Source organism: Saccostrea cucullata, unplaced genomic scaffold (assembly GCF_032062105.1).
Source record: "Saccostrea cucullata isolate Sc308-1 unplaced genomic scaffold, CSIRO_AGI_Scuc_v1 ctg1362, whole genome shotgun sequence".
NCBI lineage: Eukaryota > Metazoa > Mollusca > Bivalvia > Ostreida > Ostreidae > Saccostrea > Saccostrea cuccullata.
Window position 1 is genome coordinate 11,044 of NW_026939883.1, and position 72,089 is coordinate 83,132.

At 33.9% G+C, this 72,089-nt stretch overlaps 6 protein-coding genes across 7 annotated transcripts in view; 4 read left to right on the top strand and 2 right to left on the bottom strand.

Moving 5' to 3' along the window:
• Positions 1-2,893, bottom strand: part of LOC134254156 (DNA-directed RNA polymerases I, II, and III subunit RPABC2-like) — a 7,632-nt gene extending 4,739 nt beyond the window's left edge. Inside the window, exons 1-2 of the mRNA XM_062736697.1 lie at positions 2,811-2,893; positions 1,303-1,363 (exon numbers count right to left, since the gene is read on the bottom strand). Of these exons, the coding sequence (XP_062592681.1) occupies positions 1,303-1,363; positions 2,811-2,839 (90 nt within the window). The 5' untranslated portion in view covers positions 2,840-2,893. The remainder of the gene's footprint in view (positions 1-1,302; positions 1,364-2,810) is intronic.
• Positions 2,894-6,289: 3,396 nt separating this feature from the next.
• On the top strand, positions 6,290-10,004 carry LOC134254160 (uncharacterized). Its single transcript, XM_062736703.1, has 10 exons — positions 6,290-6,370; positions 6,683-6,757; positions 7,312-7,397; positions 7,537-7,576; positions 7,735-7,809; positions 7,903-7,988; positions 8,494-8,572; positions 8,747-9,223; positions 9,320-9,936; positions 9,983-10,004. The coding sequence occupies exons 1-10, from the start codon at positions 6,314-6,316 to the stop codon at positions 10,002-10,004; spliced, it is 1,614 nt and encodes a 537-aa protein (XP_062592687.1). The 5' UTR covers positions 6,290-6,313.
• Positions 9,758-11,351, top strand: LOC134254158 (DNA ligase 1-like). Its single transcript, XM_062736700.1, has 3 exons — positions 9,758-10,791; positions 11,003-11,149; positions 11,275-11,351. The coding sequence occupies exons 1-3, from the start codon at positions 10,042-10,044 to the stop codon at positions 11,296-11,298; spliced, it is 921 nt and encodes a 306-aa protein (XP_062592684.1). The 5' UTR covers positions 9,758-10,041; the 3' UTR covers positions 11,299-11,351.
• A 2,910-nt stretch (positions 11,352-14,261) lies between these two features.
• Positions 14,262-35,790, bottom strand: LOC134254161 (serine/threonine-protein phosphatase 6 regulatory subunit 3-like). The gene is made up of 28 exons (XM_062736704.1): positions 35,515-35,790; positions 34,458-34,525; positions 34,285-34,364; positions 34,093-34,179; positions 33,752-33,938; positions 31,938-32,075; positions 30,663-30,728; positions 30,233-30,345; positions 30,012-30,125; positions 29,686-29,815; positions 29,217-29,375; positions 28,977-29,102; positions 28,790-28,854; positions 28,449-28,567; positions 28,231-28,316; positions 27,850-27,939; positions 27,085-27,182; positions 26,355-26,415; positions 24,792-24,928; positions 24,459-24,574; positions 22,912-23,116; positions 22,551-22,668; positions 21,568-21,598; positions 20,447-20,618; positions 19,418-19,651; positions 19,138-19,167; positions 16,582-16,710; positions 14,262-16,367 (listed from the first exon to the last, which is right to left on the bottom strand). The coding sequence occupies exons 2-28, from the start codon at positions 34,515-34,517 to the stop codon at positions 16,286-16,288; spliced, it is 3,033 nt and encodes a 1,010-aa protein (XP_062592688.1). The 5' UTR covers positions 34,518-34,525; positions 35,515-35,790; the 3' UTR covers positions 14,262-16,285.
• Positions 35,791-35,981: 191 nt separating this feature from the next.
• On the top strand, positions 35,982-48,069 carry LOC134254159 (SIN3-HDAC complex-associated factor-like). Of its 2 annotated transcripts, none has more exons than XM_062736702.1 (5): positions 35,982-36,082; positions 37,201-37,432; positions 39,994-40,141; positions 43,340-43,493; positions 43,729-48,069. In XM_062736702.1, exons 2-5 carry the CDS (start codon positions 37,205-37,207, stop codon positions 44,048-44,050), a joined length of 852 nt encoding a protein of 283 aa, XP_062592686.1. In that variant the 5' UTR covers positions 35,982-36,082; positions 37,201-37,204; the 3' UTR covers positions 44,051-48,069. The 2 variants fall into 2 exon arrangements, with proteins under 2 accessions (XP_062592686.1, XP_062592685.1); XM_062736701.1 differs by having other exon boundaries at positions 36,011-36,082; positions 37,195-37,432.
• Positions 48,070-71,516: 23,447 nt separating this feature from the next.
• LOC134254162 (uncharacterized) overlaps positions 71,517-72,089 on the top strand; it is a 10,252-nt gene continuing 9,679 nt past the window's right edge. The window contains exons 1-2 of the mRNA XM_062736705.1: positions 71,517-71,752; positions 71,871-71,984. Coding sequence (XP_062592689.1) covers positions 71,611-71,752; positions 71,871-71,984 — 256 coding nt within the window. The 5' untranslated portion in view covers positions 71,517-71,610. The remainder of the gene's footprint in view (positions 71,753-71,870; positions 71,985-72,089) is intronic.

Here is a 72,089-nt window from a genome sequence, read left to right on the forward strand (position 1 = left end):
AAAGCACCATTAAAGAAAACCTTAGGACTTGTTCTGTGAAATGCACATAACTTATTTTGTCAGGTTTTTTCTGTTTTTGTTGAGCAGGGGGGCTAAAAATGCATAGGTGTACTGAAAATGGATGCATAAATATCCCAATATCCCCCATGTTTCATGTGTCAAATTCCCCCTATTAGAAATTGATACATGTTTTATAGTTGGATATTTATAAAATTCACAATTTTATCTTTCCATTGATATGTAGAAGTCTATGTAACAAGCCTCCATTTTATTTCTTTATAGGGATCAGTTTTGCTTGTCCCTCACCAAGTAACGTCCTGATAACGTCATACATAAAACTGTGTTTTGCACCCCAAGTCCATCATGTCCATAGCAGCACTAAAGCTTGGTTTAATGTAAATATTTATCGATAAGAGTGCCATTCAAAACGTTTCACCCGTTCAGAGAACAATAAAATGCTGACGACTTTGTTGCAAAGTGACATGGTGGTGAGATAATTATGTATCCGTATTCAAAAGTAACTGTCTGTAATTGTAAATTATTTTCCTCCCACAGGTTTAAAACTGCCCACGGTAGCTATTGTCAGAGACATTGTTTAGGTTTCTGTCATAGCTTACAGTCTTAGCATCATTCTTCAGAAAAGGGTCGCTTATGCATCAGATGTAATGAATAAAACTATGGGAGAAGTTAAGTCCATTTGATGAAGAAATAAACAATAGCCTAAACAAATAAAATATTTCAACTATTTAAAAACAATAATATACAAATATATACAGGCATGTAGTATCATTTATGGCAGCCAGAAAAATTATTTTACACTTAATTAAAAAAAATTCCACCCTACTCCTCAATACTCCTTGGGAATACTCCATGCCTGTTTTATGAAAGGAATTATTACTTTTATAGGTCTCGAATATATTAATATTTTAGAATAATTTCTACCGAACACACATTAAAAACAAAAATGAAGATATATTAAAAGAGATTTAAAAAATTGATTTTTTTTTTTGAAAATCTGTATTTTGTCCAACATCAAAAGATTTATATCACTGCCCCCAACTGGTAGATGATGAAATAAACAATTAAAGGTTATATTTTCCCCTTTGTAACCCTTATGTGTCCAGTGGCAAGAAGCCTGTTAGGAGAGCATAAAAAAAGAAGCAAAAATTATTGTAGAAAAGTCGATAATGTATCCAAAATATAATTTTTTTTTTTTTTTTATTTCCTCCTCCTACGGGACTTTTTCATTCTGATGTTCGTAAACCTAAAAATAAAAAAATGCTGGCCTTATAGTAAAATTACCTCCTGTGTTTCCACTGCTTCGTCCAAAGGTTCGTCATCGTCATCAATATCATCATCAAAGCTGAAAGAAAAGGGATTGTTTTCTTCAATAAGTAATTATTCAGCAGGTCCACTCCAAAGGCTATTTCTACCTATGTAGCTATTAACAGCTACTTGGGTATTCAAACCTACCCAAAGTAGCTATTTTTACTTACTTTTTGTATTTTCTGCATTTTATGGCCAAACGCATGAACGGTGCAACTTGGTGAGCACAAAATTCCTTGATACAGTCACATTGATGATGGATATGACCAAAATTTGGCCAAAAAATGATTACTTCGTATATTATCAATTTTGCGTAAAAACTAATGTAAAATTGTCGATTCAGGAAGTATTCATTTTTGACCAAAATTTTGTTGCATTCATCATCAATGTGACTGTATCAAAAGATTTCTAGTCGTTTCGGCCTGTTTCAAGTTCGGCCCAAAGTATTTTCGGTGCCTAGTAGTTTCTGCCTGAAGTTGTTTCGGTCCTAGTCGTTTCGGCCTCACTTAGTTAGTCACTTAGTAATACATTCTCTGACATGTATTTTTCCTATCTGTCTGAATATATCAGAATGAAAATATTTGAATGTATTATGCAGTTTGTATATTTCATCATATTCCTCTGATTTTTTAAAATTCAATATTTAGCTATCAATAATTTTCATATGTAAATTTTATTTTCTTTTACTTAAATAAAAATCAAAGAGACTGAATCAAATACCAGTATCTGTTATAAACATGAGTGAGAGAGCCTTTCGATTTATCTTTAAAGTTTTTTTTTTTTTTAATAGACACCTCTTTCTTTGTTATCCATTAGACAGTAATTCTGGTTTATTTAATCATGCCTAACAGCAAAAGTAAAATAATTAAGTTATATATAACGTTAACACATACACCGTAATGCATTGAAGTTTCTACCGCTTTGAACAATCAATAGGATTTCTTTATCAAATTCAATTTTAAATACACAGCAACAGGACAATAATTTCAATAAAGATTTATTTCACATCATTTCTATATCATTTTTGTCGCTTTCTTCAACTGAGGCCGAAACGACTAAGTATCTAATGCCGAAATTGCTAGAGTCCGAAAAAACTTCGGGCCGAACTGAAGAAAGGCCGAAACAACATGCATCGTATCAAAATATATGGTATTCACCATGTTGCGCCGTTTGGTCTTTTGGTCACAAAATGCAGATAATACAAAAAGTAGGTAAAAATAGCTACTTTGGGTAGGTTTAAATACCTACGCAACTATTAATAGCTATGTCGTATGTAGAAATGGTCTTTGGACTGGACCTGTTCAGTTTGAAAACAATGCGTCTGTGAAACTTGTACTTATGAGTCATAAAAGCATTCATCTGGTCTAGTTTAACTTTCATAATTATTTTCAATCAAAAGTAAATAACAATTAAAGAATTGCTACATCAATCACAACAAATATTTTTCTGTGGTCAGCATGAAATTGCGTGAAAACAGATCTTACTTGTCCACATCGTGTTCGTCGTCCGCCATATTGCACAACAATGTTTTTGTAAAAGTAAAGCGGTCACGGAAAAAAATCCGGATAAAGATTACAGGGGCTCATTGAGCAATTTTTTCATTAAAGCAACAATCTAAATTATTACTTTCATTATGTTGATTAGGTTCTACAATTGAGATTTTAATAAAGAATATCGCAAACTAAACAACAAGATTTGTGGGTGTTAAGCTGAATTTCTTTTTAAACACTAAAAAATATTATGGTCGGTTTGAGGAAGGGGGGAAGGGGGGATTGAGAATAGAGAAGTCGGTCCCATCACAAAGGGACAAAAATTAATCTGACTCTCAATTTTTAATACCATCCGCACAATCTCTTACTAAAGGAGACCAAGTCTTCCAACAATCGATTGGAATTCCCATGGGAACCAATTGCGCCCCGTTTTAAAGCAGACTTAATTTTGTATTTTATTTGAGGCAGAATTTGTTCAAAATCTTATACGTGGAGAGAATATTTAAGAGAACAATTGCTGTGGCCTTCAACTCAACAAGTAGATATATCGACAACGTATTATTATTTCCACTCTTATGTCGATACAATGTATCCCGATGAGCTTGAAATAAGATATATCACAGAGTCTGACACATCTCATGGGCAGATACAGGATTTTTGATTTGGGTGGTTGGTGGGGGTAGAGAACCTCGTTTAGGCAAGGGATGGGGGAGGGGCTTTAAGGCTATAAGGGCAGGTTTATCAAATTACTTTGTAATTGTTAGACCATTATTTACACAATGGATTGTCGACATATTTCCCCGCTATTTCACGATCCTGACAAGGAGCACACGGCAGGTGTGACTGGGCAAGGGATGCTCACTCCTCCGTGGCACCTGATCCCATGATCATAAACTGAGAACAGACTTCAGTCAAAATTTCAAATCGATAAACTTTCGAAATAATTTTGATTATAAAACAATTTTTTTATATGTTTTAACAGAAATGGTATTCAAAATTGCAAAGAAGATGGATGAACATGACGAGCAAAAATCCTGTAGCGTGACAAAATGAAGGTTAAAATTAAATCTAAAATTATATCAAATTTTCCTTTAATATTTCATCTGAAAGTACACTTTATGAAGAATCTCTACAGTTTGCAGAAATCTCACAAAGATTGAAAAGTTTTACCTTTGAACTTGTACACACACACGAAATAGGTTAAAAGGGACAATTTTCTCACACTTTAACACTATTTTTCGATATGAGTGGGTCTTCTTTTTTTTTTTGAATAAATCCGCAAATTTTGCATAAAAAATATACATTTTGGTTACCAATATTATGGAGCAAACCCCCACTATACCTTAAAAATATACTTTAATGACATAACATTCGCATCTTTTCGAGAAATACTTAGTCAAGGGCCATATCACAAACATGATTTTGAATGCAGCTAGTATAGTGTAGTGGTTAGTGTGCTAGCCTCAAAGAAAATCATACTCAGCTATTATAAATTGCCGATAAAAATTTCCTCGGTTTTGTTTAGCATACTTTTACAAACAATAATAATGAGAGTTTTACTCTAAATACTAAATTCACATTAATTTAAATATGATTTTTGTCCCCCGCTTTCGCGAAAGCGAGGGGACATTAAATCTCATTCGTCTGTCCGTCAGTCTGTCTAGCTGTCCGTCCGTCTGTCAGTCCGTCACAAAAACTTTAACCTTGCCCATAACTTTTAATTTAGTAGAGCTATGACTTTCATATTGCACATGTGTATTCCTTGTGATAAGACCTTTCTTTGGGTACCACCAAATTTGGCCTTTTGACCTTGACCTCGGAGTTTGACTCACTTTTACACAAAAATTCCAAACTTTTACTTTGGCTATAACTTCTGATTGGTAGATATTAGGACTTTCATATTTAAAATACACATATATATTTTTTGTGACAAGACCTTTTATTGGATACCAACAACTTTGACCTTTTGACCTTGGAGATTTACGTACTTATGAAAAAACTTTAACTTTGACCATAACTTTTGAACGGTAAGGGCTAGGGCTTTCATACTTCATATATGTAATTCTTGTGAGAAGACCTTCCATTGGATACCAAAAATTTTGACCTTGACCTTGGAATTTAACCTACTTTTCAAAAACTTTGACCTTGGCCACAACTTTTGAACAGTAGACACTAGGACTTTCATATTTCACATATGTATTCTTTGTGGCTAGTCCTTTCATTTGATATCAACAACTTTGACCTTTTGACCTTGACCTTGGGGATTTTTTGTACTTATGAAAAAACTTTAATCTTGACCATGACTTTTGAACGGTAAGGGCTAGGGCTTTCATACTTCACATTTGTAATCCTTGTGAGAAAACTTTTCATTGGATACCAAGAACTTTAACCCTTTGACCTTGACCTTGGAGTTCAGTGATGATTTCTAAATAAATGACATATGATAGGGTGTTCATATTACACACAATATGTCATAAAAATGACATCTCACCCAAAAAGACACCGAAAGCGGGGGACGACAGTTCCTTGAATTTGCTTGTTTTATGTACAGGTATGTATTTTCCAGATAATGTTTTCAAGTTTAGGTATGGATAAACTAAAAAATATTACGGCTTTAAATTCATAAAGGCACATATTAATTACAAATACGTTGAAAACATATGCAATTTTACAGAAATCATGCTTATGTTCAATTGCAGGAAACCTTCTATAGTTGAATTATTAACATTTTTCTGCTAAGGACGAAAAATAATAGTTAGACCAAGAACTTCCCGATACATGTAAAACAATTTCACTATGGCTAATTGTGACGTTTTGGATGGGGGGCGCTTACGTTTATTTGTTTGTCTACGTCACAATTTAATTGACTTCACAACCTAACAAAAGGAAAAAGTAAGTATAGCAATTTTTTCTCTCTTGTATCTCTTTAAGACTTGATCGTTTTTTTTTCTTCAAATGTAAGAGTTCAGTGTTTGAAATCGGCACCAATAGATACGTATTTTTTTTTATCCAACATTCGACACTTTAAAAATTTTGTAAGTTTTAATTAAAGAAAATAAATTTAAATCTTATGTTTTTTACCTGGGATAATTCAAAAAAAAATTCTCAACTCAATTACTGGCAGAAATATCAATCACCCCCACCCACTCCCTAATCCCACAACAATAAGTTACAGTGCCGTGTAAAGGCTATATAAAAAAAAATAAAAAATAAGTCTAGACCTAAAGAAAAAAATCTTTTTATTCTTTGTGAAGATTTTCTGCTATTCTTACGTCATAATTACATTATCACGTGATCAAACGTCACAAACAGTGTGACGTAACAATCATCACTAAACAAAACAAAACAGTATTGAGCTTGGAAGTAGAAGGTAAATTTAATCCAGAGCTTTGTTATAATTCTTCTTGTCAGAATTTTTTTTAGATAAATATATTTCATGGTATTTTTCAAATTTCTGAGAAATATTATTGTTTCTTCATGTAGCAAGGCAAGCAACTATGGAAATCGATTGGAATGAGATTTTAGATTTCGGCGACAGTGCTGTCACAGATGTTGTGAGTTTAACTTTCTTATACAAATGATTTTTTTATTAAAAGAAAAATAAGTTACGTCAGGTACCTGTGACAAATACATGCATGCAGTAGCTAGATTGTCAGATTTTATAATATCTTTTTCGTATTTTTTTAAAAATGGTTGTCGAATGCATATAATCATTAATATGATTTCAAAACTAAAATGATCAACATTGGCAACAAATGTACATCTACAAGCAATTTAAAGAGGGATGGGGTGGGGATACTTTTAATATACTGCTTTTCATGATATTTAATCTTTTTTTATCAATTATATCACCCATTGTTTTTTAGGACTCTAAGCTAAAGATCTTGAAATTTAGTTATAGTTGGGCAGATGCCGTTGAAGAGCAGGAGAGACTTGTGGAGGTGAATAATATAATATAAGGAGTAAAGTACATATACATGTTGTAGCTTTGTAACAAAAGAATGAGGCGTATTCTGAGAAAAGACATTTTTAATCAATTATATCACCCCCTCTGCGTTTTAATATTTTTTAATTTATTTTTCAATTTGATATGTGAAAACAAAAAAGAAAAAGCTTCATGTAGTATTTGTTTATCCTAACCACTATCAGTATTGCATTATTTTAGTGATTCAAAGCTAAAGATTTCTTGAAATTTATTTTTATAGTTGGGCAGATGCATTTACGTTTCTATCATTTGAAGAGCAGGAGAGACTTGTGGAGGTGAATAATAGAATATAGGGAGTAAAGTGCATATACATGTTGTAGCTTTGTAACAAAATTTATGATTAAAATAGGGAAGAAAATTTATTTTGAAATTCAAATGATTTCTCTAGTGGCATACTTATTATACAATTATAAAACAAAGTTTGTAATTGCCACTCTCACTTTTAAACAATAGAAAAAAAGGTTATCTGTAAAAGTGTGCATGGTCATTTTATTTTCTTTGATATTTTAGGCCCAAAAGCAAGAAGACATGGAAAGAGTGCTGAATAAAGAGATAACAGGAGAACAGACAAAGAGCAAACACATTGACAATGCCAGGTATGATTGTCAAATACAAATCTAATATCAGCACATCATATAGTTTTGACATATTTCAATCCTTTATAATTATATGTACTCTAAGAGTTTTAAAATATTGAGATTACCAATAACATAAACATTGTATTTCTCTACACAGAGAGGAAACAGATTTTGGCGATGAACCTGTTAAAGACTGGGTAAGTGATATTGGAGTTACATATTATTCTCGATTTAAATTTAATAAAACCCTGAACATAATTATATATCAGCCTTTACATGACATAAGTTTCACATTCTGTTCCCTTTTATTTATTAATCCCATGTAGATGTACCAGTATTTATTCTTTACTTACAGAGAACAAAGCTTCAGATTTTAAAGTTTGACTATTCATGGGCAGAGAGGGTTGAGGAAGAGGAAAGAAGAACTGAGGTATTTTAGTCCATTCAAATTTACTCAATGGGGATTCCAATGATAAATACCACTGTTTGCCTTTGACTAATTTTGTTTTTGTTTTATTTACAGTTAGCTAATACTGTGGGACAGAGAACTGGAGTGGAGAGAAGCAGACTTGAGTCAACTCATAGAAGAAAGCAGACAGACAACTTCAGGTACTGATTCAATTTTATTGTTACAGTTTTTTACTTTCAGTTACATTAGAATATTTTTTATTTTGTACTGTAAATAATTTATAGCTCTGTACTTGGATTAAACAAAATCTGACTGAAGATAATTAATTAAATTTAAAATAAACAATTTTAATAAAAATCTTTTCTTTTTAATTTGAATTTTTGCCACCACAATTTGTTTATAATATATTGCATAAATCTATGGACTTGAAAATATAATAATAAAAACATCATTGCAAAAAATGTTTACAATATTGATCGTATCAACACTTTCCTTCATTAGATATGCGGATGTCAAAATGAGTTCGCTATATCCGTAAATTCGCTATATCCGTGTTCGTACTAAACGAGTTTTACTGTAATAAAAACATCATTGCAAAAAATGTTTACAATATTGATCATATCAACACTTTCCTTCATTAAATACGCAGATGTCAGTTAAGTTTCAGTGTCTAGTGCAGTACAAAAACCCCTTTTCATTTTTTAGGGAAAAGATATATGTTGCAAAGAAGCTTCCAAACAACTCAGTAAAAAGACAAAACTATTCTCGAAGAATAAAACAAGAGGTAAAGTGTTCATTCTTACATACAGATATGAGTATATGCATAAATGTACGTTATACATGTTTATATTAATTTATCAGGAACATTTTTTTCCTTCTTGAATTTCTTTTAACTGATTATTTTCTTGCATTCAGTAAAACAAGGCAATAAAATTACATTTATTTACCTATTTTTTAGATCTTCAAACCACCAACAGAACAAAGAAAGAATGTGAACATATATAACAAGAGAGATTTTCCTAAAGAGGGCCAACAAATTACAAACACTAGTCTAACAGAAAAACAGTCTACCACTGAAAGGATAAAGATAGCAGAGCTGAGAAAAGCAGATAAACAAGTTATCCCAGCAGAAAAGAAGTCAGCCCGGCTTATCACAGAGAAAAAGTCTGCTGAACTTATCACAGAGGAAAAGTCAGTTGAGCTTATCACTGAAGAAAAATCAGCCCAGCTTATCCCAGAGGAAAAGTCAGCCAAGCTTATGACAGAGGAAAAGTTGGCTGAGCTTATCACAGAGAATAAGTCAGCAGAGCTTATCACAGAGGAAAAGTCAGCCGAGCTTATCACTGAAGAAAAGTCAGCCCAGCTTATCCCAGAAGAAAAGTCAGCTGAGCTTGTCACAAAGGAAAAGTCAGCCCAGGTTATCACAAGAGAAAAAGTCAGAATGTGAACATTAAAAAATGAGGAAAAGAGAGCTTATCCACTGACAAAAGTCAGCCCAGGTTAACACAGAGGAAAAGTCTCCCACTGAAAGGATAAAGATATCACAGAGGAAAAGTCAGCCAAGATTATCACTGAGGAAAAGTCAGCCGAGCTTATCACTGAGGAAAAGTTAGCTGAGCTTATCCCAGAGGAAAAGTCAGCCAAGCTTATCACTGAAGAAAAGTCAGTCCATGTTAACACAAAGGAAAAGTCAGCCAAGCTTATCACAGAGGAAAAGGCAGCTGAGCTTATCACAGAAGAAAAGTCAGCTGAGCTTGTCACTGAGGAAAAGTCAGCCAAGCTTAACAAAGAGGAAAAGTCAGCCAAGCTCATCACAGAGGAAAAGTCAGCCAAGCTTATCATTGAGGAAAAGTCAGCCCAGGTTAACAAAGAGGGAAAGTCAGCCAAGCTTATCACAGAGGAAAAGTCAGCTGAGCTTATCACAGAGGAAAAGTTAGCTGAGATTTTCTCAGAGGAAAAGTCAGCCAAGCTTATCAATGAGGAAAAGTCAGTCCAAGTTAACACAGAGGAAAAGTCAGCCAAGCTTATCACAGAGGAAAAGTCAGCTCAGCTTATCACAGAGAAAAAGTCAGCTAAGCTTATCACAGAGGAAAAGTCAGCCAAGCTTATCACAGAGGAAAAGTCAGCTGAGCTTATCACAGAGGAAAAGTCAGCCAGCTTATCACAGAGGAAAAGTCAACCGAGCTTATCTCAGAGGAAAAATCAGCCCAGGTTAGCACAGAGGAAAAGTCAGCCAAGCTTATCAATGAGGAAATGTCAGCCATGCTTATCACTGAGAAAAAGTCAGCTGAGCTAGTCACAGAGGAAAAGTCAGCCAAGCTTCTCACTAAGGAAAAGTCAGCCCAGCTTATCCCAGAGGAAAAGTCAGCAAAGCTTATCACAGAGGAAAAATCAGCCCAGGTTAACAAAAAGGAAAAATCAGGCAAGCTTATGACAGATGAAAAGTCAGCTGAGCTTATCACAGAGAAAAATTCAGCCAAGCTTATCAATGAGGAAAAGTCAGCCAAAGTTAACACAGAGGAAAAGTCAGCCAAGCTTATCACAGAGGAAAAGTCAGCTGAGCTTATCACAGAGGAAAAGTCAGCCAAGCTTATCACAGAGGAAAAATCAGCCCAGGTTAACACAAAGGAAAAGTCAGCCAAGCTTATGACAGAGGAAAAGTCAGCTGAGCTTATCACAGAGAAAAAGTCAGCCAAGCTTATCAAAGAGGAAAAGTCAGCCAAGCTTATCACAGAGGAAAAGTCAGCCAAGCTTATCACAGAGGAAAAGTCAGCCCAGGTTATCACAGAGGTAAAGTCAGCCGAGCTTATCACAGAGGAAAAGTCAGCTGAGCTTATCACAGAGGAAAAGTCAGCCCAGCTTATCACAGAGAACAAGTCAGTCCAGCTTATCACAGAGAAAATGAAGTCACCAAACCTTGGATTATCAACAGATCCAGAATGTCTAGTGGTGTCAAGGAATCAAGATACTCCAATCAATACAGAGAAATCATTTTTACATGAGGTATTACATAAAATTTTCAAAATTTATATAATTATTTATTTAATCTATAAATTGAAGCAGAAGGAAATTTTAAGATGTGCCTGTCTAAATTGAATATTTCTTTGCTATCTTTTCCCAATTTTTTTTTATACTAGTATATTTGTTGTATGAAATCCTTACACTATATGTACATGTGTATGTAATAACAATGTGACAATTCTACATTTCCCAGCTTCTGAAGGAAGACATTGCTGATGAATACATTAACAATGATAATGAACGTGAAGATGATGATTACGATGATGATGATGATGATGATGATGATGATGGCCTGTTTGGCCCTAGAAGGCTCTTCTTCTTTGGTGTTGACTATTTTAAGGTAAAATTTATGCTTAATGACCTTAAAACCAAATTTTATTTTTATTTTGCTTGTGGATAAAATTATTTAATCTTTATGGGTTATTTTTTATCTTAACTTAGTGTACATGTATTAAATTTTTTTAGGGTGCTAAAAAATCCATTTGTTGAAAACAAACAAAAGCTTGATGGAAGGACAGAAGAATAGCTACTAGTTTGGAGGAAAACTGAAAAAAAATTGTCATATAAATGTAATAAATGTCAGTTATTTACACAATCAAGTGTTAATTATTTATGATTTCATATAATCAAAATAAGGTACAGAGGTGTATTTAGTATGCAGTTCAGTAACAATTACATGTGTATATGTAGAAAAACTCGGAATGTACATGACCATATACATGTTTGAAAAGAGATACAATTAAGAATTTGCCTGATGAATGAAGTGACAAAGCCTTGGAAATCAGGGATTACTTTTTTTGTTCTTGTCAAGGAATTTTTGCTTGTTGGTAGTTCACCTGTAAATGTTTGGTTGGGCAAAAAGAAAAATACTATAGTAAACTAAATATGTTTCCTGCTGGTCTGTCAGCTTAAAAGAAATCATTCAAAAGTGAGTTAACTTTAAACTTGAAACAAATTTGAATCTAAATTAGCCAAGGATGCTTTTATTTACTAGTATTTATTTATATGAATGCAAAACGAATGATCATCTTAGCAGAACAAACGTATATACATGAAAACACTTCAAAAGAACAAACTTAACAAACGGGCAAGGGGTAAATCTAGTCTTTATGACACCATTAGGGTGTGATTTGCAAGTCCTTTCTTGTCCTCCGTTTCGTGAAAGTGAGAGGACATTAAATCTCATTCATCTGTCAGTCTGTAAGTCTGCCAGGTCTATCCGTCTGTCACAAAAACTTTAACTTTGGTCATATCTTTTGAATGGGACTTTCATATTACACATGTGTCTTTTACTCGTGACATTAAGACCTTTCTAAATACACTACAATTTTTTATCCCCTTACCTTGATCTTGACGTTTGACCTATTACCCAGGGGCGGATCCAGCAATTTTTGAGGGGGAGGGGGGTTCGAGGTTGTGCCCCCAGCACTCATGCATAGAATCACAGCACGGCCACTTCAAGTCCGTAGCTACATCTTATAAGAAGGGGTGACCTCCAAACACAGTTGACAAGCAAAAACCAAAAAACCCCTATGCAACACACTCTAAAATCTTTTTTTGAGAGGGGGCTTTCTGTAACTTTTTTGTTCGGTACATTTATAACATTCAAATGCTTGAATCTGCGTATTTTCTTGCGACAAAAAATGTGGAGAGAGCTTCCAAATCAAAATATTTATGAAAACTACAGCAAAAGATTATTCTCAGAAAAAAATGACCCCCCCCCCCATCTGCATACTACGGGAACATTTCAAATCTTTCTCTTCATTGATTATGTATACTTCTAAAAGTTAGTTACTGCTGAAGATGGTCCAAAAATGGTATATCTAAAGTTCGCGGGAATCTTCCTTGCATGTTACTTGTGGATGTTCGGAGCCCTTAGCCGGGGTTGTGAAGGTACACGGAGGAAAGCATAAACATGTACACGAAAATCTACAGATTTAGCCAGTAGAAAGGACAGAGATTTTTGTATTTTTTTTCAAATTATTATTTAATATATATATCTATATTACAGAAAAAACACAATCTCTCTCTCCCTCCCTCTTTATCTCTCTCTGTGTGTACAAAAATAAAAGGGGGGTGTTTCCAACCCCCGGAATCCCCCCTCTGGATCCGCCAATGTTATCAATGAAAGTCCTTTCTTAACTATGAATTTTGACCTCTTGACCTCGAAGTTTAACCTACTTTTCAGAAATGCTCCTTATGACTTTTGATTTAGAAGAGATAGGGCTTTCATATTTGACAGGTGCATTACCTGTGGCAAAATATTTCCGAGCATGCTATGATTTCTGACTTCTTGACCTTCATGTTTGACCTATTCTTTTCCAAAACACCTCCAAAAACTTTGATGATAACTCTTGAATGACATATGAAAGGGCGTTCATCATATTTGACACAACAATAAATAATGACATATTACCCACAAAGGCTGTAAAACTTAGGATATTAAAAATCAAAATGTTTACTGTTTTAATATAGTGTTGGGTCCTGATCCCAGCTATGATGTTTATAAGAGGTCTGCACGTGTGTTTGCTCTGCTCTCAAGTTTGTATTGTTCAGTGGACTTCTGAGCCGTCCGTCTGTCCGTCCGTTAGTCTTTGTGATACCCTTCTCTTATCCACAACTCCTTTTATACCACTGAATGAGATTTGATGATACTTTCAAAGAATCTTTATTACATGGTGTCATTGTGACCTCCTATTTTACTTTTTGATCCGACATTTCTTTCGGGTCTCCCAGAGCAAAAATGGACTTTGCCATTATAACGATATAGGAGGCGGGGGTATCATTTAATGAGCTCTGTGGTCACAGTACCTCTAGTTTTTAAAAAATATTTTTAATTCATTATTTTTTATCAATATGTGCAACCACTGCAAAGAAAATGGGGGAAGCTGCCAATTATTGGAATTTTTCTAAGTCCAAGGGGCATTACTCTGTCCAAAATAGCCCGATCCTACTCCGAACAGAACTTGACCTAGATATTGACCTATGTGCAACCTCTGCCAAAAAAAAATGAACAGAAGCTGATGGTGGACTGACAGACCGACCAACAGACAGCAGCAAAGCAATATTCCCCCTCTTCTTCAAAGGAAGGTACAAAAATTGATGGACTCAATTTCAGGCTCTGATTGGGTATTAACTACCGATTTTGGAAACATTTCATGGTGGAAGTAGTAGAATATAATTATTCGAAACACACTGTTGATAACATTTTGAGATGGCATCTTAATAAATATATAGAACAAATATATCCAGAAACAGTGTATTTCTAACAATGCAATAAACAAATAAATTTTTCAATAGGTGCCACTGTAAGTCTCCATTCATTCATCCCAATACAGGTTTTTTTTCAGACCAGCAAGGTACAGATCTGCAGCTTATTCTTTGCATACTGGTAACAAGCAATTCTTAAAATCCACGTTCATGTCCTTGAAAATACAACCAAGAAAGAAGCATTAAAGATTTTGTTTGTTTTAATATATTTTTGTTTTATGTACATGTTACTGCATTGGAAATCTATGATCTGCACAAAATATTTGATTTGACAATGACATAAAACTGTTTTCCCCTGGTATAAAAAACACTACTGCCTAGAGTTGCATATGATATATCCTACCTGTAATATTAAAACAGTAGCTGACTGACCCCCAGAGCTGGGCGTGAACCATTAAAAGTCAAATAAATAAACCCCCCTCTGAGGCCACTAACACTCAGCATGACATACAAAAATATCTATATACACTAAAAAGAAATTTGATTGTTATGTACAGTACTATTACAAAGGATACCAACTCAACCATTTAACAGAGTAACATTCTAGTGTGAATGCAAGAACATCTTGTTCAATTGAGGTATCCTTTCATAGTTGACAATTCATCTAGCATTTTACAAACACCATAGTGTGTGCAATTCATGTGAATAACAAGTGCAGGAGGATAAAAATATCAATTTCTGAAAAATGACATGGATGCAAATAAAAATTCTTCAAACTTAAAATTCAGATTCTTCCTTTCCTTTCATTACTTTACAAATCTTTTTCAACAAAATCAAGTGCAGAGCCTCTTGAACACAAAATTTCAATGCACTACAAAAAACAAAAGACCATAGCTATGGCACATTCTATTTGGTCCATACATGTAGTTTGAAATTCCGGGATAACAAATGTGGATCAATGTCCTAGCATTGGAAATGCATGTGGCACAGTTTAAATTATGTCTCTGAATTGCAACCATTTAGCAAGTTTAATCTCTTATACCATGTAATAAAGCATGAACATGTCTAATTCTCTACTTCTCTCTTGAACACACAGGTTAATACATTTTTATCTCTCTGAAGAACCTCCATGTATCATACAATTGCTTTTTGAAATGATGTCAATAATCAATAACATGCCAAGAAAATTGTCTCTTCATTTATTATTTCTTTGTATACCTTTAAATAACCTATAAGTGAAGTACAGGTACTGCAAGTAAGCATTACAGGGTGAAAAACTATGAATGCAAAACCTTAATACAATACTTGAATGAAATTATTTCAAATAGTCAAACTAAATGTACAATAATGAAGCATTTATGATACGATTCAAGCCAGAAAATGTAGCATGTCTTTCAATTTGATATGCAGAAAATTACTGTGAATATATCAAGCACCAACCTGTAGAATATAGCAATGTTGAGTGGTAGTGGCGGAGCGGGGTCCAGTTAGTGAAAGCAGGGCTGCATCCCCCTAAACCCCTCCCCCTTGCACAAAACCACACTTTTTCATAAATAATTGAACTGAGAACAATGATTAGGCCACCCTTTCATCTGTTTCAGTACCCGTACATTAATAAATAAAATGTAATATGGTAAAATTAAATTGTACTTTTAAACCTTCCAAAAATTCTTCACATAAAGTAAGTTTCATCAAGAAGATGCACGTGGGTAGGAGGAGTGCAGTTACTAACTGGACCCCACAATCAGAGACCAGGCATAGGTATCACAGAAGACAAAGTACGGGACCAGTAGCTTGATACATCACAGAATATTATAGAAGTCCACGGCAGACTTTTGGCTGAGACTATCTACACAGGGAATATATCTTTACAAAAACTTTTATTTACAACCAGTATTGTCTGCTGCAACACTGTAAAATAATTCATTTGATTTCTCTTATTACATCTATACATCTTAAACAAAAAAAATAGTTGGCCTCAAAATTCTCTTGATAAAATAAAGTTGACAAAGAATAACTTCTCATCAGCAAAAATACTGTTTGTGTCCCATAGAATGAATTGTAAAATGCTTCACTTGTTTTCCCCACATGCTCTATAAAAGTTTTCTGCCACAAGCATTCACATCCAATCAGAGGGCATGTAAGATATCATTCACATCCAATCACAGGCCGTGTTGTATAAGGCTGTACGCTGCCAGACAGACTTGATCACACCATATACATTATATTATATTATATAAAACCAACTCTAACAGACACCTACAGATCAAACGGGCCCATTCTGTAGTGTTGGTGATGTTGAACTTAAAACAGTGTCACTTTTTTCTGGTGAGTCTTTGGCTTGAGCTCTACAATAAAAGAAATAAATTCACATAAAATATGCTTCAGTTTAAAAAAATAAAGGAGCAGTCAAAAAGATTTGTAAAAATAATTTTTAAAAGAAACCTCATAATAAACTTGACCACACAGCCTTTACAAAATAACATTATCCACTGAACAGTAAACCTTTTAAACATTTAATTGTCCAACAGTTTAGTACTTTGTTCAAGCTGACCTACTTACAATGTTTCGGAGGATGGATTCTCTTTGATGTTGGAGGACTCAGGGAGGGGGCCATTAGCCTCCACGGCTTTGTCCCCAGATCCCTGAAGATTAACTGGTGATTTCATCAGTCCAGCATTTGTCAGGAAACTGCAATAGTAAAGAATTCAAATGGTCATGCTGTATTATAAAGGGCATTATAAAATTCATTATGTGTATATTTATCAAGAAACCAGAGCTCCAGATAAGGTGCGTATTTGCGTAAATACGCATTAAATTTTACATAATACGCATTGAAAATTAAAATAGAGCGTACAATTACGCATTAGCAATCATAGATACGCATCACATCACGAAAGTACTGCGTACAACAATTTTAAGAATACAGGTACGACTTACTTAACGATACGAAATGAGGTTAACCGCGTTTAATTTTTCTCAAAACGAAGTACAGATTTAAAAGCCTTTTAGTGACCAGGAATATTCTAGTAATGACGACGACGATCTCCATTTCGGGAGATTTAGATAAAATCCATTTCTATGTAGAAAGACTATACACTTGGCATAATGTTTTTATTCTTATCATAGCCAATTTTTCATCTCTCTCAACTTGCCATATTAACGAAGATTCTTTTCTCTCAGTTTACTCTTTATACGATATAAACGAAGGAAAAAATGGTACCTTGACCTACTGTACATGTATAGCAAAAAGTCTTGTTGGTGTTTGCAAAATTTATTTAAATAAATACAGTAACCGAATTTTAACGTTTTTTCCTTCTTCAAAACTCTTACTTCGATTACAAGCTCAAAATCAAAATAAACGTCAAACATTTATATATAAATAAAATAATCTTTAATCATTTTAATGAAAATCAAAATCTGCATTGATTTGAAAATCAGGGAGTAAATACACTTTAGGGTAAAAAATTATCTGGAGCTCTGAGAAACATGTATAAATTCTGAAAGATTGGTAATATATAAATATAATACATTTCAGTGAGATCCCTTGTGGTCTAGGTATACATTGTACAGTATATAAATTAGCTACATGTGTAAATATTGAAGTAGCAATGTATAATGTTTAATTGTAATGCATGTCCTTATGTATCAGGTGTTTGGTCAACAGCTATAACAACAAATAAGGAAATGATATTATACTTTTCTAAAATCACATCAATCTCTACAATACACTGGGAAAGTGGAAAAAATGCCTTGTTTAACAGTTGATGTAGAGCAATAAGAAGCTTTTTCAAATACTTTTTTTTCCAACAATCTAAAAGAATGTTACTTTTAAATCTGAAATCAAATAATGCACAAGTCTTAGCAATGGCTATGCATTTAATTGACAAAGTATTCTAAACAGAAGATATGCCAGAAAAAAAAGCATCATCTGTTAAGCTTGGCATAGCTAATACAGCTATGAAATGAAAATGTATACACGATAAAATGCCCCAGAACTCAGCACATTTTCAAAATATGAAACACAAATTATTCATAATATAAGTAGCATAAAATATCATATAATGAGGGCCTCTCAGACATTAAACATTGCAGTTTACATTACAAGTCGTTCACTGCTCTTTAACTTAATGTTTTGAAGATTCCATAAAAATTAGTCTTAGGTGCAATTTAGCTCATGTTAAGTTCTAGAACAGTATGGGAAATCTTGAAAATTAAAAAAAAATTATGTGCTTGTATTACACATAAGGAGGAATAACACATTGTTAGATATTTTCAGTTGTCAGTACAATATTAATGTATTTCTGCTATTAAAATGTCCTGTTTACTTCATTTTTCTTTCCAGTTCTATCTACTCGGGTGGCTGAGATTGGACTTGTAAAATTTGGCCTGATGCCTTCATTAAATCAAAGGAAAGTTCTTCATAATACTTAAATGGGACCTTCAATCGGTTTTAGCTGTTATTGTGCACCTAGGAGATTGCTGTTTGCTGCAGAAACATGCCTTTAATTGTTAATATACTGTAGAAGTACTCTTTTTTTTTTCCGCGTGGTATTTATTTACACTATGTACGCAGTCACAAATTTTATCCAAGCCTTAATATAAATGTATATTGTTAATATACCTCTAATATCCTCAATACATCATTGCTTACAGGTTAGAAAAATATGTATGTACAGTGTAACCCCCCCCCCCCCCCAAAAAAAAGCACTTATTTCATGTCAAATAATAGGCTTCCATGACATGTTTTTTTTTTATCTCCTGATTTTGAAGGCTTATAGATGTGTGTAATTCATACAGTGAAGTCTATATATAGCAAAGAATTTACTTGAAAACAGATCTCTCCTCAGATTAAGAGATTAAGTGAAGATTTAAGTTTCATATTCAGACAAGCAGAATCTGTGCTGACAAATGTCTTGGTAGATAGACTATTACTGTCAAAAATTTGATTATACTAGTGAAAGTATCATACTTTCTGCAATTTTATTTTAAATGTGTTATAACTCCATTGATAATATACCAATCCCTCTGTTTTCAAGAATTCCAGCAATCAAAAAAATGCCAGCATATAGATATAGCAAGGTACCACACGGCCCATTGCACAACACTGTAACTCACTCAAAGTTATCACTGAGGGAGTCTTCAATCCTAATTAATACAAATCAGAACAATAAACAATTCACTCAAAGAAAATGCACTTCAATTAATCTAACAAATCTACTTTTCAGATGTGTTAGTAAAACATATGAACTGAACAAATAAAACATCTGTAAAATGATAACAGAATCACTATTTTCACTTGCTAAACAAAGAAACCTTGTCCTGCAATAAAAAAGTTTGAAGCAATACAAAGAAAAACACAAAACTAAAATCCCCAAGCTGTAATATAATTGTTTACCTGTCTTGCTGTCCGTCCACAGAGCTGTCTGAGGAGGAACAGGAGACCTCGGGCGCCGCAGCAGGTGCCCTGTCCACAGAGGAGGAGGGGGCGGCGTCCACTGAACTCCCCTCGTCTTCTGATCCTGAGGGCCTCACTGGAGGAGTGTGCTGAGGGGAGGGCGAGGCAACAACTGGAGGAGGGGTGGCAGGAATTGTGGGGGTGGAAGATGAAGGTTCTTCAGGCTCCTCTGAACTGTAAAAGTGAAACAGAGATTATTACACTGATAGTTTATTTTGTAATACAATGTTTTAATAATTTTATTGTGAAAAACCTTCTAAAATTCATTAACTGTAAGAGTTTGCAGATTTTAGGTCATTTCCAGTTATGAGCCAACAGGATTGTGCAATATTTGTCAATATCGACTTAGTGTTCACAGTATACTAGCTTTAAAAGGAGAAGCTTATACTTCATATTTGATAATCATAAACCTCATCGCATATGAGCCAGACACATAAAAACTAACAGACAGATGGACAGAGACATACATGTTCACAATACACTAATGTGTATATAATTATACTTTTTTATGAACAATTGACAAATAAACAAAATAAACTAAGTAACAGTGTTGTCAAAGATTTGAAAGTGATATTTAGACTATCTAAATTTCAATTCTAGCCTGTTGTTCTCAGGCTAATTTTCTTCAAAACAGATGTGGGAGGGAGGCATTTTATTTATCATTTTATTGGCAATAAAGTAGATGAGGGAGGCATTTTTCAATTTTAATTTTCAAACTTTCTTTAAAATAAAGATAATTTTTTTTAATCACAGATATACCTTCCACGTCTATTCAAAAGGTTTGCTTTATCCATTGCTTATCAGAGTATGAACATCATAGGCAATGTCTTTGAATGTATTTTGATACTAACCTAGCCAAAATGTTTGGGTGAGGAGTTAGATAACCTCGGAGTCTGTGGGGGTGAGGTGACATCATCTGATACTAACCTAGCCTGTTGTTTGGGTGAGGTGACATCATCTGATACTAACCTAGCCTGTTGTTTGGGTGAGGAGTTAGATAACCTAGGAGTCTGTGGGGGTGAGGTGGCGTCGTCTGATGTTGAGGACACCTCCTCCTCCTGGACCATGCTGTCCTTCTCCTCGGTCAGGTCCTCTGTCCTCAGCTCCTCACTGTTCAACTCCACTGCCAGGTCTGCTGAGACTTAAACAACGTTTACCTGAAGTGTACCAAATTCATAAAACCTTTAACATTGCACGCGTGCGCATTTGTGAATGCATATGCGTAATAGACCATATCAGTATATGTTACAAATGCTATATACTTTTATGGGCCTTTTAAATATAAAGTATTTAATGCACATATTTTAGAAAAATTACGTTTATTCAAAGTGTATTTTTTTTTACATATTTCACGTGCACGCATTTTTCCCTATTTACGAAAATAAAAATAATGTGTCTTGTAGAGGTCAATTTACATCGACCAAATGACTGTTTTTATAATTTACGACACATCTTAATCATTAACCCAACCCAGGGGACTCGTGCTGTTTCTATACTAATGACCAATATGCATCGAATACTCCGTTGGAACGCCTCTAGATTTTACACTTCCGGGTATGAAAAAGTCTGTCGTTACCAAGTTAAACACAACAAGACGCAAAATAGCTGGACAGCTATTGATGTCATGCCAAAGATATTGGAGAAGATTTTAGATATTTTTATTGTCAAATAATTAATTCATGCTGTGAATACGGACATATTTTTTACTGATAAATTGTTATATACCATGTTGAAGTTACACATAATGCATAAACATAATGTTCAATAAGCATTGTGCATCAAAACTTTTATCAAAAAAAAGAATTTTATATTGAAAACAAGTTTGAAGAGAATTTAACAAAAATATGACCATGCCAAAAGCCTGAACATTTAGGCCATATAAAATTGAAATCTTGGTTCTCAGGCCCGCACGCATCCGTTTTGAGGTAGCCGCATTGCCGATTTTATTGTATTTTTAATAAAATAAAAAGTTGGTTTTGCAATTATATTGGGAAAAAAATTTCCGTGTTGCATATGTTTCGCTTTAGTATTCAAATATCACTTCCGGTAGCCATTTACAATGAGATTTTGGCTACTTCATTTGAAAATACATTTGAGGACATCACCTACGATGTTTACACGCTGTTAAGCAATGGATAAAGCAGAAATGGAAAGTATATCTGTGATTAAAAAAATAATAATAATAATAAAAATAAGAAATTAAAATAAAAAAAAATACCTCCCTCATCTACTTTATTGCCAATAAAATGAAAAATAAATCGCCGCCCTCCCGCATCTGTTTTGGAGAAAATTGGCCTGAGAACCAGGGAATTAAATTTAGATAGCCTTAATGAGAAGAATAATTTTAGATGTTTAAGATTGTGCAACCATGTAAGAAATAAAAAAAAAAATGTTTGATAAACAATTGATTCTGACAATAAGAAACTTTTACATTTTGATAGTAGTAGTAGTAAATTTCATTTAATGTCGATGTTGTTTTTTTTTTCTAAATATTTAATTTTATATATTTTGTAATTGGGGGAAATATCTTTTAAGATTCTTTTTCTCTTTTTTAATCATTTTTTTTTAATGCAATGTTTATACAGAAAAATTATTGAAATGTATGTAAGTTATGGACAATAAACAATGAAATAGTTTTATAACGATTATTGCGCGCCACGTACATGACGTATGCACGCCAAGAAGTCTCCCTAAATTTCAAGACTTCTTAAATTTCTTTGAGGGAGAAGTGAAGTCTCCTTAATGGGTTTAAGTTGGTCCCTGGACACACATATCTTAAGGTAAAAAGTTTGTTGTGAAAGCAATCCATCACTTTCAGAGTTTCCAAAGACTTTTTCATAAAACCGAATGGTAAGAAAAAAGTAATAAAGTTGAAAAATCTTATGTCAGGGACCTATATACTATATATAGGTCCCTGCTTATGTGTTTATTATTTTTATTTGAATACATTTCAATGCTACTCGAGAAAAAAATATATCAAGGTTCCAAATTATTTTTATTTTTATTTTTCGACCGCCCAATGCATATTTTTGTGTCAGAAAATTGTAAACCAAAAAAAAATAAAAACTTTGGCCTTATCATTAATTTTATTCTGGATTCTAGCATGATACTTACAGTAAGCAGCAGGCCTAGAGTTGACTTCATTAGTATCCATAGCTACAGGGGAACTACTTCTGGGTCCTGGATCAGTACTGCAAGTACACATGTTTAACCTCTGATACATTTATGTAATATCATTGGTAAATATGTTTAACAATATAGAGTACAGCTTACATTAAACTTTTCCCCAGGTTATTTGGGTATCACTCATAGGTGAAAATCATTTTCTGCACAATCTGTCATTAGTAAATTAATGAATCACATTAATTTTTCACAAAAAATTAAAGTGTTTTCTCTTAATCTCCCGATTTTAATCTTGACTGCAAAATACTAACGCTGACAAATCTCTAATATTGCTAAAATCTGCCCAGTTATCTCGGCTGGTCTCCTCCCTGGGAAACTTGTTGCTGAAGTCGGCCCACTTCTCCGATTTTTCGCTCGATGATGAAGCTTCAGCGGAGGTAGATGTCTGACTCCAGGAAGAAGTATCCATAGCAACAGGAACAGACTCTGTTGCTACGTCATCAAAATTGGCCCAATCTGAAAACATAATGCAGAATGGTTACAGTAAAATAAAGCTATGGCAAACATGCTAATAACAAATTCAAGCTCACAGCTAAAATATCTTAATCCCTGTGGTTTTTAACAAGAGGCCCATGGGCCTTATAGATCACCTGAGCATTATTCAACAACTTTCCAGTGATTGAATTTGTTTTAAGCCAGATGCTATAGCATTTACAATTTGGTAATCATAACTAAAAAGTTCCATATTTGGTTACTTAATACCCATAGGCATAGGCAACAAAAAATGCATTTCAACAAATCAGTAATTTTCAGCAATAATCAGTAGTGCCGCTACCACACAGGAATCCTTGACCCTTAGGCTTTATCCACACATTGCACAAGAAAAAGGCATCCTTGCTTTTCAAAAAAATTTGATTAATACCAAGGAGCACATTTCAAACAATTCATTCATTTTCAGTATATAAAAATGGTGTAAATTTGATCTGGGGCCTTGAATATTTACAATTTTTGAAAAGTTTGCTCATAACTATATAGGTAGTTCATTTGCTTAAAAATATAAATTAAGAACCTATATTCAAAGATTTAATGTTTTTTTATACATGTATAATCAATACAGCCCCCCGGAAAAACACCAGAATAAGTGACCCTGTGAGGCCATAAAATTTCCAATTACATTAAATTTTATAAATATGTACTTAGTTAGAATTTTTTAATACCCAGAAAAGAAATGGATTTTCAAAGAAATAATGTATTTTGTAGATTTTTGAGCAGTTTTTTCATTGAATGTTAAAAAATTTACAATTTTGAATTTAAATATGTTATAAAAATTGAATTTTAATAAGTAGTTTTTAATACCCAGGAGCAGAGAAGAAGATTTTTAAAAAATAATGCATTTTCCTTATATACTTAACTAGCAAAAGACTGACCCCAGGGCCATGAATCTCACAATTTTGGTAAAGGACTGCCCAATGCTGATTACAATCATGCATACAGTTTGACTGCTTGATGTCCAGGTGTAAAGAAGAAGATTTTTAAAGATTGCATTAATTTTAGTGGTTTTGGCCCCACCCTCCAGGAGGGATCATGAAATTCACAATTTTTGTTCCCCTTCACCCATAGATGCTTTGTGCCAAATTTGGTTGAAAACATAATGCAGAGATGGTTGAAAATGTAAAATAAAGCTATGGCAAACATGCTAATAACAAAACAAGCTTACAGCTAAAGGTACCTGAGTGACTCAGGTTTTTAAAAATGTAAGTTAAACTTAAATACATTAATTGAATCCAAAACAGAACAAATTTTGAACATCGTAGAATAGAAAACCTGCAAGGTTAGTGAGCAGAGGGATAAGACTTACTTTCACTATTATCTACATCCATTTTTTCGTTTGGCTGCGAGACAATTTTTCGAGGGGAGTCCAGTTCCTCCTCACTGTCTGTACTATCACTATCATCCCGGGTCTCCGGTAACCGACTGAAATGGAAGTACCATATCGCAAGATTGTCACAGCAATGAGCATGACATATTTATATGAAAAGCAAGTCTTCTAGAAAAACTTATTAAAAGTATTCGTTTTCTGAATACGTCTATGAAAACAAATTACATGCAAATATATATGCAGTGTATCTGTATAAAATTAATTGAAAATTCTGCTACTAATACTTGTTTAAACTGTGTAATTAAGACTTACGTGGCTCGGTTGGGTTGCTGAGCATTAGGTGAGAATGTGATTTCCTTTTCTTCCCATATGTCCTCATCACTGTCGTTATCATCAAACTGCTGAATTCTCTCATTGCAGGCCTGCTCAAACATAGAGGCTGCTGTACTCTGTAAATTAAAATGGCTTACTTTGTAACAATTTGTAGCAACTGACATGAATATTGCTCGATTAACTGATTAAGAATAAAATGTGTTTGTCCATCAATTGATATCAAATTATTTATCATAAAGTCTTCTGATCCCAATTAAGTTGATCGCACTTTTAAATTGCCCAAGACTTTGCTAATCCCTGTCTAAATGTTTTTGTACAATTAGGCTATCTAAATTTAATTCTCTGGTTCTCAGACCAATTTTCTCCAAAATAGATGTGGGAGGGAGGCATTTTATTTATCATTTTATTGGCAATAAAGTAGATGAAGGAGGTCTTTTTTTAAGTTTAATTTTCGAACTTTCTTAGAAATAAAGATAGTTTTTTTTATTCACGGATATACTTCCCATTTCTGATCAAAAGGTTTGCTATAACCATTGCTTATCAGCGTGTGAACATCGTAGGCAATGTCTTTGAATGTATTTTCAAACGAAGTTGCCAAAATCTCTATGCAAATGGCTACCAGAAGAGATATTGAGTACTTACTAATCAAAGGCCTGAAAGGCCTGCGAGTTGACTCGCTCGAGTCAATTGAGCTTTTTCATACATCTGGGCACCATACCTTAATATATTCAGTTTATTTTGCATCTTAAGAGATTGAATATTATATGTCTGATCCATGTTCGGTTCATAAATAAAGTGTATATTGCTTTTCCTTTATAAATACAGGTTGGCACTAATGGGCTTCCGTATTATTTTGACTGGATTCTATAATGAATTTCAGCACACTAGCTGAAGTGGTCAGTGTTATGGAATAATTATTAGGTTAAAGATTCCCACAGCAAATCTGGATTCTAAAAATAGATTTTCAACAACAATTAGCTGCAGCTAATGAGAGCAGCAAGTGTTTGTGTTAGGGAGTATTCTAGGTAAATTATAAATAAACTTCAGATGGGAAGATTAGATCCGCCTAACATGCTTGAACATATATTCATACCCAGTAATTGTATATCGTACAGGTATTTAATCAAAAATTTCTTTAAAAGCATGAAGGCATAAATAATGTTACAGTATGAAATTTTATACAGTTTTTACCTCTTAAGTTTATTCAATCACTCAAACCAAAGCATTTTTTGCTAGAACTATTATATTTGGCGTATGGATCACCTTGATGAATGCGTGAAAAAATTTACAGCTCTGAAACGGCTATGTCGACAGGGAGTAGCTCGCTACGCGAGCCAACTCAAAAATAAAGGACGGAATTTTTTTTCCAGATTGGTCTCCACAATACCAACTTTTTATTTTATTAAAAATACAAATAAAATCAGCAATGCGACTACCTCATAACAGATGCATGCGTGCCTGAGAACCAGAATTTCAATTTTATGTAGCCTTATCTACACAAATTTAATTTATCTATTGTTCTTTTTTAATAATTTGACTTACATTGTCATCTCCTGCTTGCACTGTGAAATCTATGCTGGAGATACGATCCCCAAAGGGTGAACTGTAAAATGAGAATTTAATTCAATTTGATATCAGTATCATTTTCTCTTTCAGATTAAACTATTGTTATTATGTTTAAAAAATAAGTTTCTGAAAAAATTATTAGTATACTACATACATGAAAAAAAATTTAATTCAAGAATCCAAACTAAAGGATACATGCAACACACTAGAATATGTAACAATGACATTCTACACAGGAATTGGTCAATAAAGGGGTTGTCTACCATGAACTACACTTGAAATGACAACATGCTCATTACAGAGAACTATGAATAGAGCTTTTCACTTTTTCTCTAACCCTGTTAGTTTATCAACTTTGATTTGAAGTTTTATTGCACCAATAAATTAACATAAGTCAGTTATAGTGACTTTGTCATTAACAAGGACAGGTACTATAAACGGATGTTTCTGTTTTTTTTTAAAAAGAGGAGATAAAACCAACGCAAAGCTTTGACTTCAGTCTTAGACTTTAACAGGTAAAATAGTGTTAAAACATCTCTTCACCACCTAAAAACAACAAATACACAAGAGATAACACAGGAAAACAAAAACATAAACTTAACATGAATTCAGGAGTCTACTGGAGGCAGGCAGGAGACCACATATTGCATGCAGTACATACTCCAAGGACATAAAACAACAAGGAGGCTAATATTCCAGTACTTACTCAGCCTTTTCTTCTTGCTCCTGGAACTCTTCTTCATTGAAACCAAATTGGTCGATGAAGTTGGACGTCATCTGTTGCAGCTGGTAATCAGAGAAGGCCTGATGAATAAACGAGCCAATCAAATTCAATCCTGCCTCTTAAAGGTCGAAGGATTGATTCTAACTGAGAGCCAGAAAGCTAACTACTACTGATAGATATTGCAGATAGCTAAGAGATTTGGACACCCTATATGAGATTCATGCTTAATTTCACCTTAGCTGTTTTTACAGTAAATACATACTAGAGCCTTTTTTCCCCCCAAATTTCATGCTATATTCTAATTATGTTTTGACTAAATAGAAATCCTTACATGAATAAGAAAGAAGATGGTGATACATGCATAAAATTTTCAGAAATAATGACCAGCTCATGATATATACATATTATTAAAGCCACAAAATGTACCTCATACAATTTTCTATTCTAAAATACAGAACAGAATTTTTTTATCTAATCAAGACCATTAGTGAGCATATTCTCAGTCTTTTTATACTTTTCCCCCATTATGAATAATTTTCACATTCCCTTGCATTAAGAAAATGGCCAATAATTTAGCATCTATACAATAAAATTTACCATCAAAGGAAACAGTCTACCCCATTTCTACACTAAAACTAGCTACTTTAACAAAAAATAGACCACCAAAAGAAACAATAAACATCATCTATTCACCTAAATCATTTATAGACTTTAATTAGCTCCTTCAACTAAAGATAAGACACCCACCTGTTGCATGGCCGCATCCTGAGGGAATGGAATGTCTCGGAAATCACTCTCTTCGTCGTCACTACTAGAAGTCAAAGGTCGACCACGCATCTACAGAAAACAACAAATCATTTATCTCAAACTCTCTAAATTAGTCCATAATATCACTCTTGCTTCACAAAAAGTACACAATATTGCTTACAACACATTTCAGCTTGTTTTACACTAGAACATTAGAAATTTAATAAATGTTCTTTTTCCATGTTGTCCTATATTTGAGTCCTATTTTCTTTATTTATGACAGTTACTTCTTTTTTATGATAATTACTAATTTACTAAATATAAGTGATGTATGTTAATTATAACAATACAGATAAAAATATGTAAGTAATGCATTTTTACAGATTCTACGGTGTTCCTCTTGTTGACATCTAATAATGAACCAGCCTGGAAATTGTCCCATCTCTCCCTGACCTCCTCTGGTAATTCTTAAAATCCAAAATATTACTCTAATTAAGAAAACTCTTCCATATATTAATTGATTAGGACTTAAGGTCACATCTATCTTATTATCATTTAAACACAAGAATCTTCATGTCATTGCTGCACTTGTGATATACCTGCAATGCAGTCTTTGACCAAATCAGAGTTTTCTCCCTTTTCCATCACAGCCACGATATCATTTGCCATTTTTGTTAGATGCCCCATGTACCCTCTTCTCTTACCCTTATCTTCACTTCTGTAAAGACAATTATAAATCTGTACTAGCAAAAATAAACACTACAAAAATTCACAAAAAGTATATGCAAATTTTCAAATAAGACGACTAATATTTTTTGAGAGAGCAGTTTTTTTTTTGGTTAAGACTCCAAGTAAAGCAGAAATTTAAGTGTATTTGTATTACGAGTTGGATAAGAAAATTATCTCAAACACATAAACAAGGCTTGATTGAAATACTTACTGCTGTTGGTCATTTTCTTCCCAAACATCCATAATTCTTTGTAATATATTGCAGTCAGAAAATAACTGGAAAAGAAAGCATCATTTTAATAGTGCTACCAAATCATAGTCACTAGTCTCTACGATTTCATGCTTTTGAATTTGAATTTCCAGAGTAACTGATAGTAAAGGCATTAATTGACATGTACCTGAGCTAAAAGTGGATGCTCTTTCTTTCCTTCGACTTCCACCGGAGAATTATACAGAATAGTGTTTACGCACTGACTTACATGGGTATGCAAAAAGTTATTCCAAGTATAATGAAAAAATAAATCCTGTAAAAAAAAATCAATCATGATAATTAAATACATAAAGAATTAAGTTGCACATCTACAAATAAAAGTTCACTTTGTAGGAAAAATATCCCTGTTAAGTATATATATACTTACAAGTAAAACCTTAGTTGTTCCTAAATTGGCTAACTCTACATTAACAGTATGTGTGTTTGTTAAAACCACTGCGGCTATAAGCCTAACAGTTTGGAGACGTGTATTGCCCAGAGGAGGATCCAAATTTCCTACGGTTGTTGGCATCGTCTCAAAACGTTGCTGTAAATGCAAAATAAATGCTTTGTTAAATTCAATTGTCTAGTGACAGAAATAATTTGAAAGTAATACCGTATAAAAGGAAATTTTCGCTCCTTTCTCCCTCATTGTGGTTGGGCGAATTGAAAAAGGGGCAAATTCAAAGAATACATTTTAACTTTTTAAACAATACTATGACTGGGTGAATTTAAAATGGGGCAAATTTGTTTGAAAATAACACTGGGTGAAAATTTCCTGTATACAGTAACTAACATTAAATTCTGTACCTGTATTTGAAATACTGTAAAATATAAATCAACTGACTGAAACTGACCTTGGGGGGTTCTACCAGAAGACTGTGGAAATCTTTAAGTCTGGGGGTAATAGCCAGTAAGACGTTAGTGACCCCCTGGGCCAGGCGATCTGTATCCAGTGAGGTGATCTGGTCTGTAGAGCCTTCTGGGCTGTGATAAAAAAAAAACATAAAAAAATTAAGACAAAGCAATCCAAATTTTTTCTTCTTTCAAATATATTGATGTGATAATTATACAGAAAATTATTTAACAAGTTTAACAAGCATTAAATTAAGAAGAAACTTGTGAATCTGATTTTAAGTAAAATATACAAGCAAGGACTGTCTCTGGATGCTTCAATACATACCCTTGTTTTCTAAATTCTAATAGAGTTTGTATCACAGACAATCCATTTACTATGACAGATTCATTCTTCCCTGTGTCTAACATATTTGTCAACAGGTCAGCTACATTGTCCTCTCTGAAAACAAAATAAGAATTTTAAACTGTATCATATAAAAGATACTCTATCTAAATCCTGTTTAGCGAGTTTTAAAACTTAATGTAAATGAAGTGTTGAACACTCACTGTTCCACTGTGTTAAGTAGAGGGTCTGTTTCGGTTCTGTCCTGTAGCTGTGACAGTTGCTCCCGTCCGAGCCTCACAATGTCACAGAGAGACTGGGCTGCATTGCAGTGAACCTAGATACAAAACAGGAGAAAACAACAGAGTAATGAAACAACAGGGCCCATGAAAAGAATCTTTACCGTAAATCTGGAAATTTTTACGTCAATTTTATTTTGCGAATTTGGGTCAAAATGCTGTTGATTAATTTTTAAGTTTCAGAATTTTGTGAATGACCCCTGCTTTGTTTACATTTTCTTACTGGTAATTTATTTTTAAGAAAAATATTTTTGCGAATGCAATGAACTTGCAAATTTGCTAAAAATATATCTACAGCAAAAATTTCCAGAAATACGGTATTTGAAATAATTCAAACTGTGTTAAATCTACGTACATCTTCATCTTGAGTAGGCACAATACACCCAATCAGTCTCTCCACTATCTGTTTTTCATTCAACCACTGTAAAAAGTCAAAAACATTTTAAAGTCCCTTAAAACAATTAATGGAACAAAAATGTGAACCATGTGTACTGCATTTTAAGAACTACAATAGGCCATCTCCTTGCAGAAAACACTTGTATGATTACATCTTGAATGCCATAATTCAAATTTATCTTTTCATCAGACTGGTTTTATGTAAAGTTCACATTGATAACATTTTTCGATTAAATAAAACTTCGCAGAAAATAGTAATACAAAATTCATAACTGAACAAAAACTTTCAAAAAAAGAAAAATAAATCTGATAAAAGAAGAGGAACACAAACATTATGTGATATAGTCCACAACTTTAAGCATTTTGACAATGGGACTTCATTGTGTTCAGTGGGGATGGAAGTAAAAAGTTGTTGATAAAAATAGAAAATTTTCTTTAGAAATTCTCATATTTTTTTTATCATTCAAAAGATAAAGCTACAGATGTTTAGATCCCAAAGCTTCATTTTAACTTGTCATTTCTAATTTCTCTTTGAGGCATCAGACTTGACATTTTAATTTTTGTACATTTACTTTTAATGCCTAATATTATCTCCATCGAAATGGATGCCAAGTTAAGGACCAAATCATTTTACCAATTGAAATTACCTTGAACAACTGACCATGTAAAAATAGTTGTTAAAATAATTTTTTTTCTATGTGAACACAGAAAATTCTATACTTATGTGAACACAAAGAATTCAATACTTCTCAAAGAAGACATATCAATCATTATATTATGCATCAATGAAGATTTTTTTTTTAGGGTCTTGTCTGTTGTCATTGATTCAAACCAGGGAAAATACACATGTATCTGTAAGTTTCATCAAGCAAATCTTCAAAAAGCTAGCAAAGCTTTGATATGTGGAAGTTTCTTTCACATCAGCTTTGATGAAGGAGGATAAAGGAAACATTTTTTTCCTTTTTGTCAAATTTTGAAAAAAATACATGTATCACCAAAGGGAATTTACTTCTTTCTTGAAGTTTTTGTAACTTTCATATATATAATAAGGTCACAACTTTTGCTTCTTAAAAAATTCTTCACTTGGTACATATTCAATATCAAGCAACCAATTCATTTTTTTTTAAAATTAGAATAAGTATTTCAAGCTCTTCTATAAAAGGGTAATTTCATCACTTCTTCCTAGTCCTGTAAGTAATGATAATTACTTCACTGTTCTTAAAATATTCTTTACCTCAATGACTGCCTTCCTAAGTTCCACCCACTCCACACAGGTTAACAGTCTCAGAAGAAGGTCCATTATAGCTGAAGTGCCTATATGGTCCAGTAATGTTCCCACAAAATCTTCCTGGGATTTTAGGAAGTTAAATATCTAATTGGAAGAAAGAGACACTTTTTATTATCTCGATGTACATATTTATAAAAAAAAATGTGGGGATAGAGTTTTTCAGTCTTCAACATTTTCTTGTTTTATAACAAAAAAATTCAGAGAAGACATGCAGGGGTCTAGAATTACGCTTTCCCGTTGCCCAGGGTGAGTAAAAATTCGTACGGGAAAGTACGATCGTGGGTCATGCTCACCCATTCGGGAAAGTGAAAAAAAAAATGTCAGTAGACACTTATGTTGTTGAAAGTTGTTCTTTTCACAAGTTTTGACTGAAAATTCATTTGAATTTACTTAGCTAGTAAGCTGTGTGAAGCGGTATGAAGTTTCCCGTCAATCTAAATGTACATTATCACTACCGGAAATACTTTTTTGCTGTATAAATGAAAAACCAAACACGGTGCACTTTCGATTTCCCGGAATTGATACGAACGTGATTTGAGGGCTATAACTCTTGAAATTTAAATGATTAAGGTTAGAATTAACGAAATAAATGTTACAATCCACTGAAAAATAAATATTAACTTTAAAAATATAATTCAATATAGCATACAGCGCATTAATATATCTATTAGTGTTGTCACGATGATCGATTTATAATCGATGATCGGTCGGAAAGGCTGTCGATTTTAGACAATCGATTTGAGATTTTAACAATCGATTAATCGGTATATATCAGAACATATCTTTTTTTTTTTTTTTTTTTATAGTTTTCTCACTTTTATTTGAAGAACAGACTCTTGTTATCAAAATATATATATCTTCCAAGCGTTGTCCTTTACCACCTATTTTAAAATACATGTACTTAAAATCTGTTTAAAATAAGTCATTAGATAATGATAATTGTATTTCTAAACTGAAAAAAGTCAACTACTTGTATAGATGAAATACATTAGTTTTCAGTATTTGGGGGAATTCACTTTTCATTTCATGGGGAATCACAAGGATTTGCAATATTAAATGTCTTAAAACAGTTTAAAAATTAATTCCATATATATTTTAGATAATCATGTAAATTAAAACCTGATCTGTCAATGCTTATGTTATTCCTAATCATGCAAAAATCTGTATTACTGAAATTGTTAATCAAACTGCATATATATATATATACTGTTTTTAGAATTTTGATCTGTACACTGCACATTTAACTTACATTATTTAAAAATAAAATTCTAAATTTTATATAAATATAATGCGTATTTTATGCAAAGGGTTACCGATTCAATTATTGGCCGATGATCAGTTGGTTAGGGTCAACCGATGCTACCGATTAATCGATTCTGATTTTCAACCGATTTGACAACACTAATATCTATAGACATAAAAATACAATGCAATATGGTATATTAATATTTGTAGTACAGTATATCAGAGACATAAAAAGCATAAATATTTTAATTGGAGGAAAATATTCCCATATTTGAAGCATGGGAAAAATATTATCCTGTAATTGGATATGTAAACATAATGTCAATAAAATCTTAAAATTGATTGTTTTCACGTTTTTGTTGGGCAAGTGAATTTTTTAGGCGGGTAAGTGAAATTTATTGTATCACTTGCCCTTGGGCAAGTGAGTTATAAAATTTTTTTTAGATCCCTGACATGACCACTTAATACTTAAGAAAATCAAATTCAGTGTCTGTATGCTGCTCAGTAATCCATACCATTTCACTTTTCCTTGTGATCAGCAACCCCATGACTTTACTGAAGAAACTGGCCAATAAAGGGTTCAATGGTTTTTCCATTTCCAAGAATGCATACAGTTTTTTGACCAACTCTTCATTGTCAGCGAGGGCATCGTTGATTTGTGACACATCAGATGTCAACAGCTCACAGGCAGTGTTTGGGTATCTGTTTGAAAGATCATCAAGAAATCATTAGGCAATATGCAGATCAACAATTCAGAGGAAAATTTAATTAAATGTATTTTGATGTTCTAAATGACTATATTCTTCTAATTTTAACAATGTAATTTTATTTGAGAGGACAGAGAGTCAACTTTTACTTGTATCTGAGTTTCTCATCATCTGAATCGGTTGGCTCTACTGTTATTAACTTCACCATTTCCTCCATGTTTTCTGGTTTTGTTATACTGGGTTAAAAATAGAACAATGAAATGTGCAATGATACATCATTCAATAAAAAGTCTTTAAAAGTTTTTTTTCTGATAAATTGAATACTAAATATGAAAGCTTACAATTCAATCAACTTCGTATTCTGTGATTTACATTCTTGAAGAATGTCTTCTTCGTCCATAAGCTCTTGCAAGGTGACATCCTAAAATAAGGATACAATGAAAAATGATTTTTATCAGGATCAGGATATGAAATAAACATAAGTTGACAGGTCAGTGCATTCAGTAATATTTACCTCTTTTTCCAGAATCGTGTCAATATGGGAGGTAGTTATAAGATTAAACTTCCAAAACATGTTGAAAGCTGGAAAATTGAAATAAAAGAACATGTATTAAATTAAGGATTTATATGACATACAGCATGATACAGTCAAGTGTATATCTTGAATGCAAATTCAATTTTTTTTTATGAATATGAAATGTTTCATGCAATAATATTTCTGGAAATAATACAATCTGTATGGCATTGCCCTTCAGAACTGTTATCAGTTAATACATGGTTTGTTTGTTTTCATTTTCAGTGTTTTTCTAGGACTTTACCAATTTGAATATTAAATAAATACTTTTTTTAACTTATCGAAATGAATAATATTTTTAACTTATAAAAGTTAATAATATTTTTAACTTATAAAAGTTAATAACTTGGGATGAATATCCATTAAATAACTAAAACCATTCCTGGAAATAAAACCACTTCAGTGAAGTTGGTGCTCATAAATCATTTATTTATTATAGTACAAATTCCTTTTTCATAAATCATTTATTTATTACAGTACAAATTCCTTTTTCATTATGGATATTATGCAGTTTCAAATTCAATCACGAATCAACGATGCTTCATTCAAAGAAGTGCACAGTCTAAATTGTTTCATTGCTAATTTCGATGCTGATGATTTGATGGAGAACTGTGTCATGTCAATAATGCAGATTTATACTAATGTCAACTGTTCAAATACTCATTTGGACTGCAAATTTGTTTGTGTTACATTGGTACAGCTACTTTCAGTTTTACTTCTATTGTAATCAATCACATGATTCTTCTAAAATGAAACTACAATCAAGATTTTCTAAAAGAAGAAATATGTACAATTTTACAGATTATTCTTATGTTTATTACCGAAAAATAAGTTAATGAAGTCTTTAAAAAATAAGGGGCCTACTGCATGACATGACAACATTATTTTAATGACCTTGAAGACAAGTATCCCTTGATATCCAGAAAGTATTGTCGATCACAAGAAATAAACCAATTAAATATAATCATGAAAATAACCTTCTCAAATTGTTACTCACCCTATCAATAAATACTTTCTGAAGAAAATATATACTAGTTCAAGAGGGCACTCAACTAGGGTTCATCACTTTACACGAGTTACTTAGCTTTATGGACACATGTGTCATAAAAACAGTTTGCAAAGTAGCATTAAATAGCATACATTGTTAAACTAAAGAAATAAAATATTAAAGTGTGCAACTAGTTCCTAAAACTTGTCAATTTCTCATCTTCACAAGCGGGAATCGAGATAAACTGTACCAAAATGGCGTCTCTTTCTTGATCGAAATCGGTATTCTCGCGAGATATTTTAAAAAAAAATATAAAAATGCAATTCAAAACATGTTTTCTTTAATTGATACCTTAAGGCAAAAAAACTTTGCTAAAATTTATACTTTCATAACTTTTTACGGCACTTGAAATTTTATATCCCAAAGGAGTAACTTCGGCATTTTCCGCTCGACCTCGTTTGCATAACAAAAGCTCCTCTTGGCATGCGCATTCATTGAGCAACTGATAACTCAGTTCAACAGAGGATAGTTTCAACGTGCGGGAGAATACCGTAACTGACAGTTCACAAATAATCGGGTATGTGTCTTAATTTTTATTTTGATGATTAGAAACAGTCTAAATACTTGGTTGAATTGATTTTTGTCATATGTTATTTAAAAATTAATGTGTTTCCACCGGCGTTTTCTTTGACCCATTTGGTAAGGAGTGTACGCTATTCAATGGATACCAGAAATTCAATGAAAAATACTTATAATGACACTGACAGTCATTTTTTACCACACTATTTTGATTGACAATAATTATTTCACGTAAAAATAATCTTTTTATGACGAGTTTGATTTATATTTTTTGTTTTTTCTGCGAAACACGGATAAGTAAGCGGCACATGTATGTGCACGATTTCAGTGAGTCTGCGCCAACTCAGATCTAAGAAATTCCTTTGTCCCAAAATAGGAAAAGCAAGTGAACCGTGACCTCAGTGGTCAGTGACATGATTAGTACACAGGTGTCGTATTCATTGACAAGTACATATCACTTGAATCCCTTTTACGAGGATTCACAACTGTTAGTGGTAAGACCAGGGAATGACACTTTGGATATAATTTAAAAGAGTGAGGAAACGAAACGTGAATTTTGTATTAATATTTAGGACTTTCATGATTTTCTTTTGAGGTAAATTAATTAATTTTATCTATATTAAATTTAGTATAATTTAATTTTAAAAATTTGATACTTGTGATTAGTTCATGATGTCATAAACACACAGGAACTGAGTATTGAACAGGAAAGAATTGAATGAAGGGCTTTGATGGTAGATACAATGTCACAGCAAACACCAGTTTCTGAAGTACTGTGTATTACATATTTTTAATTTATCATTATCTGACATGTGTGATAATTTGCAAAGGAAAATTATGTAGAACTTTATAAAATCTTTAAATTAGCTTTGATCAAAGTGATAGACTGAATATGTACTCGTTTGACAGGGACTTGTTAAATGCAGTCATTTGATATTGATTTATTTCTATTTATGAGATCTTTCTCCTCAGTGAGAATTCCCAGTAAGTCAACTACCGCAGTGAACTTTAGTTACCTACCATGTACCTTCTAAGTGTGACAGCGTTCTTTGACCTAAATATGTATATGAGTGACATTTTTTAAATAGTGACACATTTTTTTTTTTTCAGTGACAGAAAGATGTTCAGTTTTCATAAACCCAAAATATACAGAAGCATTAATGGATGCTGTATTTGTCGAGCCAAGTCCTCCAGTTCACGATTCACAGACAGTAAAAGATATGAATGTGAATTTGAAAAGTGCTTCCGTATTCGTGAAAAGAGGGCAGGGGAGATATGCAATGCATGTGTCCTGTTGGTAAAAAGGTGGAAGAAGTTACCAGAAGGAACCAGCAGACATTGGCACCATGTGAGTTTGATTTAGTCAATAGCATTTTTGTGTGAGTGGGTGTCTATACAAATAGGCACACCCAGGGTATTACCTTTAACAAGTTTAAACTCCATGGTCTATTCCGATAAGTAGGTCAACTTGTTATCAAGAATTCGCTTTTCCTTTTTTGCACTGCCTGTCTCCTAGCTGTCTGGGCATGAATTCTTTTTGCTAATAACATTTAATAGGTCAAACATCTATTTATATACTATGGTTTACTCACAAATGTCTAATTCAGGAAAACTGTTTCCCCCCAATGAAAAAAAAAGACTTTTGAATTAATTTTAGAATTTACCTTTTTGTGTAAGAACATTAAGTGCATTGTATAAATTCTGGCTGGCATGCCATTTGAATAATGCACTTGTCGACATTTGACGAACTACTCTGCAGAAAAGTATCTCAGTTTGTGAATACGATATGCTGACTTATGCAGCTAGGTTTTTTCAATAGTTATGGGAAATGGAGATATTCGAAGTTCAAAGTTATGACTCATTTGATGAAATTAGAAGCCAAGAGGTTTTAAAAATATACTTATTTTTGAAATTTTTGTGTGGGAGTACAGACTGCCACATTATCAGACAGGGGACTCAGTTCAAACCAGAGAGAATCGATTTTGTTTTCCCTGTTCGATCAGACCGTTTACCTGATCTGTGAAATAACACATGAATATGATACTGTGATTTTGTGAAGTGTTGTGACACACATTCCTTTGTGACTCACGATTCCTCCACAGAATGGAAGAGTGTCTAATTATTAATTAATCAGCTGATATCTACAGCTTTATTCTGTAATGTTATCCCAACAGATGTGTGTGTAATACAAAAATGTAGGTCATTGATTGGAGTGTTACATAGTTTATGAAAGGCAAAACATTACCATATGTGATGTGTGTGGGTCTTCATTGAGTTGATAAGTTAGGAGATTCTTTTCATCTCTGTTCTGTGCTTTTAGGCTAAACAAATATTGATCGCAGCCTGAAGTCAATTAAGTTTCCCCAAGGGTATTACAAGAGCTAGAATAATGTAGGAAGAATATTTTTTGAAAAAGATGAGATAAGTGTTTAACCAGATCAGTGGATTAGGTTAATGAGTTCATTGATCTTGTTAGTCGTTTGTTAGAAGGCCTTCTATAAGGCTGCCATGTGGTTATGTTAGTGCTAGAACTTTGACCTGTGACCTGGGGGTAGTATTTGACAAGGTGTGTGCAGGTATTTGTAGCCAGTCTGACAGGTTACCCTACCCACAAATCACTTAATATGTCCACTCAGGACATTTATCACACAGTTACATTTTTATAATATTTTGCCTCCAGCAGCCCAAATTACTAGAACATGCCATGACATCAAAATAAAAAAAATCATGTTTTGAACTGCAGGGTTTTGTATGGTATGAGGAAAAAGAAGCACTCCCATTGATATTAAATGAAAAACACAAACAGGAAAGGGCACAAGTACAATTCAGAGCTAACTCCTGAACAAAATGTCACTGTAATCTTACAGACCATTTGCCTAAGAAATAGTAATAAAGACTAACTAAGTTACCTAAAATGTAGTCACATGATGTGTGCTTCCCATCGGTCCAAATGTGATTTATTTTTCTGAGTATTACCGATCAAAATTCAGGAAGTAATGTAATCATTAACATGTTGATAAGTGAAGGGGGTCATCATAGTTTCCCAGTATATCATGATAACTTTGATCAATAATACAATACTAAAAAGTATAGATAACATTCTAACAAAGGTAGATTTTTTCTGTCCGATTGTTGAGGGGAAGTGTCCTTTAGAACTAGTGTGAAGATCCGCTAGGTCAATGACTTAATGTTACGGCTCAGACTTAATGAGATAAAAGTGTATATATATGCAGTAGTTCATGCTTTCTTAAGTTGGCATTGTTTATTTGATAGAGTTCCTTTACTGGCCTATATTTTATAGAAAACTATATGGGATTTAATGTAATAATCAATGTTTTAATCATGCAGGCAATGACCGGATAGTCAATAAAACATGCACTCCTCACAAAAAAAATCCCTCCTTCATTAATATAATCGGTTACTGACAGCAAGTCAGCTGTGAATGTGCTTAGTACAGCCCCGAACGTCACGGGAAGAATTCATTTTGCAATTGAATGGATTGATGGGGTAAAGAACCTCATGGACTGACACGGCGACCTGGCCAATGTTCGATATGATTCGCTGGTTCTAGCCAGAAGCTTAGAAGTACAGGCACCACTCTCCCACTCTGTGTCTTCTCTTTTGTCTAATTATTAAATTGATTGTGTGTTCCAAAGTAGATACTTTTTTAATTTTATATAAGCAAATGAACAAATTCATTGTCCTTAAAAATTACCAGAGCATGACTGGAGGTCGGAATTATTTAATTGACATATAACAGAGAGAAGAAACGTGTTTGATTTTGTGCTTTATTACTGTAACAAATGAAGTGTATTTGAATAGGTAGTGCCTTGTTAATTATTTTTCATCAAGATATTGTAGTCTAAGTGGTGACATCAGTAATGATACCTATCATTTGTATGTTTGTAGGTGGTGGACGCAAGAGCAGGCCCAGGAATTAAGTCCTCAATGAAGATTAAGAACAACAAGAGCCCCACCAGCAGTAAATACAAGTCTCCACTCAAGTCCAAGAAGCTCTACCCTAACAGCATTCCCAGCTCTCTATATGACATCTCAGGTACGAGAATCATGTCAAAACACCCCCCCTCCTCCCTCCCAACATTCCCTCTCTATCATACAGTTACATCAAACAACTACTCTATCTCCATAATATCTCTGGTTCAGTCATGAAACTCTTCACCACACTGCTTGTATAGCTTGTGTGGTTCCATTCCTTCTCAGTGAATCATAAATAATATTAGCTTGGAAAAACTTATCATTTTTAAAGTTGAAAACAAACACCAAAGGTATATCCATATATTTTACAGAAATATGTATCCCTCTTTTCTTTGCACTTGTTTCAAGGTCAAGAAAGGTTGTGATGTTTACTGTCTTTACCAGGATTTACTTTTCTGTGTTATTGACTAAGGACCACAATGAAGTTTTGTCCTTGTCAAATGTCACTGTAACAAATTGATTTAAACACTTAGGTAAACCATGATTTCTTTTTTTCTCAACTGCAGTAAACACTTTAAATTAATTGATTAGCACATGGTTTATAACAGTATCATTGTCTGATAACTGCGTTCTAATATGCAAATGATTAACTAGGACACAGACAAATTGATGAAATGGTATATCAAACCTCCTCGATTACCACTAATGTGGTATTCAGAATACCCACAGTGGGTTGACCAAGTTCATTTATGAATTAATTATCCTATCTGGAGGATGCCATTAGATATCCTTCTGGCATGAAGACAGACAATCACAAAGCACCCTCATGCCCACCCCCTCTTCTTTTATTTCAGCTTACAATTATCTTCCATCCCATTGACAAATATATGTATTACATGCATACATTGTGTGCATTGCATACTGTGTAAAAGAATGTTTTTTTATGATGTCTAATTATGAGTGTATTTGTAACTTACAAGCCACAGATTTTTGTGTCCATTTTGACCAAAGGAAATGCTGTTTATCCATTTGACATCCTCTTAAATTGTGTACATAGTATTTTTTTAAACGGCCATTGGGAAGTGAAATTTAAGTACTTAAATGAAGCATTGATTTATTTGCAGTTTATGAGCAATTTGATCCAATTTTTCCTGACCCAGGTTCCCATCAAGTACCACAAAATCATTACGAGTATTGATCCTTATACTCTGTTTGAGTGTGGTTAGCTTCCAAAAAGTAACAGACAATACCTTAAAGCTTGTTAAAATTGATTTTTCTCTTTATGAAGCTGAACAAAGAATCTAGGTCAGCTAGCAGTAGGTTCTGGTCTCCCAGACTAGGACGGAGCTCTGAAAGTGGGCTGAACACTAGATATTTGACATATTCACATTCTTTTGATCCTTTTCTCACACATGTTGTTAAAGAGTAAAAGGGTGTCAGACTTATTAAATCAAACAAAGAAAAGAGAAATTTTGCATTATTACCAGTAAAAAAAAAGTGAAAAATATACTTTACACATAGATTTAATAGTGTCACATGAAGGAGTACAGATTTAGTCATCTACCTTTGACTCATTTGATGTATGGTTATTGTGAAGGTGCAATAGCAAGTTTAGTATGACGTAGGCTAGAGAGGGTTAAAACAGGAATCAGGATGGATTTAGGTTTTACTAATCTTGTCTGACAAGCTTGTGTATGGAGACTTCCTGCTGTGTAGCATATGGTCAGTGTGTGTGTCTGCAGGATATTCATCAGCTGATTAGCAGATCAGCTGATTACCCCCCACCCCCACACCTTGCCTTTTATAGTAATTCCCATGTCTTCAATGACCCACATACTTTTACTCTGTCTTACTTTGCAAATTCCTGTTAACATCTGCTGTTTTTAATTCTTTGTTTGAGCTATCTTGTGGAGAGGGGTCTTTTATTGTGTAAGAATCAGGTGTATGTATGTGTGTATGTTATCCCCTGGGGTAATTTTTTTTTTCCAGTATAGGGAGATGAGAGGTGCTAGCTGAGCAAGAGCATTTCATAATAAGATACTGAATGAAGATCTGATCAAAATGGTTCCAAGTGTGTTTTCAACAGAATATTTTTTTTTGTGTTGTCAAGATTTGAACAGATGTTTATGTTTGGTGGCTTACAGCTGGTTACTCATCTATAAAAGCTTTAATGTGCTAAAGAAGTTCTCCTCCATAATTAAATTAGCTGGGAAAAGAGCAAATACAAATATTTGGAAAAAGTAATTTCATGTGCAAAAAAATCTTTCTTTTATAAACCTATGGTTTGAATATTTTTATTTGGTATGGAATTTGCTGCATATTAGTATATAGATTTGTTTTTCATTTGTTCATTGCTTTAAAAAATATTTTAAAAAGCATTGATGGAGGGGGAGAAGGGTATGTTATGAAAATGCTTTCTAAAGGTAAAATTGTACTTCAAAATACTGTCAGGTTAAATCTATGAGACTTGTTAAATTATCTTAAGCTTCAACATATTAAATGAAGATATGGTCAACTTCAACATATTGCACCTTGGTCAATGTATGGTCAAAAGTTCAGCACAGGTCAGGTATTTTATACTAAATCTGACCTAATTACACACAGAAGGAATCTAACTGTCAGTGCAGAGCTAGGGAGCAGAGCTCTAAACTTGACCCCCATTGGTTTATTTTTCCTCTCTTTCAACTATTTCCTGTCCATGTGGCATTCCAACATTTGGTCATTTTCTGAGTTCTCCTGTAGACTTGAGGTTAAATGGTTCAGAACTATCTACTAGGGAATTGGCCATAAACATTGATTTGACCAGATGTGACCTGGGTATACTCAGTATAGGCCCCGGACAGTCTGATAGAAATTCTATATATACTGAGTATTTATTGGTCAGTTATCTGGTGTCAGGAGGTTATGTTTGTACATGACTGTTTAATAGGGAATGTTGGAGAGCCCAGGGATAACAAAGGAGGCACGCAGGTACACTGTCTGTTGGTTACTCTCTGATTGGTTAATGATATAACCCGACAAATGGAAATCAATAGAGTATTAGCACACCAGGGGATTGTTTCAGACTCCAGTATGCAGCTTTGATTACATTATTACATGAATGCAATACCTTAGAAGTGTTTTTTTGTAATACCTTTGAATAAAAGTTCACAAATATTCATGAGCATCTGCACTGAAATAATAAAAGATGAATTTTAACTTCAAAAGAACTGATCATTTACAGGATGAGTGAATTGACAAGGTGATTTTAATTTCTGAATATTGTGGTTAAGAGTCCTAATGGCTGGGTTAATCAAGCGTTTGATCTGACACTTTGTAGTGAATGAAGATAGCTGTGACAAAGATGAGTTTGAGGGCAGTGAGAGTGAGGAATCGGAGCCGGAGGAGAGTCAGGAGAATTGTCAGCGTAAGAATAAAAGGAAGCAGACCGACCCACGCATCAGTCCATTCCTCGATCTCAGCTACTGGAAAAAGTAGGGCACAAATTAATAAAATATAACAAAGCCTTGACTTGAGAAAGAAGCTATGGTTCATAAATATTTATATTCCTTTATACTTAAGATAATGCATCAAAAATTTATGTACCCATACATTAAAAGCACATATACATAAAATGATCTGTTAAATAAATGTAGAAAAGAAATTCACCAAATACTTTAGATATTTTTTTTTTCACCTGGAATCATATTTCTGTTTTTGGTATTTCAGGACAGAAGTCTGCTGTGGCACAATATTCAAGGGACTGAATGGTGAGGTCTTGGTGGACCCCCAGCTATTACACCCCTGCTTCAGCTGCCACAAGAACAGGAACCGCCGCGGTGGAGAGATCAGGCGGAGCCAGTCCACGGACGATACCGAGAGCAATTCCAGTACAAACAGCTTCGGAGAAACGGAATTCCTGGACACCTCCTGTGTGGAGAATGATATGGACAGTATACCGTCACTGGAAAACAGTGCTGCGCTCTCTCTTACAGAGTTCAAGTGTTCAGATGCATTCGCCCAACCTCCACCCCTAGCCATGGAGTGTTAAATCACAGTGAACTTAGTCTCTGCAAAATGATCTATCTCTCCATGGTGGATATTATTATCTTGCCAAGAAGTGCAGCAAAAATTTTGAAATATCAGTGTTGAAAATGGATGAGTGTTTGTATTTATGTGTGTAGTGAAAGTGAGAATTAATTTATTTAATTTTGTGCAAAAAATTGGACAAATGGTGCATAAAAGTGTGAATGATGGTTTAAGTGAAATTTTAAAGAATAAAGATCTGTATGATTATAAACCTATACTCAAGAACTGAGAGCCTTTAGTGTATAAAGGTGAACTATTTGATTCCAGACCAAAGTGGCTTGACGGCTCTAGTCAGGACATTTATAGTCGTAGAAGCCTTCGCCTTGGGAAGTCAACACATAACAATGACCTTGTGATCCACAGTGATCTATTACATGGATACATGCAGCAAATGATGCAGCAGCGATGAGAAAATTTCCACAATGCAGTGAATGCCTGATGAAAGTGTTTCGATTACTTATTGCCAAAATGCTCATTTATATATGTTACATACCATATATATATATTACAAGGACTTTTTACAACCAAATTTTACTCTGTAATTTGATACTGATATTTTTATTAGTACACTTGTACCTAACGTAATATTAATTATATATCCCATCATCATCAGGCATTTTTTCTCTGTTGTTTCCATGGTAATTTTAACAACACAGTTCATGGTCATCCACATTTGTGTTTTTGGACATAGTGGTCATGAAAAAAGGGAAAGTAACATTTTTATTGTATTTTTTTTTAAAAATATGAAGGTCACTTTTATGATGTTTCAATTTACCACTGACAAGTTCCAATATCGCACAAAAATAAATGTCCTCGTCATTGTGGAAATGAAATGTCATAAAAATGATGTTATAATATATTTATTATTATTTATAACATGGTACTGATGTGCCAAGTACTTGTATATATTGTTGTATAAAGTTATTTGTCAATCATTATTTATTTGCAAAGGAAATATCCCACATGCAATTTATTGTTTTTTTCTTGCTGTTCAAACATTTGGTTGTTCTTCTCTTGTCCCATTACAATACTCAACCAAAGAACATTTCACAGAAGGGGTCAAAATTGGAGATTAATGCACTAGGGTCAAAATTGAAGATTAATGCACTAGGGTCAAAATTGGAGATTAACTGTACTGGATTTAATCAATTCAAATGAACGCTTGTAATTTATTTTTGATGAAAAATTATTTTATTTCCTTTTTTTAGTTAAAACATCAACAACTCTTAACCGTATTTTGTATTGCTTTACTTCTTGCTTTATATAAATACAATTGTAAGATTTTTTATCCAGGAAGACTTGAGTTAAAAAGAAAATATTTCATTGGAGGATCTACTATGGGGAAGTTATGATTTTAACCTTGTAAGGAAGTTACGGCTACAGTAAATTATTCTGCTTTCATACATTTCTTATTTTGCAAAACATTTTGAATGTGTTTTTGACACAAGTTTGTCATTTTCACCTTTATACATTTATTGCAAGGCATTATATGCACAGTTTATCATCTGGTGCTGTCATTTTTTTTTATTATTTGAACATTCAGAGTTGCTTTTAATGACCACCGCAAACCCCCTAGATATAAAATCAGGTGTTTTTTTTCTTATGTTAATTAAGATTCATTTTGTACAGGTGCATATCACTTAGAGTGTTGTAATGTTAGGATATGAGTGTTGATTCCTGTGATTAGACTGACCGGTGTAAATAAATTTGGCCAGAAATCATTTGCTCAGTTGTAATCTCGGCATCTTTCAGGAAAAAAAGGTCTCTTTTTGTAAAACTTTTAGAATCAGGAAGGTTTTGAATTCCATTGCACTCCCTCCCCAAAAATCTGACACTGGGCAAATGATTTTAGTATAATATATATTGTATAAATGTAGTGTGTGTTGTACAACCCTGTTATGTAATTTATATAATTAACAGATAATTGATTTCTGTGGTTCGCTATATGAAACCTGAAAAATGACTTTCCTTTGGAAAATTTTAATTAATGAACAACACATTACGCATTGGAAGAAAAAGTGTATCTTGTTAAGTTTTGTGGTCGCTATTTACAGAAAGAGTTTAAGCGATCTTAATGTTTCATTATGTCAGATATTTATAGAGTCAGATATATTAATATTCGTAGTTATAAATAGAATGCATGTCTTTCTTAATATTCTTACCTCTAGAAAATATAACCTATTGTTGTCACATGTTGAATGTAGGAGGAGGATCCAAGAATTTCTCAAAAATAGTCAAGAGAATTTTGGCAGTTTATCATTGTGTGTACAAAGTTTTGAAAATTGGTGATATATTTCAATTTCTGAACAAATGAATGTTGGATCTTTCTCTTATTATTTTCCAAACTCGTTGATGAGATGTTCACACCAGTCACATGTGTATACTTGACCTACAGGATATGAAATATTTCCCCCACATCATAGTTTGGATGGCCCTTTTTTCCCCATTGAAACTATATGCATGTTGTACTTAATTAACCTTTATCATTTATATCTAAATATGGGAAAAAATGGAGTAAGGTTCCATGTTTTGACAAAGTAAAATGTCTGTGTGCTAGCTGAATCTACATTTCTCAGCTTTTTGATGAGCGTGGATGAGATTTGCTTTATTTTCCTTTGATTTAATCAGGGATATATTTTTTTCTCAGGGTAAATTCCCCAGTAATTGTTTGAGTTGCATTATCATTGTGTCAGTCTGTCTGACTGTTTTTTTATGATTATTTAAGTGTAGAACTTAATTCTTCCCCTCTTTTTATATTGAAAAAAAGCAAATGTTGCCAACTATTTATATTTATACTTTTTAAGTAATTATGAAATGAACAAAAAAAAAAATATCATTGAGTTGCTAAAGCAGCCCCTGCCATTGCCACATGTGACAATGTGACTTATGAGTGTTTATGACTGGCATCAAATGCAGGCATAGAAGATTCATCTTTCATTACTTCATGTTGAGATGTTTTTATCAAGGTCAAACCTGTTCCTGTCAAGGACACTGCCACATGGAACGCAAGCCAATAAAAACCTCAACATTTTTTTTATATATATATAATAATGTGTAAGTGTTCTCCATGAATACATTGACTGATCTCAATATTTATATATTGTGTATGCATGACAAAACACTATACTTGAATGCTTTTTTTGACGTGTAAACAGTAGACCCCATTAAGGGCCAGTAAGTAATATAATACAATGATAATCTGTCCAGAATATGTTCATAATATAATGTATGTTTTTTTCCTCCCTTTTTTATCAATATGTATAAATTGCTTGTGATTTTTTGCTTTTTATAGTGTAAAGGTTTGTGTTTGATCTTTTTTTTCTGAGTCGCTCAAATATTCACTGTAGGCAGAATTACACATTGACTGTTCTTAATTTTGGTATAGGGAAAAAACCAAAACGAGGAGTTTACAATTTATTTTTAAGGTCTACCTCAGAGATGTCCAGAACAATGTATAACTTGATGATTGTCTAATGTTGTATGTTGAGTTCTGGGGGACAATTAACTGATTTAGTCACATACTTATTTAATCTGTCCTGTAGATGTAAAAGAAGCGAAGGAAACATTTTGTATTCAGATCCATGGTGTGGGTTGTTTATTTGGTGCATCTCTGATTTACATTACTTTATTTGTCTTCCACTGTTGAGAAAAGAAAACATGACTGACATCGAACACTCTTTTTTCAAAATTCTTGACATTTAGAACTTTTTTTTAGTTGATATTTGTTTCTGCCTAGAAACAAGGCACTGATGGGATAAATGTAACTTTTGTAAAGTCGACATACAAAAAGGGGGAGGGGGTAACTCAGTAATGTCACATAACTCCTCAAAATGTTTCCCTCCATTTTAACTATATCATGACAGATTGTTACCAAATGCCAGTATATAAGTTAGAGACATTCCGAAGTGACCAGTGTGACGGAATATTTCTGTGTCCTCTCATTTGTACATTACATTATTAAAGCATTGTATTGAAAATAAATCTTTCTGTCTTGTTATAATTTCTAACTGATGAGTCAGGCAACTAGGTCAACAAAACGTCTGGGATTTAGGGAATTTAGGTCACACAGCCGCTAGTGCTGAATCTGCAGATAGCAGCTCTTCCACTATACACCCGTCTTACAATAAGTAGCCAACGGAGCGATCAGTCACACGTCTTATATGTTGGCATTGTTTTCTGGGGTCCTCATTAAGTATCTGTAAAATGGTAGTTTCTTTGTCTCGGGTATCAGGAACACATCTGATTGTCATATAGAATATCGATAAAGCGTGAAACATTGTAGAACGGGGCACCGGGCACCAGTTACGATCAAGGCGTGACCCAGATTCTGTACTTTATCGTCCTGATATTCTGATAAAATTGCAAGCGCGTGCTTTCTCATCATGAAACAATCCACGTGTTTTTGTTCGAATACGTGAATGAAATTATTCTGTGAATATTGACTATTTTCGCTGGCAGTCGTGGCATGCATTTCTGTTAAGTATTGTCTGCGAACTGTGCATCAGAAGGCGATATCGTGCTCCAGCTTAAATTGCTGTTTATTACAGTTCATTTCTGATCTATATTACCTCTACTCAAGGTCGATTGCATCTTCATTCTGGTCTGTTAATTTGATAATTATACTCGAGGGAAATCTATTAGACCGGTATAAGTGCAATTCCCTGGGCGTCAAATTGAAGATATGCATCCAGACTCTTTACGAAAGGGTGTTGCTAAAACGCGGAACGGAAAACGGAACGGAAAACGGAACGGAACGGAAAACGGAAAATATTTCTCAAGCAAATAACAAAGATTCGATATAAATCAGATAACGAGCAATATTCTTGTTGTAAAAGTCACTCCTAATAAAAATTTATTGTAAACTATCATATATTTATGAGTCATACACACATACAAAATGGTACTGAAATTTGACCCCCCCCCCCTCACTTACACACACAAACCATTGGCGTCGGAAGAAAATTGAAAAAATATACCTTCAAAAAAATTTTGGCATCCAAAAAAAAAACAAAGGAAATGTCTATTTCCCGAACTCGAAAATCCTATTTCGTGGCGGGGGGGGGGGGGGGGGGGGGGGGAGTTCGAACTTCAATACCAATTTTTTTTTCCAAACACAACCACTTTCCCCATTCTTAACCTATACTGCAGCGTGTCTGTGGAAAGTGGGAGGGGGGGGGGGGGCTGAACCTACGAAACAATGTTCAATGTTTATACTAAGCATTAGTTAGAATAATCTAACTGTGTCTCGGTACAAGCCCTCACCACATCCGTAGGACAATATCATTTTAACGATAGAACATTCTATCTAACTAAGTATATATTTGGAAAAAAGAGGGCGCTAAGACCCCCCCCCCCCCCCCCCCCCCCGGTTCCGAGGCCTATGCAAACACACACACAAAATTGGATTTTCGTGTTTGGGCAAAGGACATTTCCTCCATTTTTGCTTGTCAAATTTGTTGTATGTTTGTAATTTTTTTTTCTGACCCCCACCCCCACCCCCTCTTTCAATTTGTTTCCAATGTCAATGTCTGTAAAGACAAAAATAACTAGTTATGATATTCAGATTATGCACGCAGTGTCGAATTCGCGAATGATGAAAGAGGGAGTGGCAGTTTCGGGTCTGTGTAGGGACCCACAGCCACTTAAAAAATTGATTTATTAAACCTTATGTATATTTTGGAGTCAAAAAAGAGGGGGGGGGGGGGTCAGACCTATCACAGCTTATAGGACTTTTCTGATGAGTGGGATTTTTTACGGGGTCATTCATAAACAACAACCCCCCCCCCCGCACAACATACAAACATATGTACCTCAAACAAAAAACAAACAAAATTTAAGTTTAAATTGAAAGATTCTGCATTATATCTTCCACATGAAAGATTTCCAACTTTGTCTACCCAGAAAACGACTCTATTTTGAATAAAATTTAACAACCAGTGAGTATGAGAGATGTTTATTCGAGCTTGCCGTTAAGATTTGCACTAAACGTGATCTTAATATTTCTTTTACATTTTATTTCTCTTTCCGTGGTTCAATAAGATATCAAATATTGCCCCCCCCCCCCCCCCCCCAGTCATAACCTTTTTACTACGGAAATGTTCATTCAAGTTCACATCCTCACTTTTTGAGAATGTTATTAATTTAGTAAGTTAGTGTAAAAAAAAAATAGTACTGAAAGATGTTGAAGTTGAAACTTATTCCCCCGCCCGAATCAAACAATTGTTTTCTTTTTGTGTTTTATGCCCCTCCTGAATCAAACAACCGTCTTCTTTTTGTGTTTTTGCTTGTCAAATACTTTTCAAGTTCGTTTACTCCCCTCCCCCTTTTCAAATTCGATTCTAGGTGACTGCTATGCTAGCGATTTTCGTAAATAAGAGATGAGCATGACAAATTCAACTTTTATTTAATAGTGTGGGATTGAATGTGTACAAGATATATCGTTTATGATAAAATTTGTGCATTTTAAATGATTTAATCCAAAATAATATATTCCGTTTTCCGTTCCGTTCCGTTTTCCGTTCCGTTTTCCGTTCCGCGTTTTAGCAACACCCTTTACGAAAGGAACAGTATGAATTGGTTTGAACACGCAATGCGGACCTTTTTCCAGACACACTTACGCAATGGTAGGAAGTTTGACGCGTTAGGACATCACGTGATTAAGGATGCTGCAATGGGATGTCTTTTACCAGTTCATGTTTTAAATAACTTAAAGATATGTATGCCGTATTTTTGCACAGCTGAAACCAAACAAAAATTTCTGAAGTATGATAAGCTATCAAAAATAAAGCATTCTCTCAAATTCGACGAAATATTATTCGGTATTAACAAAGTACTGGTCGGGAAAAGAACACGATATTCTCATGCATATTTATAAAGGACTGACGTTTATGTTGGATCTGCGCATGTGCGCGGGAAAAGCATCACGAGAATCATCAGGTCGAGGAAACTATTTTTTGTGACGTCTGTTCAGCGAGGAACCAACAAGACTGACAAATCGACCAATCAGCTCAATGAGTTGTATTTAATGCATTTATGGGTTACTACTCAGTACATAAATACTTCATGTGTTTTTCGAACAGGCTAGCTTTTTTTTTTAAAAATAGCTCTCAGAAAGACGTGGTACATTTCCCAAGCATTTACACGCTAAATGCATTATGTACATTATCATCTACAAATCCCATGCTAACATTTGCATACAAATGAACAATGATAAAAATAAGAGTTTCCCCACTCTATTGTACAGGTCCGTTTGTTTACAATTTCCCCGTGCTCTACTGACAGTGAAAAGACAATTTCACGTGACTATATATTCCTCGGTACAAAAAGCAAATAACTCTGAGGTGTGCTCACGTATTGACAATGTTTACAATGTGTACAACTTCGAAACATACAGTATGCTAACATGAAAAACTGCATTTGTTTGTTTATGTGAGCATGGGAATTCTCAATTAGTAACTATTCTACCTATTTTTCTAAAACAGGTTTTTTAAGAAATGTAAATTGGCTTTCCAGCCGTCAATTGAACTCGCACCGTACAATTCCCTAACCCACGTGTTTGTAGTGAAAACGTAGTAGACCATCATGCTTTTCGGTTCATTCACGAGATTGGACCATTGTTTGCTGTGAGCATGCGAGACCACGTGTTCATGAATATTTCAATAAGAGGCGGTTTAATATCCGATTCGGAGAGAAAATAATTTTTACAAAATAATATTTCATAACTTTTGAAAGTGATGGAGTGGAATTGTCTTAATTGCAGAAATTACCTAACTTATGTAACTTGATGAGACACCACATATATTTATTTCTTTAGCAATAAAACACTAATACGGCATATATATCTTTAATGATTGGTTCAAGCGTGCTCCTATAGATTCATAGAACCACTTCGCATAAATCTTTCTTTGTACTGGACCGTGAGAACCCCCGTACAATCACGATAGAGAACTTAAGTATATTTTTTAAAAAACGATCTTGTAAAGAAATGGGCTTGTCTTTCTGGGGCTCTGGGTTAAGGTCGCCCTATGAGACTGGGCATGTTTAACATTCTTTAAATAGCTTGCCTTTTGCGAGTGATTAGACAAGAATGTCGGCCTACCACACCGCAACCTGCATACTGTGTTACATATATTATATTTATCTTACTTTATACTTAATATATTGACTCGGAGGGTTACGGTAAACACACTGCTCTGACGCAATCCCCCAAAGATCAAAACGCCTACGAATCAAAACACAAGATCAATAGACGTCTACACAAGTACGCTCATTGAAGGTTATTTTCCACAAAAACTTATTTTTAAAGGAGTGCTCCGCGCATGGACGGCTATATAGGCCACTCGACACACGCAGTCAATGAATGAACTGTGAATCTGCACTATTTCACTCTGCAGGCACTTAGTATTTGATATGAACGCATATTTCCTTTCTCTCAAAAGACAGATCATCAGATCCATGTGCCTTTAAAGTGCACACAAAGTACACTTGTCTCTAAGAGTTTAACGAGAGGGTTAATCAGGTACGATACTAGAAATAACATCTGAAAATGGCTAGAATAACTGTGGTCAAATTAAAATTAAGATTTAAATTTTAGAAGAAATCAAAGTTCGGTTGTGTTATAATGTACCCATATGAAAGGACAATTAACCAGGCATTTCGTTGATATACATGTATTCAAAATGACCTACGAGATAACCGACTTTGGTCGACGATAAAAATTCGATCAGTTACATCAGCTTTTATGGTAATTACGGCAACTTATGTAATGAGAGAGACTACAGGTGAACGAGTCAACCGTATTTTTAAAAAAAAGGAAAAGGAAACAAAAGGTCGGGGGACTGATTAATGCAACAGTGCCAGCATGGCACCAATCGTATGCTTATGAAATCTTAAAATCCCAAGGCTTCGACAATCTGTCTTTTGTCGATAAAACATTTGAATAAATTCTTAATGAAGGAGATTTAATGGTTATTATCATTGATTGAGAGTTAGTTACGATCTTTTTCTCTTCAGTGGGCGTGATTCCATTAATAAGATTTGGCTAATTGTACGTCAAACCAACATTGAGTGGCGGTATTGGCCATTAATCTATTGCTTGCTAAATGTCCATTGTGGTCGATGATAACACAGGTTTTATAGCGTCATTGGCATTTGTTAACAATAGGGAGACGGGATGAATTCTGGACAATGCATGCAAACAGCTGTCGTCTGCATCATCAACATGTTCTGGCCAGCCGTTCCATTCCGCTCACGCACGCGACTGTTGGGGCTTACCGATAACCCACGACGTTATGCCACGTGCCGATACTTGGCAGTATACTAATAGGTACGCATAATGATCAGTACTTCGCTGAGTGATAATATCTCCATGTAACTGTTTAATGCATTTCATTCTGTGAAGATGCTGCAAACCACTTTTGGATTTGGAAGATTTCATGTAGTTTTTCATACGTATGTAATCAAAATATGAATTGAAAAAAAAATGTAGCAATAGAATGCAGGTATGATGCATATAAATTTTCGAAATCTAACCTGAATTTTGCAAAGCACAGAAATTCTTTAGATTATTAGATAAAATTCTTCCGCATTGTTGTATTTTTTTACCTTTCTATGTTTAACAAATGTATACATAAATTTCAATGTAATATCCTTAACTGTAATAAAAGATAAATGTAAAGCGTCAATGAAAGGAGCATATGCCTAGCCAGCAAGCATATAAAATTTTTTTTTTCTTCTAAATTTAACTGACCCAGTCTATCAGAAATCCACAAATCAAGGAAGTGTTTGAGACCTTCATCTCCTCCCTCCAATATTTTTTTTCTGACCGTCATTTATCAGCCAGTCCAAAGACGACTCCCGAGAGGAAATAGAGCGTTAACTTATTTGAATATTGAATTATAAAGTCAGTGCGTCCTTTTACTCATTAGCAGAGCCAGAGACTGTATGTAAATATTCTTAATAACTGAACATCTGTGAATGATATTTTAAGACAGATAAGATAATAAGTATCAAGTATCGTGTACATGTCCGTGTCACATTTGTCACGGTGGGTGAAAAGGAAGAGGAAAATGTCTCCCACGCCTTGTAGGTCAAATGGACACTAATATAGAATAAAGACACACCTGGTCAAAGTCTTTTTTCTCAGGTGAGCAGCGATTTTAAAGTGAGACGTTGTTATCGTACTTTACATCTACATTTTCTCTTACAGAAAGAGAAATATAAAAAAAAAGTGAATAAACAACAACTGAATTGTAACATACACACTATTGGCATTCTAAAAATTCATCCACTAAACACGTGTCCTGGTGTGTATGCTCTCGGCGCAACCCACAAATTTGTACGACACTGGTCACTGAAATAATAAAATGAACATCAGCCCAGCCCGGCGGCCATATTGCTCTTTGAAAACAGAGACATAAATAAATATTATGTATGTCTCTGTTTAAACATGGGGTCATATATAGTATAGCATACTTTATATATAAACATCAGCCATGAAACTGATCTTAACGAAAGTACTTCATGCATACACCCCAACCTCCCTACACAAGACACTGCAACTTTAATACTACATGCTTAAGCGAACTGTAATCCCTTCTGTTATTACTTACTGGATACTCGCATTCATTTACAAATCTTTAATGAAAAACACTGCGAAAAACAAGTTTACATACATTATCATTTCATTCTATAGCTTAATGAATGGACCATCAGACAACTTAACCATCTGCTGTGACAGTTCTGGAGAGTCCAGAGACATGGGTTTCTGTCGTGGTTTGAAATATGAACAGAAATTGAAACCATTCATGCCTCCTACGGCAAACTGTCCATCAAAATATGGAAACAAAGACAACGCTGACCACACGGCCGTCCTAAGTGGCCTATCTGGTCATCTGTATTTTTGATGATCGACAGATATTCTAAGTACCCATCATTCCCTCATCACACACTTCCTTCCTGTGCTCCGATTCTTAATCACACGTGACATGGTCAACGTGTGTGCCATATGTTTTCCAACAAAACTTAATTTGATCATGTTCGTCTGATCAGTGTTTGTTCATATTTATATATTTCAATATGCTTTAATATATCTTGCCATGCTCAGAATCCAAATTCCAGCTTTGGCAAAATTGTTTCAGATAAATTGCGCATATAACCTTTTCCCTATTCTCCAAATTTGATATGGATTATCTAGAACCTGGTAGAAATCGACGTGGTATATATAATGATTAGACAAAGGCTTCAATAAGAAACCATGTATTCATGTATGCATGGTTCTCTTTTTTTGCATTTTTTAAAAATTATACATATACAATGTACATTTGTATGTCTCGTATAAGTTATCAGACTTACAATTAAAACAAGAACATGTCTCAGTAAATCATTTATTGTAAAGTTCCGTGAAAATTTGAAAGGCATAAGGCAAATGCATGATATGCACTACTGTTCTGGAATGTGGTTTAAAAAGTATTACATCTATTGGCAAATCAATGTTAAACCCGGTTTCCCTATACTGCAGTTACTTTTTCTGTACGAATCTTATTCTGCAAAACCGACAAAGAATTTACACCTTCTTCTTGCCAATCCTATTCTCACTTTTTAACCACAGTATTTCGTATCAGAATGGTCAGTTACGCGTATACTTTGCAGACTGAGAAAGAGCAAGTTCTAATTTTCAAATTAATATGTCTGCTTGCAGGCATGTAATCCATTAACCTTAGTTTACGTGCTCTTCATGTTGCTTGCCGTCTAGATTCTGCTGAATGCTGTCAAGTTCTGTGCACTTAGCAACCATAGAAATATCAATGCTAAAATCTTCAATGTCCAGATCATATTAAGCCTGTTTTAAATCATATTCACTTAACATTTAGAAAATTGACAAATTACTAGAACTTTGCCCTCTTCCAAATATGCGTAAAAGCAAATGAACAAAGACCAGAACTTTGTCCCTTTCAAAATGAGCGTTACTAATTTCTCTCTCTCTCTCTCTCTCTCTCTCTCTCTCTCTCCATACTATGCATATTCAAATTATACTTTTGTCTCTGTGACCTGTTTTTAGAATTAGCTCTTCCTCGTACGAAACTGAAACATCTATATATAGTGTTTCTATATATTCCCCTATATAAAAATAAAGTTATAACTTCTTCCTCGTCGGCTTACTGAAAACTAATATGCATGTATATATGTGAAATTGAAAATGTCAATAACCCTTTTTGTACTTGTCGATATATCCCGAATTACTTCCCGGAAGTTATTGTTATCCAAACAGTACAAAATCATTATGGATTGCTCAATGTGTGCGAAACTAGAAACTATTTTTATAAATGTAAGCGTTTTACGTAAATGAAAATTGAAAGTTGCTATTTAACATATTTTATTGACTATACATTAAAAGCATGTTTTAAACATATCTTACTCACTACATTAAACAGTTTGTTAACAAGTTTTCTAAGTTACTAGTTCCTCTCTTTAAATATTATTAAATATCTCAATCAAATTAAAGAAGAAAAATACAATTGATGCAAGAAAAAAGCTATATCGACAAAAAATATCAAGTATGTTTCGTCAATAAATTTATGAAAAAAAAGAACATTGAATATTATTTATTTGTAAAGGCAAATTTACATAACCATATAATTAAGGATTTTTCAATCATGCACGAATAAGCGATTGAATATATTATTTCAAGTACATGTATAACATTAAAATAATGGTTGCAGGAAAAAAAATGTACATATCTTCAAGTTTAACAGAGAACTTATTTCATAAAAATTAGTTTTTATAAATCATAGTTTTGTATAGAGTAATGTCGTCTTAGGTTAATATGAATCACATTAATATCGCTTATCATAAGAAATTTAGTTTCTACGATGGTGAACTTTTAAATTATATTACTAAGTTCAATTAAATATTCGGACAGAATTGATTAGGATGGCTTCTTTGGCCTTAATTTTTAGGAAATTCCGTCGTTTTGCAGCGTCAGATTCAAAGGAATTTCTAATTGATTCTAATCTACATCTTGGAACTCCATATATTTGTTATTTATGGGTATATCATATGGATACATGTTCACACTGACTGTTCACACTATTATGCAAATATTGAGGTATTCTTCCCTTTCATCTGAATTTTGAATATATACATGTAGTGTAGTCAGTTTTGCAATTTATCGCTTGTTTTTAGCTCACCTGAGCCGAAGGCTCAAGTGAGCTTTTCTGATCAAAATTTGTCCGTCGTCTGTCGTCGTTGTTGTTGTTGTCGTTGTTACTGTAAACTTTTTACATTTTCATCTTCTTCTGAAGAACCACTGGGTCAATTTCAACCAAACTTGCCACAAAGTATCCTTAGGTGAAAGGGATTCAAGTTTGTTCAGATGAAGGGCCACGCCCTCTTCCAAGGGCGATTATGAAAAAGTGAAAAATTAATGGCATGTTTTAAAAATCTTCTTCTCAAGAACCACTGGGCCAGGAAAGATGAAACTCATGTGGAATCATCCTCAGGTAGTGTAGATTCAAGTCTCTTCAAATCATGACCCCCGGGGGTAGGGTGGGGCCAAAATGGTCGATCAAAGTTTAACATAGGAATATATAGGAAAAATCTTTAAAAATCTTCTTCTCATGAACCACTGGGCCAGGAAAGATGAAACTCATGTGGAATCATCCTCAGGTAGTGTAGATTCAAGTTTGTTCAAATCATGACCCCCGGGGGTAGGGTGGGCAAAAATGGCAGATCAAAGTTTTACATAGGAATATATGGGAAAAATCTTCTCAAGAACTATTGAGACAGGAAAGATGAAACTCCTGTGGAATCATCCCCAGGTAGTGTAGATTCAAGTTTGTTCAAATCATTACCCCCAGGGGTAGGGTGGGGCAAAATGGCCGATATAAGTTTTACATAGGAATATATAGGGAATCCTTTTAAAATCTTCTTTTCAAGTACTTCAAAGCCATGCTTAGTGATATTTATAGGGAATCATCCTCAGGTAGTGTAGATTCTAGTTTGTTTAAATCATGACCCCCTGGGGGGTTAAAATTCAGCCCCCCTCAGTAAACTTTCAGTTCTGATCTGATATAATGTGCTTTTTCCTAGCTAATTGCTCAGGTGAGCGATGTGGCCCCTGGGCCTCTTGTTTCAGGTTTCCCAACAGGTTTCAGAATAAATTGCTTCTTGTCACCAAAAAATGATGTCCTGTAACAAATTAAGCTGCATTTAGTTATATTTCTTTTTCAGAACTGTTCAGATATTTCTTAGAGCAGCCATCTCAAACAATTCATGCTTATTCAAGCAAGTCTTATAAATGTAAAATAGATATAACAAATCGAAATATATCTGTCTTGCATCTTTAGATATATTGAATAATAACGAAAAATGATGTGACATTTTCATATTTTTTTTATTTTTCCTCTAATATTAACTAACAGATAAATTGTATGACAGACGAGATGGCTTGAACTTTTCCGTCGCCATCTTTCCGTATTTTTGTAGAAAAATCCCGCTATCATCTGCGTATAATGTTTACATCTCTTTTATAGGTTATTGGATATTCAAAAGAACATTGTGAGCACAATCAACTTTTAAACCGAAACCGAAACAGGCTACTAACAGTCTAGTTGGTGTTACAGGGATTTCAAGGATCTGGTTTAGAGTCAACATTCTCTTATAATTCTTTGGTTGGGTCGTATTTTGGCTGGCTTGTTTCATAATTACCGTTATGCCATCGTAAAGCCATTGTTTTATACTTAATCGGGGAGATTCCACCAATCGAATCCATACAGGCGGATCACAGCGGATGTGACCAGTCAACATTGGATGCTCACTCCTCTTAGGTACCTATCCCACCTCTAGATTTGTTTATTGATTTTGTGAAATCAACTTCTGTTTGTTGTCTTCACCTTTTCCATTAAATCAAGATCTTGTAAATGTTTGTAAGTTTAACGATTTTCTTGTAACAATTCCGGAAATGTTCTATGATCTAATCATTGTCTTTTTGGTCATTTTTACTGACTACTACATTTTCGTGGTCCTATTCACAAAAATATTACGACTAAAATACTTTTCCACATTCTCCAACAAGTATATCTAACCTGCACTAGATCAAAAAAATATTCTATTTCTGCTACATTACATTACACATCGTAAATAATTTTCAGCTGTATACAAATTGCCAGAGCCCTGAAAATCGGGTTTTTAGAAAATGCTCATATAAAATATCTGAATTCTTAAAGTAAATACATGAATTTCTTCTAGATTCATAATTTATATAGTTCACCGTGCTTCACTAGTATTAGTCGGTGTTTTATATTATATCTAGTAAGAAAAGTACATATAACACCGAATACCTGCATGTGCTAAAATGGTCTTTAAAGCGAGAATATCATATCTGACATTCCTAATGAGAATAAAATGAACACCTTCATACAATAAATGTATAGACTTATTAAGAAAATAAATTATTTTCTTTATTTAGATACCACCAACAGGGACGACACGTGCTTTATATTGGATTCTTTATGTAATTCAAGATACGGCTTTTTTTCCGATGACCAAAATGAAAGCTTTTTCTTAGAAATAAATGCAGTAATTAAGAATTCTGAGTGACATGACCCGACAAAGCTTACCTGAACCCGACTGAAATTTGATTCTGCTCTAATTAAACGGGAGAACTGTAGTTTATAATAAGAAATCGGCATTAATGAAAATGTTGGAGGTTGTCATTAACCTGATATGTCCAATATTCAATTTAAGATGCAAGGATAAAAAATTCTTTTTGAAAAATAAAATATGCTGGATTTTTTTCCTTCTAAACCAGTCATGATTGTTTATCTGTTTCAGTTTTTTTTTTGGTTTATTTTCTTTGCTTTTGTCTTACTTTTTACCTAGTTTTATTTGTTTGTTTTTTTAAATTGCACAAATATTTTCTTGCAAAAGTAATTTGTATGCTTAAAGTATTTTTCAATCTTTCTTATAGTACCAAGAATATTAAATACATTTTCAAACTACGGAAAAATCATACTAGTATTAGTAATCAGAAAGACCCGACAGGAACCCAAAGCTTCGTGTCTCTTTCAAACTCCAAAGTCGCCCGCGTGGCGCAGTGGTTAGAGCGTCTGCTCAAGAGTCGCTACGTCGATCCTTACGTCGCGGGTTCATATACCATTTTGGGACGTGGAGACCGGTCCTTCGGTTGAGACCGTATAAACCTAGGTCCCGTGTCGCAGTAGGTACAGGCACGGAAAAGATCCCTCACTGCTCAATGGCCCTAAGTGCCGAGTATGGGACAAAATTTGTAGCTCTTCACCGGCAAGGGGTGGCGTCTCCATATGAGTGAAAAATTCTCGAGAGGGACGTTAAACAACATACCATCAATCAATCAAACACCAAATGATATACTCAGTCTCCCAGCATCAATTGATTAAAATCCATACTACGTCATGTCATACAACCATGCAGAGAATTTTGTGACATTCGATCCACACTGAATGACGTTGGTCAATGTGTTTCGTTTTATACATTGATGAAGTAATTATAGAGGATTTAGTTATTCAGAATGATAATTTAATTATTTGATTATGTCTCCTATCAATTTTTGACAAAGATATCCAATATGTTTTTATATAAAGTACATGTAGATCCTAATTAAAGACATTGTTATGTTCAATTTCAGATAGAGTGTAAACTGGATTAGCTTGAACGTCAATTAAATTATACGATGCAGATTTTAGAAAGAAATCAATTTAAACTGACGCTCGTGAATGTCACACTTACTTTTAAAATTATATGAAAAAAGGTAGAGCTAAACACCATAGATAGACACAAAAGCAATCTAAGAAAAGTCCTATTACAAAGTATCATAATGATTGTTAAACGTATGAAATCAATGGTTCAATGCGACTGATAAAAGTGATAATTATACACCAGTATCCGGAAATGTGATAACTTAATTATAACCAGTACGTACTAATTCTCACAGCCTGACCTAGTCTAGACAATATTAACCTATTAACACAATTAAAATCAGATAAAGCCATTAAAATCAGGAAATGGTAGGAGAACAATTGGGAAAACTGACCACAGATAGAAAGAGGGGACACCCAAAAGAATAATTGTTTCACAGATCAATGCCCTCTTCATTCTTAACCTCGCCGTATGTAAAGCTAGAAAGAGGGGACACCCAAAAGAATAATTGTTTCACAGATCAATTGGTAAAGCTATTGGATCACGTTTGTCCATCTCTGTATGAAAAAAAAAATACGTCCGCTTGTTCTGTCTTATTAATGAATGCTAACGCAGACGTAGAATGCACAAAAGACCGGTATGTCTTTCCGTTTGCGCAATCAAAAATGGCGTCATTAGGAACAGGCACTTCCGTATTTTCATCCTGTTTACAGCACCTTAAGCGGTAGTACTTTCATAAACTACTGGTTCGTCAGTAAACATGCATACATTCAGCCATGGATTCAGCAAAAACCTCAAAGGAAGATACGTAACCCAGCAGATATATATTTTCAATGTGCATTGTCCTTTAAACCTCAATCATTCGTTTTATCTGTTACTGCTTGGCCTGTTTAGACATAGGACTTTGTTGTTTAATGTCCCTCTCGAGAGTTCTTCAACTCACATATTGAGACGTCGCCACTTGCCGTAGAAGGGCTGCAAATTTATACTCGACACTCTGGGTCTATATTTCGTGTCATCTATTGCGACACGGGGACCTAAGTTTATACGGTCTCATCCGAAGGACCGGTCTCCACTTCCCACAGAAGCTACTAGTATTTAGTCTAATCAAACAAAATAATTATTAAACTCTGATCTTGTTTTTTTTTATTCAACTTAATTTAAAGGCAACGATGTAAAAGTATGAATAAGTTACATAATAGCAGAAATTTCTAGCCATTTTGTTGTAGACTTTCCACAACTTTTGAACAAAACAAAAAATAAACAATTTAGGGGCTTATTGTTTTCCATTTATGATTTCATTGTTTTATGAAGAAGGCAATAAATTTGATTAGAACCGATTGGAGTCACGTGATATTCTATGACGTCTTTTTTTTCAAGGTTTATTGTCCTGAACTACTGCGTCAAATTTCTCCTCTTTAAGGAGGCGTATGAAGACTGATGCTCACGAGATACCAGTGTATGCTAATATGTTTACTCCCAAATGTTTATCCCGAGCTTTCATGTTGCTTTTTGTACGAAATAAATCAGTTATGCCTGCAGGCAATTGGTATCGGAGGATCAATATCGAAGAGTCCTGCTTTTTGTCTTCGCGAAATGTAATAGGGCAGGATTTATCCTGGTGAACTAATAGGAGTTAATTTTGGCGACAAAATGAAATTATCTGTAGTTAATAACAAACACATTTCCGCCTCCACATGCAGAACGAATGTATAAAAGTTGTAAACAAATAAACAGAAAAGAACGTCGTAGTTCTTGTATCAATCAACATATCTTGAAAATTTGTTGCATTCCAAAGGTAATCTCAACGTAAAAGTTCACGAAATTCACACTCCAAAGCGAGAGACTGACAAAAGCACTCAAATGTAATGCTAGATCAATCTATTAGTAATTGCAATTGACAGCATAGTTTGGCGAACTTTTTGACTCCGAGCGCATTCTTTCGCCTTAGAAGCCCTTTTTACAGAAAGCAGGTATATTGATCGACAGAAGGATGGCTGACCGAGCAGGATATTGAACCCACGTTCACAGCACTCGGGCAGATGGAAAGCTCATTCAGAGGCTGTGAAAAGCACCGTATAGGCATTTTATCTCCACAAGTCGAGAAAAGGTCACCGCTGGACAGGGAATTTGGGGTCAATCAACATTGATTTCTTTTACTATGGAAGACCTTATAAGGAAGGATAAAAAGTACAACGAACTTTTCACTTTTTACACTTTTTATTCATTTTCCTCTTTAAGAAAAATGTGACCTTTTTATGTTTGGGATATTGATAATAATGGGATGTTACACAATATTGTCATTATTTACCTATGAAACAAAGCAAGAAATAATGAGCTTTCTTGAACACCAGCCATGTAACATGTTGCTTTGGGTGATGAATTTTTAATTTTATGTGTAGGAGTTATCACTATATATACCTTAATTACCTGAATGAGTCAAGCACCAAGCATGTAATGAAGAAGCAAGGGCATCGCTTATTTTCCATTCAACATATATTCAGGTTATATACATATATAACATACCGACTGATAACTGTGAGTGCATGTTAATTATTACCTGTACATGCTTGCCAATAACAATAACATATTGGAACCAAATATTCTTCTCAATAACAAATGATTCTCACATCAGAAGAAGTTCGATGACATGTAAAACTCGAACTTCAAGGGTGCTAAGGAAAACGCACGAGATGAAAAGGTCTCGAAAATTACAGGGTTGCATGCAAATTTCAAGATAATTCATCAGAATAGTGAAAAGACCGACGGAATGAGAGAGTCGGAGTTTGTCGAACGGCTGATGACCGAAGAATTAATCCACCAGCAATCGATGATGTGAAAGACATGTACAACGAACATGGAGTCATTCACTCCATAAACCCCGGCTGATCCTTTGACATCTTTCTCAAGGTGTTGGGAGCGGATCACTGATGCAAAATGCATTTTTCTGATTGCAAGACCCCTAGGTTCTGATACCAAAAAGGGCTTTACAGTGTATATATATATGTAATTAAGACAAACAGGTCCGTTTATGTCCAAAATCAAAACTAGTATTAACAAATTTCATCTTACATTCTATCAAAGAACATTTACTGCAGCTTTAATAAGATAAATATAATGATTGACTTATATCGGATGCCTCTTATTTATTTATTTATATTTTGATTTAAATCTTAAGTCGAAAGAAAATATCAACACAGCTACTGGATGTCTCTAATTTGGTATGACATTTTACTTTTGAATGAAGAGAAGACAAAAAAATGTTCATTGCCAAGAGGCATCCGATCTTGCTTTATAAGTGATACAACCAGTGAGTAGGATAAGCCGTCAGCTGGGGATGTGAATTAAGGTGAACTACATTCATTTCCGATGAGACACCTCACTTGACACTTTTTTAACGCCCACTCTCAAGAATTCATTATATACACAATTTAGACAGTGTATGTGATAATTCAGAACACTTAAATGACCATAACCTTTTCCCCGCAATCAAGTCCAGTAACCAAATACACCAAACTTAAGTCAAATTAGAAATCCCCATACTCAGTACATAATATATATACTTAAATATGTTCGATCTTCAACCTTTTTTCTCTCTCAAATGAAATTTCTTTTTAAATTTTGTCTGTCACTTAATGCGTCCGCATGTCTCTCAGTTGGTTGTCGTTTGAAGCCATCATTTCAGTATTCTTTTAAATATGTGGACACAGTTTCTCTACCGAGTATCCCCTGCATGGTCAACCGAACACTCTCTTTGTAATTGGCATCTGTCTCAATACAATATAGGTGGGTGGATACCCCCTCTCTTACTTCTTGTGATGAGGTTCATTTAAAGAACATGGTCAGAAGTTGTATATGATATCGTTCCTAGAAGAGAGCGTGCTTGTACATATAAAAGCATTTGTATCATTACAAATTTTTGTACCAAACAAGTAGACTCCAATCTCATTGCACTTGAAAGTCTTAATTTTGACGTTGTTGCTGATACTTACCAATCTCATGATGTTCCGAGTGCAGCATATGTTCCTTCGGTTTCCACCTCTTAGTCCACATCAGTATTGAATTTACTTCATAGGCAGACATAACTGGGGTCAACTTCAATGCTTGTTCTATCTAGGAAGATGAGTGCATCTGATTTTATGGTGAATCTTATGGAAGTTTTGAACTAAAGACTGATCTTTTGTGGTTTTTGCGAATACGTCGGTTTTATCTTACTTGCTTACACTATTAGGAAATACGTCATTCGACTTGTTGGGCTGCTGGAATGTTCCAAACAGGAAAAATAGTAAAAAGATGTGCGAAAAATGATCAAGATCAAGCTTCCGTGAAAAAGTGAAACAAGATAGACAGACAATGGGTCAAAACACCTAATGCCAGTCCTTCAGTTGGTTTACTTTTGAAGAACAAATGGCCATTACTGTAGACTGGAACTCATACTGTCCCAGGAAAAACAGGTTATTTGATAAAAAACTAAATTAGTTTCTTGAAAATGGATGAAAAAGGGTTAGTGTAGGTAGGAGTAATGCACAGATAGAAAAGCTAGCTGACGATGAGAAAGTTAAAGAGGACACGAGGATGAACACCACAAATTTACACAACGAAAGCTGAAAGAAATGCAATTTAAAAGAACATGTCAAGTTCAAGATCGTTTTCATTAGTAAAGTATTGCCCTAAAGAAAACGAATATCTTAATGAAGATAGCATATGAAGAAAATGGTCACTTGGTCGAAAGAAAAGGACAAAAAGAAGTTTGGATATTTCAGACAAAACATGTTAAAAAGATCAGCACAAAGCTTTCAGGAAATAGAAGGGGCTTAAGAAGGCAGCGAAAATAGAGTAGGAGACATACTCTAAAAGTAAACACTAGCTCATGCATGAAGAACAATTAATTTCTAAACAGGCAAACAGAAACTCTCTCCAATACCATACTTAGTAATATAAACAATTTCTGGTAAAATAGCAGTTCGCAATAGAGAATAACTGGGAATGTATAATGAAACGAAGTCTTGAAACGCTGCAGAGACCATTTTGAAGAAGTGTTCAGTATCAATGAACTCGAGGCAAAGACGCCGTTTACCAGACTGGACACAAATCTTAACACTGACCCACCTTAACACCAAAATGGTAGAATTGTTGCCATAATTCGTTAGCACAGCTGCAGTAGATGAGATTTTAATCGTTAAACTTATTAACAGAGAAGCAGTAGAAATACTAAATATGTTGAGAGCTTCTCAGATCTGATGAAAACTACAGCAGTCAGTTTGGCAAGTAATTTAGTACTGTTAGTGTAGAGACAATTCTTAAAGGGGAACTTTCAAAAAGAAACCCATCAAGTCTTTGTCACAATGAAAGATCATATTAGAATGATTGGAAACAAAATCATGAAGCTCTGTTTATACCATATACGTAAAATTGTCTCATTTTTTCCCAATATATTGTAACAGTTTTAGTTTGAAGTAGGTACAGATAGGTGCGGATAAAGAAACAATATTTCATTCATCAAAACTATGGAAACATGCTAAATCAAAATTCATAGATATTTTCATCCTAGCTATGTACATAACTTTTGATGTTTCCGGTTCATTTAGGAATATCTCTTCAATTCTCTTTCAAAAGGTGTAGTTGGCGAGTCTACTATTTTATGAATCTATACATGTTTCTGAAAAGACAACCTATAGGAGTATACAAGTGTCCATGTGAAAACTCTTCGGTTTAATTTAACTCTCTGCATTGCAAACGAAGAGCGACAACTCCAAAATCAAAACTGGTAACAAACACGGTTGGCCATATATTTAACTGGAAAAAAAGATGTTGATAATAACCTAACAACAAGTTGAAAAACATGATTTCAACTATTCTATCGTCAACTTCCGTTGCAGTATACCCTTTTTGCCTGAATATAGAGTTCTTGTCTCCCAGTTGGTTTGACAATCAAGAATTTACTCTACTTACGAACAATTTCTTAAATTAGCAGAGCTATCAACAAACAAGTTGATGAAACTGGATATCATCAATATCGCATACTGATTTCATTTTATCCTATAATGTCAAAGAGTACACAACGGGTGTGACCGGTCATATCTTTGTTTGTAAGGATTTTTATTACGTTTAGGGATCCAGTATGGTAATTCAAATTCATTCTGGTTGTTAGAAATATTAAAAATATTCAAATCTGACATATGGTTTTGAAGTATTTCATCTTTTTGCCCCCCCCCCTTAATCGCTTAATGCGAGATTTTAACATGTATCGGATACATTTTATCTACTCTGATAAAGTGTCAAGGTTGTCCTTTTCATGTTTTGCCGATTGCCTGGCCTAATCTTCCACTGGATTCATTATATTTATGAAATTATGACTCCAGTTGAAATATCAGAGTTCCCTAAATTCTTTAAAATTAATAATTAATGGGCATCTTCATATACTATATTTAGTAAAACGTTTCCAGCAGGACTATAGCTGTATTGTGAAGAAGAACACGCAGAGGAAAGAGGATTGTGTTTCAGATATTTGATATCTAGGCTCTGTAAAATATTCTTGTAATAAAAAATATGGACATAACGAACAGTATTCAAGATCAAACGTCCATAAAACAATACAGCAGAGCAAACACAGACTTCCAAAATATCAGAGGTGGGATAAGATGCCATGGAGGAGTGAGCTTCCCCTGCCAATCGGTCACATCCACCATGTCCTCCTTGTCATGATCGGTAAATAATAGAAAACTTTGTCGTCAATTCGGTGTATAAATAATGTACTAACAATTAATATAAAAAAACGTCAGTAAGCATTTAACTCAATGATAAATTGTATTTGCTGACATGGTCATTGTATCGACCATAGAACTTACAAAATGATGACTTTAGACGAAACTGCTGATATTCTTATTTCATCAACTTGTTTGTCAATAATTTTCCTCCTTTTAGGAATTGTTCATGCGTATCGAATCAATAAGATATATAAAATCTGTATGCAGGTGATGAAGGTATATTGCTGCATAAGTAAGGGAAGTTGACGAAAGAAAAGTTAAAGCCATCACTTTTAGTGATTTAGACATAGAGCTTGGTTGTTAACCTCTTTTTCAAGTAAAATTTCCAAATATTAAACAGATATACACATGTCGGAGTCTGTGGTATCTTTTTTCTCAAGTTCACCAGGATATATACTAGTAGTATCCACATAGTAATGGAAATTACCATTGCTAATCGATAATATGTCTTCGTTATATCTAAATGTCGAGTTGAAGGCCACATCAAGTGTCTTTATCTTTAAGATTTTGCACAAATTCTGCTTCATATGAATAGAAAAATAGGTCTGCTAATAATGGGGTGCAATTCGTACCCATGGGTATTCCAATAGAAGACACGGTCCCAGGATCATGCAACAAACTTAGATTTAAGTCAAAATTTCAATCTACTGTAAACTAATTATTATTATTGAATTAATCTCTAATTTTGCAAATGACAACACTTTTGTAAAACTGTTTGGTTTTGGTCTATTTGACTTCTATATTATTTTTGTTCAACAGGAAGATTTTGACTTAAGCTTAAGATGCTTCATGATCCCTGGGCCTGGTCTCCAAAAACAACATAATATTGTCAATCAGAAACTCAAGCATCTTTTGATGTCAACTTCAGAGTACTTGTGCGTACAATCAGAATGATTTTAAACAAAATAATTTGGCAAATGACCAATGAAACGGTGAGTAAATTTACGAGTTCCCTTTGTATTGAAAAAGCAAGCTGTCAATGATAGCAAAATGGCTGGACTTTTATTTATCGTGGGGAATGATTGTGTATAATGTTGAAAAGTCATAAGTTTTTAAGCTGTTGATTTTGGTAAAATCTTGTGATTTCAAGTTTTTCAAAAGTTCCTTGGAATTTTTAAGTATCCACATCTGATTTACACCACTTCTTGAATATATTTTTGTACAGTACTCTTGAAGTTTCTCCTTTACTACTGTTAATTTCTTAGTGAGTAGTAAAGAAATAGGCTTGGTTGAACATTTACTGGAACCCGCCATGTATCTTTGTTTGTAAGGATTCTAATGAAAAATTAAGTTTCGGAATCCAGTATATATATGGTAGTTCAAATTCATTTTGGTTCTTTGGGATAATAAAAATATTCAAATATGACATATGATGTTGAAGAATTTTCTCCTTAGAAAAGGAACTATAACAATAAGTTGGATTACCACCTATAGAATTAAATCCAACTTCTTCTAAAATACAATTCATACAATGCGCCTTACTAACAATGTTGTTACCTGCTTTGTCAGCAGGGACCAGTACGTAATTATCATGTAATCTATCTAATTCTTTTTTCACTTCTGGATTAATGAATACAGAGGGATAGATGGTTTTCATATTTTAATTAATATGTATCTGATACATTTAATCCATTCTGAAAAAGTGTCAACGTCTTCTTTTTCATTTCTGACCCATCGTCTGGCATAATTTTCACCAGAATCCATAATATTTATGAAATTCCGACGCCGGTTGAAGGATTGGGGTTCCTTATATTTAGGACCTTTTACAATTAGTGATCTAAGGTCCTCATCATTAACTACAGTTTTGTATATTTACGTGTTCAGCAGGACTATATTGATAGGGTAAAAAAGAACATGAACACGATGGAGGATTATGTTTCAAATACTCGATATCCAGTCCATGTAAATTTTTTTTAATTGAAAAGTTTGGAAGCAATAGTTGATGTATATTTGTAGGAAATACAAGGCGTAGTCTTTAACTTGAAATATGGTGGAATACCAGACTGGACCTTTTGTTATTAGGAATATTACTTGTATTAACTGCATCGATTCCTTTATTGATCGTTTTGCAAAATTATATTGTTAAAAAAATTCTGATGGTACACACAAGTACTCTGAAATTAACATTAAAAAGATGCTTCTGATTGACAATATTTGTAGTTTTGAAGACAACAGATTTTTCCAAATGTCTGTTGGACTTGCCATGGGTACCAATCGCTCCCAGTTATTAGACGCACCTTGTCCTTGGTCATTTGCAAAATTATATTGTTAAAAAAATTATGATGGTACACACAAGTACTCTGAAATTAACATTAAAAAGATGCTTCTGATTGACAATATTTGTAGTTTTGAAGACAACAGATTTTTCCAAATGTCTGTTGGACTTGCCATGGGTACCAATCGCTCCCAGTTATTAGAAGACCATTTTTTTTATTCATATGAAGCAGCATTTGTCGAAACTCTTCGATTCGATTTTTGCAAATGACCAAGGACAAGGTGCGTAAATTTAAGAATTCAATTTTTATTGATAAAGCAGCTTTCAATGATATCAAAAAGGATGGACTTTAATTTATCGTGGCGAATAGTTGTATATAAAGTTGGAAAGTCATACGTTTTAATGCTGTTGATTTTGATAAAATTTTGTGATTTCAAATTATCCAAAAGTTCCTTGAAATTTTAATTATCGACATCTGATTTACGTCACTTTTCAAATATATTGTTGTACAGTACTGTTGAAAATTCTTCTTCATCACTCTTCATATTTCATTGAGGAGTAAAGAAAGAGGCTTAGTACAACATTTACATGGAACCCGCTATGTATCTTTGCTTGTAAGAATTTTTATGAAGTTTTGGAATTCAGTAAGATATGGTACACTGTAATTCAAATTCATTCTGTTTGTTAGGAATATAAAAGAGTATTCAAAACTGACACATGATTTTGAAGAATTTCATTCTTTAAAAGGGAGCTATGGGTATAAGTTGGATTACCACTAGTAGAATTAAATCCCAGTTCCTCTAATATGCTATTTCAATAATGAGCTTTTCAAACAAAGATAATGTCGTTACCTGCAAACAAATCAATGGTCTAAGACGAACAATTAATCGCAGTAAGTTTATCACTCCATCTATTGTCCAGATTTGTAAGTATGCCATTTTATACACCCGCCCAAACATGGTGAAATTATAATATTGTGTTCTGAATATTTTCTGGACGAGAACCCATTAAGGAAACAACAATGACAACAGAATTTCGAAATAAGTCAGTATATAAATGGTAGTTTGGGTTTCATTTTAAGAGAAAATATTAAAAATACAAAATTATAGGAATATTTGAAAACATGTTTCAGACTTCGTCAAGTTTTAGGTTATGCCAAAAATTAAATACAATGGACATGCACTTCCTGACTCCTTTCTTACGTAATATTTATCAGGTCCCGTGCAAAATGCATCGATCTACTGGAGTAAATATCTAAATATCGTATCTTGAAACATGGAGGAGTTTGTTGGTCGTGTAGGGGAGATTCGTGATATTTTCGATCACTTGTTTTCCCCCTCATCGTCAAAAAGTGCTGTTTTCGTGCATGGATTGAAAGCAATCGGAAAGTCCTCTTTGATTCGACAGATTTGCAGCAAGGTTAAGGATTTTCAAGTCTATAGTGCGGATTTGCGAACTTCTGAAGAGCCAATCAAAAATCTGAAACATCTTTTTACTACAATTTTAAAGGAAAAGCAGTACCTTTCTGGTGAAGAGCATTTGGAAGAAGCATTTGACAAATTACTTGAAAGACTCTGTTCCGAAATCAAAGTGTCCGAAACAAAATATCTCATTGTAATATACAATATTGAAGGCGTTATAGAGGAAGGAATGTTTAAATACTTGGAAAAGGTGTTACATTTGCTAGCATATCGTAACAACGTACGAATCCTAGCAACTTCAACGACAAAACTTGAAATCAATCATCCTCGAGTTCTCGAAAAGAGACTGGATCCATTGTCATTGAAAGACTCGCAAGACTTGCTTCGAAAGCTTTGTCCATCTTTGAAAAACGACGAAAACTTCTTCAAAATAGTAAATCTATGCATGGGATTGCCTCTTGCTCTTAAAATGGTTGCAGCAGAGATTGCTGCCGGAATATTAACAATAGAAGATATCGTTTATCTGCTGAGTCAGTGTAGACTGAAACTTTTAAGCCAGGAATACTATCCAAACACGGATAGATTGGGTAACAATTCACTAAATTCATCACCAAAAGTAACACTTCTGGTTTAATGATAAAAGTATTGAATCATTATTGAATTTTTTATCACCAATAACAAGATGCTGATTTTTTTCTGTGACAGCACCAGTCTATCTTTCCTTTCTTCGGCGACTCTCTGAACCTCTACAAGAGAAATTATCCATGATAAATTACATTCCGGGAACATTTGATGCGAGGGAAGCATTGGAAATAATGGGTAAGCCTGGATATGATAAATTCTGGAAATTAAGGTATGTCACTCGTCAACTTTTTAGAAAAGTTCACGCAGAACCCCTTACTCCAAAACTATTTATTAAAACTC

Excerpts from the sequence above, each read along its gene's own strand:
- LOC134254160 (XM_062736703.1), top strand. The coding sequence starts at position 6,314 with ATGGAAATCGATTGGAATGAGATTTTAGATTTCGGCGACAGTGCTGTC. Across the intron at positions 7,810-7,902 it reads AAGAGGAAAGAAGAACTGAG|TTAGCTAATACTGTGGGACA; the intron begins GTATTTTAGTCC and ends TTTTATTTACAG. Across the intron at positions 7,989-8,493 it reads AAGCAGACAGACAACTTCAG|GGAAAAGATATATGTTGCAA; the intron begins GTACTGATTCAA and ends TTCATTTTTTAG.
- LOC134254158 (XM_062736700.1), top strand. The coding sequence starts at position 10,042 with ATGTCAGCCATGCTTATCACTGAGAAAAAGTCAGCTGAGCTAGTCACA. Across the intron at positions 10,792-11,002 it reads AGAAATCATTTTTACATGAG|CTTCTGAAGGAAGACATTGC; the intron begins GTATTACATAAA and ends TACATTTCCCAG. Across the intron at positions 11,150-11,274 it reads TTGGTGTTGACTATTTTAAG|GGTGCTAAAAAATCCATTTG; the intron begins GTAAAATTTATG and ends AAATTTTTTTAG.
- LOC134254161 (XM_062736704.1), bottom strand. The coding sequence starts at position 34,517 with ATGTTTTGGAAGTTTAATCTTATAACTACCTCCCATATTGACACGATT. Across the intron at positions 27,183-27,849 it reads AGGATGCGGCCATGCAACAG|GCCTTCTCTGATTACCAGCT; the intron begins GTGGGTGTCTTA and ends TTTATTCATCAG. Across the intron at positions 26,416-27,084 it reads GAGCAAGAAGAAAAGGCTGA|TTCACCCTTTGGGGATCGTA; the intron begins GTAAGTACTGGA and ends CTCATTTTACAG.
- LOC134254159 (XM_062736702.1), top strand. The coding sequence starts at position 37,205 with ATGTTCAGTTTTCATAAACCCAAAATATACAGAAGCATTAATGGATGC. Across the intron at positions 40,142-43,339 it reads CTCTCTATATGACATCTCAG|TGAATGAAGATAGCTGTGAC; the intron begins GTACGAGAATCA and ends GACACTTTGTAG. Across the intron at positions 43,494-43,728 it reads GATCTCAGCTACTGGAAAAA|GACAGAAGTCTGCTGTGGCA; the intron begins GTAGGGCACAAA and ends TTGGTATTTCAG.